This window comes from Taudactylus pleione, unplaced genomic scaffold, assembly GCF_031769625.1.
Source record: "Taudactylus pleione unplaced genomic scaffold, aTauple2 ptg000155l, whole genome shotgun sequence".
Lineage (NCBI taxonomy): Eukaryota > Metazoa > Chordata > Amphibia > Anura > Myobatrachidae > Taudactylus > Taudactylus pleione.
Genome location: NW_028284557.1, coordinates 4563255 through 4635343, shown reverse-complemented (window position 1 = coordinate 4635343; position 72089 = coordinate 4563255). Strand labels below are relative to the sequence as shown.

General features: G+C 43.1%; 1 protein-coding gene and 1 pseudogene across 1 annotated transcript; one reads left to right on the top strand and one right to left on the bottom strand.

The window, feature by feature from the left end:
• The first annotated feature begins 12923 nt into the window (after positions 1-12923).
• STAC2 (SH3 and cysteine rich domain 2) lies at positions 12924-67218 on the top strand. The gene is made up of 11 exons (XM_088474612.1): positions 12924-13606; positions 48639-48942; positions 51214-51311; positions 52456-52537; positions 54159-54274; positions 54415-54487; positions 54601-54650; positions 54725-54828; positions 61166-61217; positions 62204-62341; positions 64123-67218. Exons 1-11 carry the CDS (start codon positions 13514-13516, stop codon positions 64222-64224), a joined length of 1212 nt encoding a protein of 403 aa, XP_088330738.1. The 5' UTR covers positions 12924-13513; the 3' UTR covers positions 64225-67218.
• A 2356-nt stretch (positions 67219-69574) lies between these two features.
• Positions 69575-69693, bottom strand: LOC148521745 (5S ribosomal RNA; annotated as a pseudogene).
• Positions 69694-72089: the final 2396 nt, after the last annotated feature.

Sequence of the window (72089 nt, the reverse complement as noted above, 5' to 3'; positions counted from 1 at the left end):
GGGTCGAAGTGCTGTAGACCTAATAGAGTTAGGGCCTGATTCAGAGGTGGATACAAATGGCACCAGTGCTGCATCTTTGTACGCAGCGGCTGTGCTACATGATGCAAAAGCTCAGGAGGAGTCTTTGTAAAAAAAACACCCATTGCCGGCTTCTGTGATTCGCTGCTGCGCCCAAAGATGCAGTATTGCATACCTGGCAGAAACATCGGGCGGCCATCGGACATCTGAGTAACCGGGGCCAGTGAGACTGCGTCCAAGAACACGCCCATGTTTTCTGGAACGCTTCCCAGTCGCCACCCTCAAATGCCAGCATTATTTCAATCATGCTGCGGCTTTGGGGCACTGCAACCGACATTGCAGGATCAGATCTGCACATGTGCAGTGCAGCTCCTGTGCATGTGCAGATGAAACGACATTAGAAATCTGCATGACCATTGAAACAGCGTCCAGCTCTGATACAGGCCCTTAGACAAGACATCAAAATGAAATTGAACCCAGCTTTCAATCTTTCTGGTTTGTATAAGAAAAATACATTTGAGCTTACATATCCATTAGCTGTACATGAATTTCATCTCTCTTGTGTGATTATATTACTCTCAGCTCTCAGACCAAGCCACCTCATTCACCATGACATATCTCTTTCCCTTCCCCAGCTATCACCAGTTATACACAGGCTGTGCAGCTTGGGACAATTTAAGCTACAGACAGAACTGTTATCAAAAGTTCAAGAGTATTCACAGACAGTCTAAGTACCCGGGCACTTCACATGGCATGGGAGGTCATATTTAGGGAATTACATTTGTCACCAAAATGTAATCGAATATCAGCTAGAAATGCTTTAAATAGTTTCCTGCTATTACAGTCCCACCTGAAACAAGTCCATAAACACTACATACACTACATGGGCAGAAGTATGTGAATACTAGGGATACTTTCAACCATCCATGGCTATTGCCACCAATGGTCGATGGCTTTGTCATCGACAGGCAGAGATCAGATTGTTCTCCGTCATTGATGTCTTTCAGACGGCAATGTTTTTTTTCCTCGGTGCCGGGGGTACGAGGAGCTTATCTCTGCCACCAGCTTCCATCTACTGTAAGTCCTGCCCCCTTCTGTGATTGGCCCGATCACTGACGTAACTAGGGTATTTGGAGCCCAGGGCAAATTGAAAAATGGAAAGCATCCCCCATGTGCATGCGCCATTTGCGGGCACCGAAAATTGGGCATGGTCACTGAAAAATGGGGCATGTCAACATGAGACACACCCCTTTCTTGTCACTCTGGGAACATTCCTTTCCATTCCATATGCTCCTTAATGCAGTCCCCCCTATGCAGTGCCCCCAGTAGTGGTCCCCCTTATTCAGGCTCCCAGTAGTGCCCCTTATACAGTACTCCCAGTAGTGGTCCCCCTTATGCAGCCCCCCATTAGTTCCCCATATACAGTGCCCCCAGTAGTGGTCCCCTTTATACAGGCCCCCAGTAGTGATCCTCCTTATGCAGTGCCCTTTATACAGTGCCCCCTGTAATGGTCCCCCTGTATGCAGGCCCCCAGTAGTGCCCCTTATACAGTGCCCCCAGTAGTAATCCTCCTTATGCAGTGCCCCTTATACCGTGTCCCCTGTAGTGGTCCCCCTGTATGCAGGCCCCCAGTAGCGATCCCCCCCTATGCAGTGCCCCTTATACAGTGCCCTCTGTAGTGGTCCTCAATATTCAGTGCCCCCAGTAGTGGTCCCCCCAATGCAGTGCCCCCAGTAGTAAGCCCCTATATAGTGCCCCCAGTAGTGCCCCTTATGTAGTCCCCCCTATGCAGTGCCCCACCTATGCAGTGCCACCAGTAGTGGTCCTCCTTATGCAGGCCCCCAGTAGTGATCCCCCCTATGCAGTGCCCCTTTTACAGTGCCCTCTGTAGTGATCCTCCCTATTCAGTGTCCCCAGTAGTGATCCCCTTATGCAGTGCCCCTTATACAGTGCCCCCAGGAGCGGGGCTCCCCCTTATACAGGCCCCCAATAGTGATCCCCCCTATACAGTGCCCTCTATAGTGGTCCTCCCTATTCAGTGCCCCTTATACAGTGCCCTCTATAGTGGTCCTCCCTATTCAGTGCCCCTTATACAGTGCCCTCTATAGTGGTCCTCCCTATTCAGTGCCCCCAGTAGTGGTCCCCCCTATGCAGTGCCCCTTGTGCCCCTAAATAGTGCCCCCAGTAATGCCCCTTATGCAGTCCACCCTATGCAGTCCCCCCCTATGCAGTGCCCCAGGAGTAGTCCCCTCCCAGTAGTGGTCCCCCCGTTGCAGTGCCCCCAGTAGTGGTGCCCCCAGTAGAAGTCCACCCCCCTATGCAGTGCCTCCTGTAGTGCAGACAAAGACACACGTAAAAAATAAAAAAACACTTATCTGAAACCCCGCTCTGGCTCCTGCTCTCACCGCCATCCTCTCCTCCATCCTCCCGGGCCGACCCGCTCTGCCTTATGGGAGAGACGTCATGACATCTCTCCCATCCATCACCCACTGCGGGAGCAGGAAGATGGAGCTCATAAGTGAGCTCCAGCCCGGCTCCGGCAGTGGGTGCAGCAGTCAATTAGAGTCAGACTTTCATTGGCTGCTAATTAAAACAAACATACAGACGGCGGCTGTGTGTTTGTTACTGTGTAGTGCTGACCAAACTCCATCCGGTCAGCACTACACTGACCACAGTGTACTGGATCGCAGTCCAATGGTGCCCATGGCACAAGGCCAGCTCGACCCCCTCTAGTTACACCACTGGGCCCGATGCCTGACATCCTCCACACCAGGGGCACCATCGCTGGTTAACCTAAATGAATATCCCTTCTAACTACTGGTTTGACTACACACCCATTGCTTACAGGTAAGTACAATCAAGTCTTACAGCATGATATTTATTTAGTTAAACATAAGCAGTAGAATGGGTCGTAGTGAAGACTCGGGGCCCGAATCAGAGGTGCACACTATTGTGGCTGTGGCTTCTTGCAGAGTTGCAGCAGCGATAATATGCACATGCTAATATCGGCCTTCTCCTTGTTTACTAGCGTGCACCGGATTGTGCAAGCCCTGAGACGCCCACAGCGTTCGACATCAACATTTGCACCTGCCATAGGTAAGTGCAGTCTCTTTCTGAACTATGACTAAATATGGCCTCTGTGGCTGTGCATCCGAGAATGCAGACGCTTACACTGACACACCCGCTACACTCCCATATCAAGACCATGAGACAGACTTTGCGGGGTATATTTTCTAAGTGCAGATTTTTAGAAGTGGAGATGTTGCCCATAGCAACCAGTCAGATTCTACAGTGCAGTAGCAAATAATCGCTCAACTGCTCAAACATCGTGATTGTGTGCACCTCTGAATTTGAGCCTCAGTGCATTACAACATGGCACTGTCATTAAAGGCCGTCTTCCAAATCAGTTTGTAAAATTTCTGACCTGCTAGCTGAAACATGTACTGCATAAGAATTGTCTGTTTGTGATTGCTATACTCACTATCAAGTTCCAAACTGTCTCTGTAAGTGTAAGAAACGTCAGCATAAAATCTTTATTGGGTGCTTCATTGACTGGCTTGCCATTACCAAACAACCATGCACAAGACTCAAATCACCATGAAAAAATGCCAAATGTTTGGTTGAAGTTGAGTAAAGCTAAATGCCATTGGCCTCTGGAAATTTGGAAATGTGTTCTCTGGAGTGACTAATCGGCTTCACCATCTGGCAGACTAGGGATCAGTCTGGGTTTGGCCAATGCCAGGAGCATTGCTACCTGCTCGAATGCATACTTCCAACTGTAAATAATGTCCTGGTGTGATGTTTCATGGGTTGGCCCAATTTAGGGAAATCATACAGCACAGAATGATATTATAGAGAATTGTGTTCTTCCAACTTTGTGATAACAGTTTGGAAAAGACCCTTTCCTGTATCAGCAAAGAACCCTTCCACAAAGAGAGGTCCATCAAAAAGATGGTTTGCTGACCTGCACAGAGCCCTGATCTCAACTCCATTAAACACCTTTATGATAACTGCAAGCCAGGCCTTATCACCCAACATCAGTGTCAGACCTTACTAATGCTAATCCTTTTGGCTGAATGAATGTAAAACTTTTCTAGTAGAGTGGAGGCTGGTTATAGCAGCGAACGGGAAAAACAACTTCATATTGATGACCATGGTTTTGGCAGGGATGTAGTCAGGATCCCGGCGCTACGGATCCCGATGGTCAGAATACCAGCTCCAGAATTCTGCTGGTCATCAAAATACCGGCTCCGGAATACTAGCTCCGGAATTCTGGCGGTCACAATCCTGACGGCAAGTATTAGGGTTTGTGGTTAGGTTTAGGCTTCGGATTAGGCACTAGGGGAAGGGGTTAGGCTGTGGGAAGGGACGTTTAAGGTTAGGCTGCAGGAAGGTAAGTTTAGGGCTAGACTTCCAAAGGGGACAGTTAGGGTTAGGCTGCGGGAGGGGTGGGTTTGGGTTAGGGGGATGATTAGGGTAAGGGATAGAAAGAATACTTACCAACATGCGTCAGGATTTTGACCACCTGGATTCCTGAGCCGGCATTCTGACCAACGGGATTCTGTACCCTACCTTTTTTGGCAATTGGAATGAGATGTTAAACAAGCACATATGGGTGTGATCTTTGGGTGTCCACATACTTTTGTCCTTGTAGTGTTTATTGGACAAGAATATCATAACGTATCATGCCAATCTAATCACAAACCTGCCTCTGATATTGTAAGATCTACATTATGTATAAGAAAAACGTTGTACAGGATCAATATCAAGCATCAGAAAATAAGTTATATTCAGCTCGCACAGTGGCTCTGAAATATCACAAGTGAAATCAGGCACTTGACACAATACAACCGCAATCAGTAGATGACTAGTGTTTATCTACTGACTACGGTGTGCCATGTGGATCAAAAATGATCAGACCAACCAACCGGAGTGCTGAATGTCTAGATTGTATTTAATTTGGCCATCTAACTGTGTGGTCAAATTAGATAGTGATCTTGCTCCATGGTGTACAGGTCTAATGGCAGGATTGACTCATGTTTGGTCAGCATTAGACCCCAGAGATCTCTAGATCCATTGAAAACATAGACAGTGAATGGTAAAATCACATGAACTAAAGATATCTTACAAATTCTAATTAAGGGCCTGATTCAGAGTTGAATGCTATTCTGATGTTCACGCAGTTGAACGATTATTGGTGGTTTGCGCATGCATCACAACCGAATTGCGCACGCGCTGCAAATGAATTGCACTCACTGAGAGGATAAACTAGCAAATTGATTGACAGGAAGAGATTGTTCTGTGGGTGATTACAGAGAGTTTTGGCCAAAACGCAGATGTCGGGTCATTTCCTGTGCGTGTATTAGCCATTGTCTGCGATCGCGCGTGCACAGAACAAAGCTCCAGAGTCTCAATTACTACGTCCATTCTGAGTGACCATAGACTCACTCGAGGAGTTGATGTTTTGAGGATCTGCGTCCAATGCTGCGTTTGTGTACGCAGTTGCGTGCAGCTACGAGGGCGCCCCGGTGGACGTCTCAATACAATTTCTGCTGGCTGATGCATTAGCATATTTTCGCAATTGCTAAGCGGCAAAATTCGCAAATGCATTTGCATTAGCGTATGACTCTACATCAGGCAATAAATCCAGATCCAGACACAAAATGAAATTAGAATTTGGAATACTCAAGGGTGATCTAGATGAAGTTAAGTGATCCAGCATTGAATCCACAGCAGAACATTCAAAGTGAAATCTTGCTAGTAGCTGCTGCAGGCAGCCATCCTTTAGCTGCCTGCTTTCCCTTTCCTATATTTTTTGTAGCTTCTGAAAATAAATCCTCTATATCTGGTGTCAGAGTATACCAGATTTCTCTACATTTATGTAAGTGTGTTAGCTGTGTACTGTGCATAAGTTTGTGCATATGGCTGTATGTTGGTTGGGGCTGTTTCCATGTGTATATACCCATGCAGGAATATAAATATCTGTGCAGCTGTGTTTAATGGGCTAAACACAGGCTATTTATAAAACTAAGACCCACACATGGATTAATTGAGCCACAGAGGAAAAACAAAAATCAGATTTTTAAATAGCTTATTTATTTGCATATACTACTGTATATTAACTTAAATCATATATTGTATTACCTATAGTCCACAGCATATATTATTGGTTAATAATGTTAATATTTTGCAGATTCCTGTATATTGAGCTGTGCTGATGTTACGGAATCTGAAGGACGGGATGCTGGCTGTCAGTACACTGACAGCGGCATCCCAATGGTTCAAATCCCGACAGGAGAACGGTGAGTAATCTTCCCCTGTCCTATTTAACCCCTAACCCTCCTTTCCTGCACCCTCATACTAACCTTCCCTACCCTGCACCCTAACTCTCCTGTTAAGTGCCTACACTGAACCCTCCCCGTTAGTGCCTAACCCTAACCCTCCCCTCTTAGTGCCTTCCCCTAACCTCCCCCCGGTGGTGCCTGAACCTAACCCCCCCCTGTGTAGAGCCTAATCCATTCTTCCCCCTATCCAGCAGCCTAACCCTAAGTCCCCCTGGGGTGCTTAAACGTAACCCCCCCCTCTCCGCGGCTGATACTTACCTTTCCCCGGTATCCTTAAGATCGGAATGCCGTCTGCCGGGATTCCGACGTTGGCATCCTCAGTCATGTCGGGATTCCGTTGCTGGTGTTCTCTCGGCGATTTGGATTCCAGTGACAGCATCCCAGTTGTCGGGATCTTAACCGTTTCCCAATGTTACTATTTTTACCACCTATTCTGTTAAAGGAAAGAAAAAGCTCTGTAAGTACTAGACAACGTAACACTTCACATAATGAACATATTGTGAATACAGTAAATTAAAGAATGTATTTTCTTTAATGACATTACAGCTCCTTAGGTACTGCTGGATAATTAGATATGTTACTGAAGTGTTTGAGTCAAATAGGTGTTAATAGAAGAGTCTCCTTAGTGTAATACATTTCACAATTGTGCCACTTTGACAACATTAGAGAACCTGCTGGGACTGACTTGTGAGAAGCTTTTCTCTTTGCTGGTAGTTATACCTATAAACAAAGTTACAGCTAGACTTGATTTCAATGCTCAATTCTTGTATGCATACCTATGTAAGAGGATGTGTCTTACCTCTCCTTTTTCCTTTTTCTCTTCTCATGACATGCCATTGGACAGGATAATCAAGTAGTTGTACTGTATTGTGCATGATTCCCTTTAGTAAAATGAAAATGGGATTTTCCACTATAATATTTATTTATTACCAGTTATTTATATAGCACACACATATTCTGCAGCGCTTTACAGAGCATATTTGGCCACTCACTTCATTTAAACAACTCCCCTCCCTTCCACTTCTACCATGTGGTGTACTTATATGGCCCAAATACTGACACCCACTGCAGTTGTGCAGAAAACGCTCTGATAGGGCCCGAATTCAATTCAATGCGATGATGAATAGCTGTGGGAGGGGGCTCCCGCAGCTATTCATTTCTGCGAGCTGTTTGGGCGGGCTAAAGAATTTCTTCTTGCACCCCCTTGGAGATGCGAGGAGAAATCCGACAAATGTGCCGGGTGTGCAGCTGTTTCCTGGCTTAGCACGGCACTAACAGCATCGCGGCCGGCACTTTGGTCGCGATAACCGTCATTCTCTGACTAAACACCCAGGTTAAGTCACTAGAACTGGCATTCTCTGACTTAACCAATTCCTGACCAGGCAAACAGACCAGTGTATTGAATAGCTGCTGGAACTTCCTCCCACGGCTATTCATCATCTCATTGAATTGAATTCGGCCCATTGAGTGAATTACACATACAGAAGAAAAGCAGTTACAGAGCTGAACGAAGTCTTTGGAGGGCCCTAATATTTAAAATTAAAAGAATATCATCATTCATGAGAGAGAGAGAGAGAGAGAGAGAGAGAGAGAGAGAGAGAGAGAGTTAGTAATAGGTAGTACAAGAGGCTGTCAGACCAAATAATATTTAACATGCATCCATGTGCAACAGTACAAATGTAACAGTTTAAAAGTTACTTTTACAGCATTGTTACAGTGAGGACAAATGAGACATGACTTGCAAGTCTGTGTGAAAGTGACAGAAATGCAGGAAAACTGGTTAGAGGTCACCAGGTAGGGCAGCATGCATCAAAAGGAATGGGAGTCAAATGCAATGGCCAGCTGGCAAGTTTTAGTCTGGTAGGAAAGTCCACTGCATACTGTACCTCTAGAAGGGTTATGGCCAAGTCACAGAGGGTTCCAAACAACACTCCAACCCCTTTCCTCTTCAGTCTCTCTGGAGATGCACACCACCACTAACACTAATCAAATATCGTAATATAATACCTTTTTTACACTGACATGAAATTCCCTGGTTGATGCACGTGAACGTGCATCAACCCGGGATTTGTGTCTGTGTAAATGGATCCACCCGGGTCCAGGGACCCAGGGATCCAACTCGGGTAAGTTGCAGGGTTGACCATGGGTTATTCCTGTGTCACTCTGCAGTGTAAACGGCACGATCTGGGATAATGCTGCATGCCGCCTGATTGGCCGGCTTCAGTGGCACCCCACCCAGAAAAAGCACTGCTCACCTGCGCCAGTAAAGCTGTGTTGGTGCTGTGGTTTAAAAGGGGGCTGTCCCGGGTTGGAAACGTGTTCCAAATCATATATATGTGTATATATTTATATATATATATATTTATACAAAACCTCCCCCCCCCCCCATAAATATTCTGCGTTTGCCCCTTGCGACTGTATCCATGCTCCAGGATGGCCACAATGTGGAGATGGAGATCTCGGCCCCTCAGGACTCCTCTGTATCCTGGCATGTCGGGGTAGCGTCTGTACCCCTGCCCAAGCACACCCACTCCCTGTCCTGCCTGCCTGACCATGCAGCTCTCCTGCACAAATATACATATATATACTTTTTATACAATTATATTGATAGGGGGCCCCACAAGTTTGTTGCTCCAGAGCCACCACAAACCTTAATCCAGCCCTGCTTGCGCCCCTCAACCAATGGCAAATCTATGGGGGAAGGGAGGTGATCATTGTGATCACTCAACCCGCACATCAAGTGCAGGAAGAGGAGACTGCTGCTGAGCTCCTGCTGCTGCTTGTTGGAAGGGCCCGGGTAATTAGTACATGCTCCCCCCTGTTCCTCTTGGCGTCCCTGAGATCACCATTATGTCTGCAATTATGTTCCAATCTCTGCTCACAGATAAGAGTTCCCTAGGTTGAACAGCTGAGTGGTCAAAATGAGATACATACTCCCTCTAGATTAGGGGTGGGCAATAAGATGCATAGGCAAACGCAGAGGGGTTTCCGTCTGCCTGGAAACCCCCCTCCCCAGCCCACACCATGACCACAATAGAAATAGTAAGGTAATGTTACTAGTGCTGCATGTTCTTCACAGTATCACAAATGAAATAATTAGCACCACCTGTGGATCTTTTAACATGTATCAGTAAGTAATAAATAACCTGTGCATCAACTAGGAGATCTGGAATACATTCACTGTTAGGGATATGCTGCTATAGAACCCAATATGTACATACAGTCAGGTCCATAAGTATTGGGACATTGTCAGAATTGTCATATTTTGGCCTCTATTCACCACCACAATGGCTTTGAAATGAAACAAACAAGATGTGCTTTAACTGCAGACTTTCAGATTTAATTTGAGGATAATTACATCCAAATAGGTGAACGGTGTAGGAATTACAACGGTTTCTATATGTGCCTCCCACTTTTTAAGGGGCCAAAAGTAATTCCATTTTTTAGCCTTAAAAAACTCTTTGGTTGCTTTTGCAGTATGCTTCGGGTCATTGTCCATCTGCACTGTGAAGCGCCGTCCAATGAGTTGTGAAGCATTTGATTGAATATGAGCATATAATATTGCCCGAAACACTTCAGAATTCATTCTGCTGCTTTTGTCAGCAGTCACATCATCAATAAATACAAGGGAACCAGTTCCATTGGCAGCCATACATGCCCACGCCATGACACTACCACCACCATGCTTCACTGATGAGGTGGTATGTTTTGGATCATGAGCAGTTCCTTTCCTTCTCCATACTCTTCTCTTCCTATCACTCTGGTACAAACTGATCTTTGTCTCATCTGTCCATAGGATATTGTTCCAGAACTATAATGGCTTTTTTAGATGTTGTTTGGCAAACTCTAATCTGGTCTTCCTGTTTTTGAGGCTCACCAATGGTTAACATCTTGTGGTGAACCCTCTATATTCACTCTTGTGAGTCTTCTCTTGATTGTTGACTTTGACACATATACACCTACCTCCTGGAGAGTGTTCTTGATTTGGCCAACTGTTGTGAAGGGGTTTCTCTTCACCAGGGAAATAATTCTTATGTCATCCACCACAGTTGTTTTCCGTGGTCTTCTGGGTCTTTTGATGTTGCTGAGCTCTCTGATGCATTCTTTCTTTTTAAGAATGTTCCAAACAGTTGATTTGGCCACACCTAATGTTTTTTCTATCTCTCTGATGGGTTTGTTTTGATTTCTCAGCCTAATGATGGCTTGCTTCACTGATAGTGACAGCTCTTTGGATCTCATATTGAGTGTCGACAGCAACTGATTCCAAATGCAACTGTCATACCTAGAATCAACTCCAGACCTTTTACCTGCTTAATTGATAATGAAATAATGAGGGAATAGCCCGCACCTGTCCATGAAATAGCTTTTCAGTTGATAGTCCCATTACTTTTGGCCCCTTAAAAAGTGGGCAGCACATATAGAAACCGTTGTAATTCCTACACCGTTTACCTGATTTGGATGTAATTACCCTCAAATTAAATCTGAAAGTCTGCAGTTAAAGCACATCTTGTTTGTTTCATTTCAAAGCCATTGTGGTGGTGAATAGAGGCCAAAATATCAAAATTCTGACAATGTCCCAATATTTATGGACCTGACTGTATATGTCCAGGGCAGTGCTAAATTATTCTGCTGCTCCTCCAGGCTCCCAGACTTGCTCTAATGCCCTGAAATGGTGCCCACATCTGACATAAATACATTCAGCTCAGGCAGGACGGCCCTATTGCCGCATTTAATGGGTTACTGTGATTGCTGGTCCTCTATATGCTGGAATTATGACACACAATATACTTTGTATGATGCATATTAAAGCTGGTTAACTGCTAATTCTACCCTCTTCATGGACTGGCCACACTCACTCTAAAATCAAGCATTTGTGGGCTGGGCACATTCTAACCTTTATTTTACATCTGCATCTCCTTCACCAACCTTCTCTGTATTTGTTTTCTTTTTATTTGCTATATCTCGCTGAACCTTCTAAATCTGCCCCACCAGGAGTGCAAGAAGGTTGTAACTATGGACAGTTATTTGCTCTTCTTTACTTTACTCCCAACTCAGAATCAGCCCAACAGTGTGGTCGTGGCTAGACAAGATGTAGTTCTACAAGCACCAGTATACTCTGGTAGCCATGAACATGCTGGCCCTTCTGTTTCTACCTTTGTAAGAGGCAAAACTTCATCCAGCTTGTCCTCACCCATTAGCCGTGAGAAGTCATAAGCACTGTTGTTGGTTTATCTTTTAGGTGATGGCAATAATTTTTTTTTTCTTTTAATATTAAGGGGTCTATTCATGTAGAACATGAAGTGGCTACTAAAAGATATCGCTATATATCGCTTCACATCGATGCGATATATAGTGATGTTTAGTAGCCATTCATGTACACTTACCTGTCCGGCCTCTTCGGGCGTTGTCTGGCCCCTCAGCGATCCCTGTAGCATAGTGAGAAGACAGACATATCGGGAGCCCGATATGCCTGATCCTCACTGCACATGCCCCGGCGTCCGAGAGCAGCAGGTCAGGTCAGACCTGCTTCAATGGATGCTGGGAAAAGGGGGCGGGGCCAGCGCCAGGCAGACGGCAGGGAAGTATGCAGCTTCCCCTGCTCTGTCCATCTTGCGGTACAGATAACGCTATCCTCATATGGCAAATCTGTACCGCAGGAGGGGACGGAAAGCTGAGCTTTCCGTTCCTTCATGAATCGCACTCACCATACAGTAGTACTGTGATACGATACAGGCATGGAGCAGGGGTACCGCTGGAGAAGTAATACACTTCTCCATGGTAAACTAGCTCCATGAATAGCACGAAGCAGAGAAGAGACCTGACTTCAGCTAAACAAGGCTCTTTCTCTGGTTCATGAATAGACCCCTTCATTAATATTTTTTTTTATTTCTTTAATACCATTTGTTTCTAAAGCAACACTATATTATGCAGTGCTGTACAGAAAATACTTGGGGCAGGACCTGATGTGAGCAATAAACATTCTCTATAAGATACACTGTGTAATATGTCAGCACTAATATAAAACAAATCATAATAATACCAATAAATAAAGGAAAGTTACCTCATAGCTACTGCTACTGGCAGACACATTCACTGACACAAAACTCTGCCCTCAATTTTGGAACCAATCAGAAATATGGGTGTGGTGATCTATTAGCATATCAAACAAAGGCAGAGTAGGAATGTTATGGGTGGGACTTGGAGAGGACAATGATTCAGTAAGGTGTGTGTTGGGGGGTAGGACAGACAATGGTGCTATATAGGAGTAGACAGAAATAATAGAGAGATAACGCAAGAACTGCACGGAGAGCAAAAGGAGATTGGGGCATGGGAACTGATTGATTGAGAGAGTGGCAGTCAGAGAGAAAGCTGCAATAGTACAGCAGAAAAATATTTGTTCTCTTTGTTAACAATAGATAAGGCAATAAAGTGGCAGAGGGAGATAGGTAGGAGACTGAAAGAAAGGGGATCTGCTGCAGTGACAGAGAATGGGATAGACAGACTGCAGCAGGGAGAACAGAGGAGAGATATAGTCTGCAGCAGAGAGGAGGGGGGGAGCAGGGGAGGGAGGGAGAAAGATAGATTGCAGTGGAGGAAGAAGAAAAGAGTAAAAGAGACAGTAGCAGGGGAGAATAGAGACTGCAGCTGCTGATAATTGTTATAGCCTGCAGCTACAGAGAGGACCTATAGTAAGAATGTTACAAACAGAAGAACCACTGCTGTGACTGCGCTGAGACTAATCCAAGAGTCTGCTATCCATCAGGACAAGTGCTGCAGGTTACAGAGTGCGACCACTGGAAGGAACACCAAGCATCAGCAGTCTGATAAGGGGACGTACAAGGAGAGTGTTCAGGTGGACCTGGTATGCAGGTGTCTGTCAGATAAAGAGGAGCATGCCCTGAAGCTTTTGTGTTCTCTGAATAACAGAAGAAGCTGTGCAATAAGAAGCCCATGAACATTCAGCGAGGAGAACGTCACCACAATACACATCATAGCAGGTGACATCACATACCACGTAGTAACACATTATATCACATAGCATCATTTACCAGCTTGTATCTTCTACAATATTAGATTAAACTGTAAACTATTACATCACAAAGTACCACAGTGCAACATCACTTGGCTGATTGGTGAACTCATTGAACAACATGACAGAAATAACAGAAATCGATCCACAAAATTCGGAGCAGCGACCACCGGTGACCAGCAGCAGCGGAGGGTGCGGACTTCCAGAGAGCAAGGTATCCTTGTAATAGAAAACACTCCCCATCTGCAAAAAATCTCATTCACATCCCATATACAACCTAGAACTTTAACAATACTCGCAAATACACATGTTAATTTAATCCCATAGAGAGTGAGCCACTAAGCATAAAGCAGTATAAAAATCTCATCCCGAAATGGGCATGACAAGCCCTCACCAAGAAGATCAACAAGGATTATCAGAACAGTTTCCATAAATCCCATTTATGCAATATTAGTACAAGTATCCATGTAATCTCTTCTCTACAATTTTTCAACCCTTTGGCTTGCTTGTACATCAAAATGATCTAATCAGTGTCCTCACATACTATTAGTTCTAGATCACTATCCCCAATTTCTTATCTTACATCAGTAAAATCTCTACTTCTGCTAATTTTACTATCTCCATGAAGGTCCACTAAGCCAGCTGCCTGACCTACTTTACACTCACACAAACTACATTCATCTCATGCCATCTCTGATACTGTGAGTTTTATCCTAAGCAATAACTGAATCTTACATAGTTATCTAATGATGTTTCTGACTAATCCAGTTATGTATGTCTTCACTTTATATGAACTTGCCTTTTCAGATATTTTTATAGTTTATATCAGCAGCATTTGTAAATATCTGACCAAATATAACTTTACTCCCCTGTTTGTTCACTGGCACAATTGTTACTTAAATAAGTTTGAGAAGCATCACAACATCAATAGAATTTGTTTCAGGCATCAAGACCATTCTTTCCATTTTGCAGAATCAACACTTCTGTACATATGTATCAATTTAGTCAAAATACGTACATGCTATACACATTGTAACCACAGCCTAGGCAATTGCAGGGGATTATGGGTAACCCACCTCTTGGTCAGACTTACTGATTCAAATATGACTCAAATCAGTTGTAATGTGCTTTAGAACCTAATGCACTGGCTCCTTTTTGCAGAGCATTGGTATGTGAAACATCCCACCTTACCCAACATGCACATTGGGGGACATCTTCCTTTACTGTCTGTCCCACGTCATCCACATCCACACTTTTCTTTCATGCAAACAACACAATTTCTCCAAGCAGATACACTGTTTCCATCTTTCTTTTCTATCAGCACCTCACTTCATTCACCAAACAACCACACTTTTCTTTCATGCAAACAACACAATTTCTCCAAGCAGATACACTGTTTCCATCTTTCTTTTCTATCAGCACCTCACTTCATTCACCAAACAACCACACTTCTCTTTCATGCAAACAGCTTAATTTCACCCAAAATGTACACTTTATCCATCTTCTTTTACTAGTACCCCAACTTCATCCACCTATATACATACATTTCATCTTTAGAAATAACTCAACTTTATCTAAAATGTACACTGTCCTTATCTTCCTTCATTATCAGCACCTCCCCTTCATCCACACATATATCCATTCTTATATGCAACCCAACTTCACCTAACATTGCTCTTCTTCAGATACTGTTCACACTCCTTTACCCACCACCATCAACATTCATCATCAATACAAACAACCCAATTTCACCCAGTATGTCCATTATTCCCATAATCCTGCACTATCAGCACATATTCTATTTCTGCCTCTCTCTGAGGTGCTAGAGATTGTCTTAACCAATATTTTCAATGTGCACTTTTAAAAAGCACTTCCTAAATGCACTCTAACCAACATGATAAAACATTAAGATAAGATACACAAAAGTAATGTACATAATAAAGCCGCTTAGTAAAATATTTCTAAAAGGGGGGTTACAAGGTTGGATTTTAATGTGATGTTTCAATTTATCCACTGTTCACATTTTCATGCAAATCTTCAAAAATAGGTACAGATTTATATTTCATGGTGGTTTCAAGTACCTGAAAGTGGGCATGCACCTTAAAACGAACTTGTTGGACAAAATAGATACACATTTTTATGGTTCTTTATTCTTCACTAATCTGGATAATACTGTACACATCAACTGCCTGATAGCACAGTGCTTAGTATTACTGTCTCACAGTGTTATTCTAGATCAGGGTACCATCTGTGTGAAGCAGGGGCGGCTCAAAGCCTGGTCCAGTGAAGCGGGTGCACCGGGGTGCCACACCAATGAGGGTTTAGTGCAGGGGCGTATCTATGATGGGTTCAGGATGTACGGTGCACACGGGCCCCTGGGTCCAGGATGGCCCACACCGGACGCCCTGCTCCCATATTTTCTAATACTAACCTCTCCGAGGTCCTGCGTCGGGTGCTCAACCCTGCACAAAGCGCCAGAAAATGGCCACCACGGCCATCTTCCCAATGTTTTGCGTATGCGCTGTGAGAAAAATCGCTGGGAAAATGGGGGCCGCAGTAAACTAGGCACAGATTATTTCCCAGAGTCTACTCCAGCTGCGGTCAGCAGTCAGTCTGTTGTCGGCCGCTGGGGTAAGAGGAGGGGGCCCTGGATGGGGAATGCACATGGGCCCCCTCCTCTCTTAATACGCCTCTGGGGTAGTGCAGCTGCTGCTGGGACCTGAGACTAATCTGGCTGGCCAATCTACCATGCTCGCTGCATCCTCAAAGCCTGGGCTTTTCCAGGTGGTCCGGGAGTGACCCTATAGATAGTGACGCAGCGGTATGACATCACTTAGCCACACGTGGTCCCGCACACATACACAGTGATGTAGCACTGCAGTGACTCAGCGAGTCACGGAGGCAGTCTGCTGCATGCCGGCATGGCCCCGCAGCTGAGGGTAGTGGATAGATCCCCTTCAGTAGATGTACCCTGATGTCATCAATTACTGTTCAACGTCATTAGTTACTATCCACGTGGACATAGAGGGGGAACGCAAACCTGTGGTGAGTAAAGTGAGCCACCGTGCCCGAAGTGCGGCGAGCGAACAAATATCTTCTTTTGGTGGCCTTTATGGGCATGGAGCCGCACTTCCACCTTCACTCAATGTCACTTCCACATACATCTACTGAAGGGGATCTATACACTACCCACAGCTGAGAGGTGAGGAAGAGACCAAAGCCCTGATTCAGAGACGCTCGCTATTTGCTCTGAATCAGGGCGGGACAGTTTTCTTTTTCACCGGCCTCCAGGCCACTCGCTAAGCTGTGGGTGACCACCCACAGCTTTAGCGGGTGGCCTGGCAATGGTCACTATTATCGCGACCATCAGGCTTGCGACGAGTCCCTTGTGGTAGGGTCTCGTCCACCGCAAGCCCCAGTGAACTTCCTGCTCTAATAGAGCAGGAAGTTCACTACTGACGTCACTGGTGATGTAAGTAGGGCCGCCCACAAACTGCAGGCGTTCCTTCAGGAACGCCTCCGTTTGTCCAGCCACCCCCCCCCTGCAAGCCTACGTCTTGTAGTGAGTCCCACAGAGAGTGAAAATTCACTCGCTATGGGGCTCGCGCGTGCACACTGCCCGGCCATCGACTCGCTCGCGAGCGCACAGTCTGAATCAGGCCCCAAGTTCCCATCCACTGGTGCTGGACTCTCTGGAGACACTCACTGGTCTTTTGGCTGAAGTGGAACACCCTCTGCAACTAGGCCTGCAGCTGTCTGTGACAGTTTAGCAGATGAGGTCACTCAGCCTGGGAGGGGTGGTGGATGGGGGGCGGCAATGAAAATTAATCAATAAATTTTTTTCTGGCTGGGGGGTCAATCATTGAATTAAGGTGTTTTATATTTTTCCTGTGGGGCCAGTGTGTGTTTAATATTTTTTTCCTGTGAGGGCAATAATTGAATCAATGTATTTTATTATTTCCTGTGGGGGCCAATGTGCGTTATATTTTTTTCCTGTTGGGGCCTATGTGCATGTTTTTCCTGTCATGAATTTGAGGTGAGGGGGGCTCCAAAATTTCTTGCACAGGGCGCTAGTAGAACTAGGACCAGCCCTGGTGTTAATGGTTTGTGTGGGATTCCACTGGGAACTCTGGCCCTGATTCAGAGCCGGACGCTCTGACAGAGCACTCGCTCTGAATCATGGCCGTCCTTCCTAATTTTAGAGCGGCCTCCTGGCCTCTCGCATAGCTGTGGGTGACCACCCACAGCTATAGCGAGCGGCCAAAAAGATGGTGGCGATGGTCAAGACCATCGCGACCATCGGGCTTGTGACGAGACCCTTGTGGTAGGGTCTTGTTGCTGCAGGCCTGGAGTGCTTTCGGCTCTATCAGAGCCGAGAGCACTCCCACTGACATCACTTGGGAGCGCCCAGCGCTCGCGAGCGGGTCTGAATTAGGCCCTCTGTTTTCCTACCACATTTTCAGAACACGTTGGTGGGTCTGCTTATGTAGCCCATATGATGCATACTAGCCTACTTTTGAAAAAGCATTTCAGAAAGATTGTGAAAGTAACACCTATGAGGGTGCGTTAAAGTGGACGTGTACTACTACATCTGAGAGACGTGTCATAAAATTGATTTCCATCCAAATGAATATGAGCCCCAAAGCAGTTAGTAAGATCTACTTGAAAATGAAAACACACTGATACTTTTAAAAAAATGCATGTAACCATAGGGATCATTGTGCCTAATTATAACCAATGCAGGGAAATGATACTAATGATTCCATTTGAAAGTATATATATATCTCTGTTTTTATACATATATAACAGCTTCATAATGGGGGTAAGGTGCAATCAGGGAGATTGGTAGACTCTTCAGGGAGTCAGGGAGATTGCTACTATATCAGGGAGAGTTGGCAAGTATGATATGATGTAATGGTAATGTCTAAATCCCCTTCACGAAGAGGACCCTGACGTCATCAGCCAGTGGCCAGTGTCGTTCCCTGCCATCCAAGTGGGCATAGAGGGGGAATATAACCTTGTGGTGAGCGTGATGTAATGGGCGGCATACTGTTTGTTGATAGACCATCTGAATTGGTTCCTATTTCAGATTATCCCTAATTTGATGCACCCTATCTCAATCTATTTTGAAGTGAGTAAGAAAGTGGTGGTATTGTAATTTCTTTGATGATGTGTTTCGGACAAAATTTGCTAGTAGACTTGGTACTGGCCCTGGTGTGAAAGGGTTGTGTGGGATTCCTCTGGGAAATCTGTTTCCCTGGTACAGTCTCAAAACATGCTGGTAGGTTAATAATAGTGTTTGTGTGGTTAGATTATATGACCCACTGTGGCAGGTACTCCTGTGTATGATTATTGTTCTCTGTGTCTAGAGTTTTCTTCCTTTGGCTAAACATAGTTAGAATTTCACACACACACACTGAGTGGCCAAATTATTATGACCGCTGTGTTAGTACTTTAATGGGCCAACTTTTACCCTTAATACTAACTTAATACTTCTAATCATAGTTTGTGCTAACTGTCCACACAAATCAATTGCCCCAGGCACTCCCGAGAAAATATGTCCCATACCAGTTGCCTCCGCTAGCCTGAAGAGTCGTGATGATGCAAGCAGGATCAATGCTTTCATGCTTTTGACTCCTAGGGGTCTATTCATGGAGCAGAGAAAAGTTCTGGATTGCAATAAATAGTGCTTTTCTCTGCTTGGTGCAATTCACAAAGTGGGTTACCGAGGTGAAGTTAATTACTTCTCCAACGGAACCTCCGCTCCGTGGCTGATTCGAAATATGGTGAGTGAGATTCATTAAAGAACGGAAATCTCAGCTTTCCGCTTCTCCTATATGTTCAGATTCGCCTTCTCAGGATAACATAATATGAACACCGTCACAAAGTGAGCAGGTAAGTTGTATGACTCCCTGTCCTCTGCCCGCAGCACCCGGCGCTGGATTCACCCCCTTGATGGCCCAGCAGCCACTGCAGCCTCCCTTGACCTCAGCCACTGGTGCATGCGCAGGAAGGACCTGCCTTCGCCTCCTGGCTACTCATCCTGGTCCGCAGCCGAAGACCGAATCTCCAGACCCTTGGATACCAGATTGCATTGGCGGAAAGGTAAGTATACATGAATGTCTGGGTGCACTTATTTAGACCTCATGAATCATATAAAATATATAGTATTTATTAAAAAGTATGTATATATAAAAAACAACAATCATAACATTATGCACATACAATGACAATTTGTACACCCTTAAGTTAGATTATCCACAATTTATGACATCTAGGCATCCATATATTCATTTATAATCAAGAAGCAATCTGCTTCTCCCAAGCAGCAAATATAGCTAAAAGAGCAGTCGCCTGGTCTCCGTTTTATTGCTGTTAATTTAGTATCAGTTCCAGCACGTGTATACTATATAGCTATGTTGGTAAGTCTCTCTGCAGTGTTAGCAGGCAATGATGGAATGTCAAATCCAATACAAAGTAACGAACCTGCTCTCTAGTGTAGTAGCAACTTGTGAGGATAGTGTAAAAACAAGCCAGGTGACGTGTACTATGATGCTGTCTTATAATTATGCTCACCTCTAAAACGCTGTTGAGATGCTCAGGCACTCCTGCGTTTGCACCTCCACTCCCCGTTTTTAATAGCCAGCCCCTGTTACCACCTACAAACGGCTTGCCCTGTCACTCTGCTGGGCTGTCTATGCGCCGCGAGCGAATGCATTGTGAACATTCACTAACACTGCATACCATCGGCAGCAGCAAGAGTATGCATCTTAGCGAGCGGATCTGAATGAGCTCCAGTGTACACACAGACAGTCCCAAAATAATTACTCAGCTACCTTCTCCCCGCTGATCCTCGGGAGTGACGCCACTGTGTAGTTTATACCTCCAGTGATTCTTCCCGTTGTTTAGGGAGACAATGCCGCAGGTATAGTCCAACGCACACTGCTGATCAGAGGTGTAACTAGGGTCTTTGGAGCCCAGGGCAAGTTGAAGAACGGTGCGCCACCCCTCCCCTCCCTATAATAAGAAAGCAAATTATAGGTGCGCTGTAAAAAAATGGGTGTGGTCACATACCAAAGGGGTGTGCCCATTGAAAATGGGGCGAGTCAACATGTCACACCACCCATGTCTCGTAACTCTGGGAACATTACTTTCCATTCCAAAGGTACCTTATCTATACGATGTTTCTCACAATGTGGAACTTCTGAAGAGATGTATCTACCCTGGGAAGATGGCATCTTCAGTCAGTATTAGGTCACATCGTCCGAAAGATGCCTATTTGATTAGGAATATTAACAAGGTCATCATCATACAACAGCGGTTCAACCAGACTCGTTCCCCCTGTGTAACTTCCCTCCCCCTGCATCTCTCAGCCACACAATCTCCCCCTGCGTCGTCCCTCAGCACACCATCGCCTCCCCCCTGCGTCATCTCTCAGCACACTATCTCCTCCCCACTGTGTCATCTATCAGCACACTATCTCCTCCCCCTGTATTGTATCTCAGCCACACCATCACCTCCCCACCGCTTCAGCTCTCAGTACACCATTACATTACCCCCTGCGCCATCTCTCAGCACGCTATCTCCTCCCCTCCTGCATTGTCTCTCAACCACACCACCACCTCCCCACCACGTTGTCTCTCAGTACACCATTACCTCTTCCTGCATCATCTCTCAGCACACTTTCTCCTCCCCTCCTGCGTCGTCTCTCAGCACACTATCTCCTCCCCCCTGCATTGTATCTCAGCCACACCATCACCTCCCCACCACTTCATCTCTCAGCCACACCGGCACACACTGACACACACTGACACATACACACACTGACACAGATACACACACTGACAGACACACATACACACTGACATAGATACACACACTGGCACATACACACACTGGCACATACACACACACACTGACACAGATACACACACACACTGACAGCCTACACAGAGACCAGCTCTCCCCCTCCCCTCCCCCACGGCAGTCTGCCCCCCCCTCCCGCTAATACATAGAAAGAAAGGGATTTGCCCTCCAGCACACTGTAGCAAAATTTTAAAAAATACTTAAATCCTACATAATAATAGAGATTCAGAGGTATTAGTTACATACTAAGAATTAAAATGTTTATTATTTATGTCATATTAATTCTTTCACATTTCATTAACACTTATTGATTTATCCTTACACATCTATCCTTTACACTTCACTATCACCTTTTTTCCCCTTTTTGTGTGATGCCCTGGGGATGATCCTTGGCTGGAATTTTTTGGGGTACCCTGCTTCTCGGACGTGAACCCCTTAATGTTAGGGACGCCAGTATAGAGGAGCCTTGACGATTGGCCTGGCGCTTATTCATATATTTGCAAATGTATGTAACTAATACCTCTGAATCTCTATTATTATGTAGGATTTAAGTATTTTTTTTTATTTTGCTACAGTGTGCTGGAGGGCAAGTCCTTTTTTTCTGTGTTCAGTGTAAACCCCGTCCTTTACAAGCACCTGTGCTAAGTCATTAAGCTGATCTGAGCAACCACCATACTTTTTTGCAGTCTTGAGACGTATGAAGGGAGCCAGCATTAGGAGGAGGTGCTGGTCCTTATAATGCCATATGGAGGTTTCTGGGGTACCTCCAAGGTGAGTTAGCTCTCAGCTTATACATGTGCTGTTATCATGCAGTACACCAATTTGTAATTATATGACCCAGAGTGGGTGCTACTATTATGTAGCAATAATTATCTTGGGGTGAGCATTTGGGAGTGGGGCCCCCGGAGTTGTTCTGGCTGGACCTTTTTCAGGGCATCACCACTTAATTCACATAGAATATTTTCATCACTCTTCTAATTGTTTGTTTATTATTTATGTCATTTTAATTCTTTCACATTTCATAATTATGTAGGATTTAAGTATTTTTTTTTATTTTGCTACAGTGTGATGGAGGGCAAATCCCTTTTTTTCTATGTTCAGTGTAAACCCCGCCCTTTACAAGCACCTATGCTAAATCATTAAGCTGATCTGAGCAATCACTATACTTTTTTGCAGATATTAATACATACCTGCTCCGGAGCGCTGGGGAAGGATTACCGTATATACTCGAGTATAAGCCGAGTTTTTCAGCACATTTTTTGTGCTGAAAAAGCACCCCCTCGGCATATACTCGAGTCATGCCCGCATGGTACGCAGCTGAGTAGCGTATAATGCGGGCCGTGGAGCAGACTGTGTCTCTGTGACACAGCTGCACCGCATGTGTAGCGCTGACGGGACGGAGTTCGGTCAGCACTACACATTACCAAACACATAGCCGCCGGCAACGGCAGCTGTGTGCTTTTTGTAATCAGCAGCTGATGAAAGTCTTCTGCTCCCACTGCGGGAGCCATCTTCCGGCTCCCGCAGTGGGTAATGGGAGAGATGTCGTCATGACGACGTCTCTCCCATAATGCAAAGCGGCCGGAGGAGCCAGTAGCAGCGTCGGGACCAGGAGCGGGGTTTCAGGTAAGTGTTTTTTTTATTATTATTACATCTCTACTGGGGGGGGCTACTACTGGGGGCATACCAGGGGGGGATTACTACTGGGGGCACTACCAGGGGGGATTAATACTGGGGGCACTACCAGGGGGGGATATTGCTACTGGGGGCACTACCAGGGGGGTATTACTACTGGGGGCACTACCAGGGGGGTATTACTACTGGGGGCACAACCAGAGGGGGAATATTACTACTGGGGGCAGTATCAGGGCGGGATTACTACTGGGGCAGTACCAGAGGGCGGTTAATACTGGGGGCACTACCAGGGGGGGGATATTGCTACTGGGGGCACTACCAGGGGGGTATTACTACTGGGGGCACTAACAGAGGGGGAATATTACTACTGGGGGCAGTACCAGGGGGGGATTACTACTGGGGGCAGTACCAGGGGGGGATTACTACTGGGGCAGTACCAGGGGGGGATTAATACTGGGGGCACTACCAGGGGGGGATATTGCTACTGGGGGCACTACCAGGGGGGGATTACTACCAGTAGCTGCTGCATTTCCCACCCTAGGCTTATACTCGGTTCAATAAGTTTTCCCAGTTTTTTGTGGTAAAATTAGGTACCTTGGCTTATATTCAGGTCGACTTATACTCGAGTATATACGGTAATCTGTCACCCGACGGCAGCTGCCTGGCTACAATATGGCAAGACTGCCTTAGAGGGGCTGCGCACTTCTGCAGCAGCTCCCCCTACAGTCAGACCAACCAGCTCCAGCAGGCACACTTGCCTGTTCTTTAAAGTGGTCCAGACGCAATGGTGGCAGCGAGGGGTGTTGGCAGGGGGCGGTGCAGGTACGATGCCCTGGCCTGCGGCGCCTCCCTCTGCTGGGTCTGCCACGGCACCCAGGGCACGTGCCTCGCTCGATCACCCCTAGTTATGCCACTGCTGCTGATACACGATGCAGGATGAAAATGAATAGATAGTGCCTCAAGAGCGCTTCCTATTATTTATATACTTATTTTCAATAGTCCTTATTGTGGCTCGTCACTTTCTTCAAATAAATCCTCTTCAAATGCTCGATACATAAAACGAAAAGAAGCACAAGAAGAAAACACAAATGTGTAGAATCGTTCAAGTGGCCAAAAATTTAAGTTTTCTACAGAAGCTGTTCAAGTGAAGAATCAATGTTTTTCTTCTCAATCAGAAGGTATAATTACGTACCATACTCACATAAATTGTGTATGGTATAAAACATATCATGGTTTCTTTATGAATGAATTTCTACCAATATTACATATGGCACAACGTACGTACCCTACTCACATAAAATCGAGTGGGATCAATCATATAAAGGTTTCTTTTCACAGGTTAATCACGTACCATAACTCACTTCAAAACAGATGCAGCATCAACATATAAAGGTTTTTTCTTTACATCCGGTTATCCAAAAAGACTTCAAAAATTATTCCTTGCTTAGTTATGGTAAATATTTATTGAATATACAAAAACAAAAACTAAAAGGCAATATGCCAGTCTCATATGGAAGACATCCAAGATAAGGGACAATTCACACAAACTCCCAGGTATAGTTGTTAAAAAGGTGTATAATCCCAGAGACAGTCCGGACTTGTCTCTGAGGAAAAAAACACCTGGTACCTTAGTGTAAATGTAATGTCCTCAGTCCAGATAATCTCCAAGTGATGCACTATAACTCCTCTAACCAACGCGTTTCGATTTTAAAATCTTTTTCAAGGTCTCCTGAGAAGTGCACACGGACTATCTTTTATGCCCTAAGGTGATTTAGGCAATCCGGTCATGTGATCGCAGCCTGAAGTGGATACTCACACTAATAAAATACTTTTCACGGCTTCCCATTATTAAACTATTTCATGGCCTTCCCCATAGATCCCCACGCCACTCCCGGGAATGGTGATCTGACATAGGGGCGCTATACAGAAAATCCGCCGATAGTGATTTTCGTGGCATGCCGGAAGTCCCGCTATGCGTTCCACAGCAGTGGAACGCAAGCCGCACCACTTGTTTCCTGTGCTGCAGACCGGGACTCCAGAATGTGAAGGAGCCCTAATGTTTACTGAGTCCTCCCGGAAGTGCGTCACACCCCGGAACTTCCGACTCTGCGTTCCACCGAGATGGAACGCAAGCCGCATTGGTTTCAATACAAACCACGTGTGCGCTCCATCTTAGCGATATATAACACTTTCATAAAATAAGCATTGTGTAAATACAAAATAAGAACATACCCTATTGGTAAAAATTACATATATCAACTAATCTTCATATTACAAAAAAAAAATTCATTAAAATCATGAATGATACTTTTTAAAATATTAGAGATAAAAACATATCCTATTAGCAAAACATTCCATATATGGACTTAAATTAATAATTCATTAAAATCATGAATAATAAATGTATTTTTAAATAATAAAAATCAATAAAATGTATTAAAAATTATCACTGTAGGAACCATTTTAACTCAAAATCAGCATTCAAACCTCCAGGTATCAATGTGTCCAATTTAAAAATCCATCTCATTTCAGCCCTAGCAAGGTTTCCTACTAAATCCCTATCTTTCCAGTTACTTTTTATATTCTGTATCCCTATAAATTTCACCAAATCTTTAGGTGAACATTTATGGGTATTTTTAAAATGATTAGATAGTGTGTGTATCTCCAGACCCTTTTTGATGTTACGTAGATGTTCTGAGAGTCTTGTTTTTAGAGCTCTTGATGTCCGTCCTACGTAACATAGGCCACACCTACACTCAACCATATAGACTATATTTGTTGTGTGGCAGGTAATAAATCCATCTATTTTATATTCCTTTCCTTTTACAAAAAATTTTGTGATTTTACTTTCTTTTGAGGGAATAGTCTTACATGCCATACAATCTCCGCATCTATGAAATCCTTTCGTACGTATGGGTTTTGGTATTGTGATAGGGAGTGCACTCCTTACTAAGGTATCTTTTAAATTGGGTGCCTTGTGGTAAATAAAAAGTGGTTTGGATGGGATGGAATCTTTTAACACAGGGTCTTTCAACAAAATCTCCCAGTGTTTCTTAATAATTTTTTCTATATTTCTATAGTCTGAGCTGAAACCTGTGATAAATGCCCACTCGGTATTCTTATGCTTTTTATTTATCTTCTTATCTTTATTATTTTTTATAATTTCTTCTCTATTCATTACCAGAACTTCATTTTCTGCTTCTTTAATGGAGTCTTGTTTGTAACCTTTTTTAATGAATTTTTCACTCATGGTTATCAACTGAGTCTTAAGGTGTTCTTCTTCGCTACAATTTCTTTTGAGGCGCAAAAATTGGCCCTTTGGGATTCCCTTCAACCAGTTAGGGTGATGATTGCTAGTCCGGGGAATATAACTATTTGAATCAGTAGGTTTGATATAACCTTTAGTATGATTTCTTTTATCTTTTAAATAGATTGTAAGGTCTAAAAAATTAACCTGTGTCTTACTAATATCAAAAACCAAATTAATATTTTTATCGTTTTGATTTAGTTTCTCACAAAATTATTTCAAATCTACTTCACTTCCCTTCCATATGAACATGATGTCATCGATAAATCTCATCCAGGATACCAAGTCCGTGCCCACCACCCATACCGCATCATGCTCCCAATGGGACATGAATAGGTTGACATAGGGGGGCGCGAACTTGGTACCCATGGCTGTTCCTACCCGTTGAAGATAATAATTGCCTTCAAAAAAGAAATAATTATTATTTAAAATAAATTCTATACATTCCAAAATAAACTCAGTTTTGTCTGATGGCATTTCCGTTTGAGATAAATGCCACCTAACTGCGTCTATGCCATCTATATGTTTAATGCTGGTATAAAGCAACGCTACATCGGCTGTTATCAAAGCCATCAGACAAAATTGAGTTTATTTTGGAAGGTATAGAATTTATTTTAAATAATAATTATTTCTTTTTTGAAGGCAATTATTATCTTCAACGGGTAGGAACAGCCATGGGTACCAAGTTTGCGCCCACCTGTGCCAACCTATTCATGTCCCGTTGGGAGCATGATGCGGTGTGGGCGGTGGGCACGGACTTGGTATCCTGGATGAGATTTATCGATGACATCATGTTCATATGGAAGGGAAGTGAAGTAGATTTGAAATTATTTTGTGAGAAACTAAATCAAAACGATAAAAATATTAATTTGGTTTTTGATATTAGTAAGACACAGGTTAATTTTTTAGACCTTACAATCTATTTAAAAGATAAAAGAATTCATACTAAAGGTTATATCAAACCTACTGATTCAAATAGTTATATTCCCCGGACTAGCAATCATCACCCTAACTGGTTGAAGGGAATCCCAAAGGGCCAATTTTTGCGCTTCAAAAGAAATTGTAGCGAAGAAGAACACCTTAAGACTCAGTTGATAACCATGAGTGAAAAATTCATTAAAAAAGGTTACAAACAAGACTCCATTAAAGAAGCAGAAAATGAAGTTCTAGTAATGAATAGAGAAGAAATTATAAAAAATAATAAAGATAAGAAGATAAATAAAAAGCATAAGAATACCGAGTGGGCATTTATCACAGATTTCAGCTCAGACTATAGAAATATAGAAAAAATTATTAAGAAACACTGGGAGATTTTATTGAAAGACCCTGTGTTAAAAGATTCCATCCCATCCAAACCACTTTTTATTTACCGCAAGGCACCCAATTTAAAAGATACCTTAGTAAGGAGTGCACTCCCTATCACAATACCAAAACCCATACGTACGAAAGGATTTCATAGATGCGGAGATTGTATGGCATGTAAGACTATTCCCTCAAAAGAAAGTAAAATCACAACATTTTTTGTAAAAGGAAAGGAATATAAAATAGACGGATTTATTACCTGCCACACAACAAATATAGTCTATATGGTTGAGTGTAGGTGTGGCCTATGTTACGTAGGACAGACATCAAGAGCTCTAAAAACAAGACTCTCAGAACATCTACGTAACATCAAAAAGGGTCTGGAGACACACACTATGTAATCATTTTAAAAATACCCATAAATGTTCACCTAAAGATTTGGTGAAATTTATAGGGATACAGAATATAAAAAGTAACTGGAAAGATAGGGATTTAGAAGGAAACCTTGCTAGGGCTGAAATGAGATGGATTTTTAAATTGGACACATTGATACCTGGAGGTTTGAATGCTGATTTTGAGTTAAAATGGTTCCTACAGTGATAATTTTTAATACATTTTATTGATTTTTATTATTTAAAAATACATTTATTATTCATGATTTTAATGAATTATTAATTTAAGTCCATATATGGAATGTTTTGCTAATAGGATATGTTTTTATCTCTAATATTTTAAAAAGTATCATTCATGATTTTAATGAATTTTTTTTGTAATATGAAGATTAGTTGATATATGTAATTTTTACCAATAGGGTATGTTCTTATTTTGTATTTACACAATGCTTATTTTATGAAAGTGTTATATATCGCTAAGATGGAGCGCACATGTGGTTTGTATTGAAACCAATGTGGCTTGCGTTCCATCTCGGTGGAACGCAGAGTCGGAAGTTCCGGGGTGTGATTCACTTCCGGGAGGACTCAGTAAACATTAGGGCTCCTTCACATTCTGGAGTCCCGGTCTGCAGCACAGGAAACAAGTGGTGCGGCTTGCGTTCCACTGCTGTGGAACGCATAGCGGGACTTCCGGCATGCCACGAAAATCACTATCGGGTTTTCTGTATAGCGCCCCTATGTCAGATCACCATTCCCGGGAGTGGCGTGGGGATCTATGGGGAAGGCTATGAAATAGTTAAATAATGGGAAGCCGCGAAAAGTATTTTATTAGTGTGAGTATCCACTTCCGGCTGCGATCACATGACCGGATTGCCTAAATCACCTTAGGGTATAAAAGATAGTCAGGGTGCACTTCTCAGGAGACCTTGAAAAAGATTTTAAAATCGAAACGCGTTGGTTAGAGGAGTTATAGTGCATCACTTGGAGATTATCTGGACTGAGGACATTACATTTACACTAAGGTACCAGGTGTTTTTTTCCTCAGAGACAAGTCCGGACTGGCTCTGGGATTATACACCTTTTTAACAACTATACCTGGGAGTTTGTGTGAATTGTCCCTTATCTTGGATGTCTTCCATATGAGACTGGCATATTGCCTTTTAGTTTTTGTTTTTGTATATTCAATAAATACTTACCATAACTAAGCAAGGAATAATTTTTGAAGTCTTTTTGGATAACCGGATGTAAAGAAAAAACCTTTATATGTTGATGCTGCATCTGTTTTGAAGTGAGTTATGGTACGTGATTAACCTGTGAAAAGAAACCTTTATATGATTGATCCCACTCGATTTTATGTGAGTAGGGTACGTACGTTGTGCCATATGTAATATTGGTAGAAATTCATTCATAAAGAAACCATGATATGTTTTATACCATACACAATTTATGTGAGTAAGGTACGTAATTATACCTTCTGATTGAGAAGAAAAACATTGATTCTTCACTTGAACAGCTTCTGTAGAAAACTTAAATTTTTGGCCACTTGAACGATTCTACACATTTGTGTTTTCTTCTTGTGCTTCTTTTCGTTTTATGTATCGAGCATTTGAAGAGGATTTATTTGAAGAAAGTGACGAGCCACAATAAGGACTATTGAAAATAAGTATATAAATAATAGGAAGCGCACTTGAGGCACTATCTATTCATTTTCATTTGTATTGTTTTTCTTGTATTTGGGCAAGACCTGATAGAGTTTTGGAGCTGCTACCTTTTTGACATTTGCGCCGTGAGTGTTCAAATATATTTACACTACACGATGCAGGATGTTAGAAGAATGCCAGTATATGAAAGTTGGATAATGGGTGAAGTAGTATCAGAATTTCTGACGCGTTTCTCCATCTTGTGGTGGTTTTCTCAAAGGCTCAGTACCTTGCTCTCCATTGAGGTGGCATATGAGAAAGGACTGCTATAACACCTAAAACTGGGACTGTGTCCATCTTATGGAGTGAACACAGTAGGAAACAGTGGTGCAGATATAGTGAGTAGGAGTGTGCAAGACACCTTACATGACAGTGTTGATTTGGTAATATGCCTAAGAAAATTTTATATTTGGTATGAGTCAGTTTTCAGTGGATGTTTTATAAATAATACTTGCAATATGGAATGCCCCCTCTATTTTACAGTAGGTATAATATATATATATATATATATATATATATATATTGTGGTGAGAGGGTTGTCTCTCACCTGAATTACCCACATTCTGGTGGAATCAGCTCCTTCCAAGGGAGGCTGGAATGAAACATGTGCTTTCTGTATAAGCAGTGGAGGTGTGGAATTCCAGGTTTTCACATTTACACAGACCTAGCTGGAATAATCACTGGAGCACAGGAAGGGTTTAAAACTCTCACACTCCTGATGCTCGTTATTATCATTATTATCATTTATTTATATGGCGCCACAAATGTTCCGCAGCGCCTTACAAAGCGTCCTCATGTTGAGTAGCAGCCAGGAAGTAGGGACACAGTGTTGTAGTGCCAGGGTACAAGGGCTATGCTGGGAGAGCATGCCCAACTTGTGGCTGCAAGCCACTGCTGACTGGTTAGTGCAAGGAGTGCTGATACTTTTGTGTTTTTATGTTTATTTCTATGTTATGTGCCTGTATGTGTGCAGGCCTAAACTCACATATGCTAAGGAGCAGTGCTTGCTGCTATTAAAAAGCCACTGCTTTACAAAATATACCTGCCTGGAGTCCTCATTTCTATACCCCGTGTTACTATATATATATATGTATATATATATATATATATATTATTTGAGTATGATTAATATATACAAGTTTAAATATATATTATTAGGACATGCCCTCAAGATTTTAGCAGAATTATGATTATTGCTGGAAACTTATCTTTAAAACTCTTAGGATAATATCAATATCCAAATAAATGCTTTTTCCAAATTGGGTATTTGAATTTGAACCTATGTTCTATATATGGTGTATGTGATGTCATGTATTCTTCTATAGGGATTTTCCTATATACTGTTTGTCCTTTAATGTTGTTATTGGTGATATTTTTGTGTATATTGTATATGTTTATAGTCTGATTGGCGTTGCCACCTCCGATTCCCTGTGTTTCAGTGCGGCTGTCCTTTTGGACTGCTTCCTGTTACCATGGTGACTGGGAAGAGCATGCTATCAGACACATGTCATTTGTTTACATTTGGTCATGGCCGGGACGTCACTTCCGGTTAGACAGAACTCTGCAGCTGATTTTGGTGTTGATGGGAAAGCTGCAGGAGTTCCGTCGTGTCCGGGACGTCACTTCCAGTTAGACGGAACTCTGCGGCTGATTTTGGTGTTGGTGGGGAAGCTGCAGGAGTTCCGTCGTGTCCGGGATGTCACTTCCGGTTAGACGGAACTCTGCGGCTGACCATAGAGTTGGTGGAGAAGCTGCATGGGTTCCGCTGTCCAGTGGTAGACGTCCGGTCGTTGGTGGGGTGACATGCGCTAGGTGCGCACACAGGTGAATGTCTTCATCATTAGGTAGTTTGGTATTTATATGGCCTCTGCTGACACAGTTAGTATAACTGACCCTTGATGAAGGTGGTAACACCGAAACAGCTGTCGGAGCTGGGAGCCATCATTATGCCTGAAACTGCACTACTATGATAAGTACTAAGTTGCAATTGAACCCTATTGTATGCAGCTAGATGGATTTTTTTCTGTCTTGAAATAAATGTATCAACTTTTTTGCTACAAGGCTGGTGTGCTGGTTTGCTGTTATTGTTCCTATGGATGCAGTTAAGTATATATAATATTTTGCCCCTCCAACAGGCCCGGGTAAATAGTACCTGCCCCCCTCTCGGTGCCCCTGCTTATGACAGCTTACATTCTAAAGGGAGGGAAGGGGCAGACATACAGGGGTGACACAGAGGGGTTAGACAATGAGGAAGGAGCTGTCACACAGCCCCCCTTTTGCTTGCTCACTGGCTTGTGCTGATGCAAATTAGGTTTTATGACCCTTTGTCCAGAGTATGCTGTCACTTAAGGCCCCCATACATCAGCAATTGATTGCAGCAATTCTGCAATTTGCAATCGATTGTGTATAATAATCTTTCCCTATTTCAATCGATTGTGGCAAATCTGCAATCAATTGAAAAAGGGAAAGATTATTATACACAATCGATTGCAAATTGCAGAATTGCCGCAATCAATTACTGATGTATGGGGGCCTTTAGGTATGGAGTGGTAACGCTCCCCATGTTAACCTCATGTTGTTGAGAAGTGCAAGCCCTGGAATCTATAAAGCCCCATAATTTTACCATTATCTGTCTATAGGATCATTTGCTGACAGACAGTCAGCAATCAATTGTGTATAAACATCTGCAATGTATGGGCTTCACAGATTGCAACCAAAAGTGATTGGAATTGTTAAATCAGATTGTCCAACATGTTGGATTTCACAGATGGATTGGGGCTGTAGATTGCTATGTGTATGGACATGATCAGCAGATGTGCAGACTGTGAAGACCCCCATACATCAGCAATTGATTGCAGCAATTCTGCAATTTGCAATCGATTGTGTATAAAAATCGTTTCCTTTTTCAATCGATTGCAGAATTGCCACAATCGATTGTGTATAAAAATTGTTTACTTTTTCAATCGATTGCAAATTGCAGAATTGCTGCAATCAATTGCTGATGTATGGAGTCCTTTACTAGTAAAATGATGGGCCTTTCAAGATTGGCAGATCTGTGTTTGCTGCAATCTATCTGCAAATCACTGAAAAAGATCTGTAATGTATGTGCGCGGATTGCTAGATTGGTAAAAAGATCGGGCAATAAATCTTCAAATTGTTCAATTGTGGTTTTCAGATTGCTGATGTATGGGGGCCTTAAGTCTGACAGGCTCCACTTTACATGACATCTTCCCAGACAAATAATTACCCCTACAGCTGGACAGTAGACATCAAAGTCATTCACTGGTCACCATGCTGATAATTAAAAGAAAGAAGTACACTTAATAAGCAGAAAGGGGGTTACATGTTGCATAATATCTTGTGATCCATAGCATAATTACAACATTATCTATCTATCTATCTTATTATTTAACAGCACACAATGGTGGCACTCAACATATGAGATGTACCAATATTCAACCTATTACCTCACTATCAACAAAGCCATTGGGCCTTTTGCATCTCATGTTCTTGTGATGAATGACAATACACAAAAGGTAGGCATTGAATACCCACAGGACTTTACACCCTTTAAGCTGGCCACACACTAGATCAATTTACATCCAACCATCTAACAAGTTATTGGTTGGAATGAAAATCTGGTAAGGAATGAAAGCAAATGACAATCAGCAATTTGCTCCCAAACACCAGAAAATGACTAAAAACTGTTGTTTGAACAAATAGTTTTGATCAAACATTTAACAAACTTGTCTGACGACCATTTCCATCTGTTTTCTGGCATTTAGGAGCAAATTGCTGATCATCAGTTACTCCCATACGTTACCAGATTTACATTCCAACCAATCAACTAGTTGGCTGGTTGGATGAAAGTTGGTCTAGTGTGTGGCCAGCTTTACACATGCTCACCTTTTTTTCTGGATTAGTGTTATCCAGGCCATCGGTCAATATATGACCTCAGTAGAATGCAATATAAAGAAAGATTGTGGTCACAACTGCACTAGGCTAATGGGGCAGAACTACATCTGGGCAGATAATATAAATCAGTAGAACTACAGCAGGGTCTAAAACAGCCTTATACATAAATAAACCATGCTAATCAAAATGGAGGTGATGCGTTGACATAATTAAGCCAGGATTCTGTAAAGGTCTTTTTGGAGTAGCAGACAATACTTGCTATTGATTCCATAGAGTATGTTTGCCATATGCTGTTGATTATCAGGTCTGCCTCCTCTTTCCAGAGAACATATTGTAGGGCGCTCCCACCAGATATGTTTAAATATGCCTATCTGGCCACAGTATCTCCAGCAAAGGTAAGAATCTCTATGTAGAGTAAACTGCAGAGGACGAAGGTATAGATGTACTAAGCCTTGAGGGCCCATTTATTAATGATCGCATTTGCAATGCGATCTGGGAATGACATTACCGCCCATGATCGCCTTGCAAAATGCGCTCATATCACCGGAATGTATCATCTGGCACATGCAGGGACAGGGGCTCCTAAAGGAACCCGTCCCTGCAATGTGCCCGTAAAGCTGACGGACCTGCTGCGCGTATGCAGTCCAGCTGACTGGACATGCACAGCCGCCATTGCCCAGGACGGTTCCGGAGGCGACTGCTCTTACAATTTTACACCCAAAGCAGTGCCACCTCTGTGGGCGTGCATATGCAAGAAATTCCTGAAGTCATCAGGGTTGTTCTCACGTATCTCCTGAACCAAAGGCATATAGTAGAAGGTGTCTCACTTCCGCAGCCAATCCTTGGTCCAGAAACTCCAATTCCAATTCTTGCTCCTCTTTTTCTTCATGAGAGCTTGCATTGTTGTAACCATAGCAGCAGCAATACATGTGTGGTGCTCTCTAAGTGTTTCTACAGATGCACCACTAGAATTAAGTTCAGGTGTGGGTGTTTACTTTCTTGTGGCTGAGCTTCCCGTCTGTGAGAGGCAAGCCTAAGGTTCCCCTATAAACAGACACATGACCGGATGCGTTGTTCTTCCAAAACACAGATTCCTTTTATTGTTGCAGTCATTAATAACATAACAGACAGTTTGAATTGTCTCTGAATAAATTATGTGGAGAAGACTTCTTGTCCAGGAGAAAACAGTAAAGAGGATACAAATTGATTGACAGTGTCACAAAATAACTAATCAGAGCTAAACACAATCTATACAAATTTAGAATCTTAAAATTTACAAGATACAACGTAACAAATTAATACAGTTTCCCTGTCTTCTACCGGTGACCCCAGCTGGCAAATAAAAGGGGGAAGAAAGCAAAATAAACAAGCAGTTTGCAGCTTCTGTCAAAGATCGACCAAGAATTAATCAAATAGTGAACTCAGTGACGTGTAGGCACAACACAAGGACAATTGTTAAACCAATATGGATTGGTATGGGCTAGAAAAAAACTATGCAATGCCAGCTTTATTAAAAATGAAGAAGAGTCTATGCTGCGTAGCTGTTTTACTGAAGCAAGAGTTACAGGTAACATGCACTTTAGACACAGGTGTATATACAGAATCACAGGCCTTGGCACACAGCAATGAGAAGAGTCTATGTTGCGTAGCTGTATTCCTGAAGCAAGAGTCACAGGTAGCATGCACTTTAAACACAGTTTTTAAGCAGCAAAGCGAGACACTGTCATATACTGTACGTAAATGCAGTTTCAAAAGATAAATGCACCTTTCACTACCGAGTGAGCTTTGCCAGCTGAGATCACACAGGGATAAATCAAGCATTCATACTGCACCAATTATGTTTCAATATCAGCATATGAATGAACAATGCATTACTGAAAAACTAACATTTAAGCTTGTACCAGTCAATGAATGGACAATACAGCCCAGAACTTAGCATTCACAATAATATCAGCAGGTGAACATGCATTGCAGTAAACAAAACCAGGAATTTAAATAATTTCCAGAAAATACACATACAAGCCTTAAGAGAAATTAATATGTAAGGGGTGTAATATACATTGCATTAAAGGGAAACCAGTATTTGACGAATTACCAGCAACTGTACATATAAGGCTTTTTGAGAAATGAGCGTTTAAATAAATACCAGCAGATAATCATGCAATGCATTAAAGAAAAACAGCAATTTAACATTCCCAATACAAACAGTTGCACCAGACATGAGCTGGTGCAAATACAACATAACACATTACCACCCAGCATGAGACTAGACCAGACACAACACCTTACCCAGACACCTAAACTGACCCCTAACTGACAGATAATGGAGCGTACACACGGTCAGATTTGTCAGACTTGTCAGATTTGTCAGATGAACGACTGAACGATTGAACGATTTGAACGACTTGAACGATTTTACCAAAGTTTTGAACGATTGAACGATTTGAACGATTTTACCAAAGTTTTGAACGATTTGAATGATTGAACGATTTTTGCCTGCATTAAAATGAATGGAATCGTCCAAGTCTGACTGCAAACCCATCAGATGTCAGATATCGTTATCTGACAAACGGGAACGCGCATCGTTGATCGTCCATCGTTCAGGCATGTCAGATATGTCAGATTTTCCTTCAGATATGAACGACTGAACGATTTTTAAATCGTTATCGTTCATATCTGAAGGAAAAATCTGACCGTGTGTATGCACCATAAGAGGGCTTCGTAGCTTGAGACCCCTCTCCAAGGATTCTGAATTTGCTCAGTATAAGGCTACCAGAACCCACTAACAAGGCCCTTGGGAAGAATGACACACACTGCCTCCCGCGTTGCCCAGGATGCAGAGCACTGCACTGGGCTACACTTAGGCACTGGAGCCCCTCTGGTAGTAAGTAATCCACAAGGGCTGATCACGGTTCGTGAATGTCACTTCACTCCAGGCAGTGCTACCGGCGAAATCTCTTCAATATATGGCTGCCGCCCCTCAATCGGGGATCTTCACACCAGCATCCAGCAGCACTTCTTCCCTCTGGGTTCCTTGCAGGGGGCGCGTCATCAGCGATATTGCGGGTCCTCTCCCCCATGCTCTGGTATAGTCTCTTTGGCAGCGGGCTCTTCCTCCTGTCCGGCAGGACAGTGGGCAGTCTCTTGGGGTCCTCACAGGTCTTCTCCTGTCTCGGCGGGGGCGATGGGGAAGAACTATCTGGTCGATGACGGAAAAGAACAGGCTGCTCTCCTTTCAGCTAACGGCGGCGCTGAACTCTTCTTCCATTTAGGTACAGCTCCTCGGTGTTCAGCGGTGGAGGTAAGTCACTGGCAGAGGCATGGGCAGCAATCCACAGCTCCAGGGGGTCCTCTCAGCAGCGGCAGCTGTCACTCTTCTGTGCCGTGACTTACAGTCCTCTTCACCCAGCCACTCTAAGCTCCGCTCCATCTAGGCATTAGTCTTTACAAAGTCCTCTCAGCTGCAACCTCTTCCGCGGTCCGATTCAGAGTGGTAGGTACGGTAACCCACGCTTCTCCCTACACCTGCAGCAGTTAGATAGCAGACCCCCACACTTCAGTGGAGCCTCCTCATATCCTTCTTCCCAACCCGCTCTCATCGTCTCTCCTTCTTCATTGACCAGGCCTTCCCCATAACGGACTGCCCCAGGGGATTTCTGCTTAACACCCAGGCCACCAATGAGGGAGGGAACACCTTGTTGGGCTCGGCCTGTTGCTGGCCGACATACAAGGTTTCCCCTGTGGCTGTGCAGGCTCAGAGCACAGGGGTCACCAGAAGTTCATGCTATACTGTAGGGGCGGTATAGATTTTTCCCGCTGTTGTGTGATCTCCTCCTCCTAGGGACTTTCTTTATGGTGGGCTAACTGTCCACTGCCCGGCATCCTCTCTCCTGCTCCTCCTCCAGGCAGCGCAGATGTGCTATACGGTATCTCAGCTTCTCGTTCTCGGCCCACAGCTGCTCTAGCTCCAGGCTCGGGTTGTTGCTCACAGTCTCATGCATGCCCAGCTCCAGCAGCCAGCCGATTTCAGCGCTCAGCTAGCAGATTTCCTGAACGGTCAGGCGTTCTGTGATCTGGGCAGCCGTGAGCCTCCACAATCAGTCAGTACATACACAGAGAGATGGTGACAGCTGCTGCAGGCCGGAGAACTCACACCCACTGGCTGTCTGCTACTAGTCACTGTGGTGGTGGTGATTAGTAACTCTCCTATTGCCTTACACAGCTGAGGTCTATTCAATTATAACTAATCTGGCACATATTGCACACCAGCATTATTACCATCTGTGCATGGAAAGGTTATTTATTTTATTTATTTAAAAAACAAAAACTATATAACAACCAAAATAATGACAGCTGATGATGTTAATCATAGATGGCTTCCTGTTGAAAGTTTCTTGCCATCAATGGGAAACAGTCTATGCACATCCCTGCATCCAGCAAATTTGAATGTTGGAAGCATGGCCACAGGAGGGGAGTAGTCACAAACAGGGGCCTTCCTTCTTCTCCCCTCCCCTCCCTCTCTCTCTCTTACCTGACTGAGCGGTGGGTGGCCAGCGCGGACCATCAGGGGCTGTGCTTTATAGAAGTAGGCTGCACAGCGGTATTTTAACTTACAGGGGCCATTTATTAATGATCGCATTTTACAATGTGATCAGGGCATGCAGTACCGCCCATGAACACATTGCAAAATGCGATCATAGCGGCCGAATGTATGATCTGGCACATGCAGGGTGACGGGCTCCGAAAGGGTGGAGGCTGCTGCGCATGCGCAGTCCCGCGGACTGCACATGAGCGGCCCCCATTGCCAATGGAGGGATCTGGGAGATCCCTCCGCCGGCTGACATGCGGTAAGTCCCCATAGGCTACAGCGGCTAACGCTATCTTCAGATGGCATTAGCTGCTGGTGCCAATATCGAGAATGCTTTGCATTCCCGATATTGATAGATTTGGCAGCATCCCCCATAGAAACCTATGGGGGAGGCGGCTGCCAGTGGCAATGGAGGCACCGCAGCAGGTATCGGAGATACCTGCTGTGGTCCCTCCTTCATACATACGGGGGATACTTAGTATTTGAGGTAAACCCCTGAAAACAGGTGATTTTGGGGAATTTACCTCAATTTCCCTTTGATAAATGGGCCCCAAAGACTGCACATTACACCTCCTCCTCTGTGGGGTGCAGGGGCCGACGGGCGTGCATCATATCGCAATAAAGCACAGTCCCAGTCCGTCCCTGGCTGCACGCCGCTCCTTTCAGAGGTTTGGGAGAAGGGTGAGCCGCCCCCTTCCGGTTCCGTTCCGACGCCCTTGTGTGTAAGTATATATCGTAGAACAAAGTGCAGATTTGAAGGTGTTGAAAGAATTGGTAAACTGATAGAAGCAGTTTGAAAGCAGTTTGAAAGGAAAAGTCTGGGTTATTCCACAGAGAGACAAATCCTGGTATTGAGCAAATATGCTCTTCATGCTCGGTCCCAGATAGTGCATGAGAAAGTTGCTGTTGTAAGATTATATAAAGTGGGTGAAATGAGACTGCCGAGGTATTCAATGTGTATTCTAAAAAACTAAGGATATTGCCTTAATATAACTATTACCAGATAGTGCATATATCCCATCCTGTGCATAACAGCAAGAATACAAGAGATGGAGTGCTATATTTATACAGCTGCCGCTTTTGTAAGGTAACATTTGTTACCTATATCACATTCCAAACTGTACTTACCTAAATTAATATACCAAGATCATTACCCATCAGGAATGCATTAAATTCAATAAATAAACATCAACATCCCATCAATATTATTATAAGTAGCATCCAATCATCATCGTTACCCGTCTCAGGGGTATATTTACTAAAGTGCAGGTTTTTAGAAGTGGAAATGTTGCCCATAGCAACCAATCAGATTCTGCTTACCATTTATCGAACACCTTCTAGAAGATAATAGTTAGAATCTGATTGGTTTCTATGGGGAACATCACTTCTAGAAACTCTCACTTTAGTAAATATACACCCCAGTCTCCAAAGTATGCATTTAAAAAGCCAGTCATCATCCGTAACCACCATCTCACTGGCACTGATAGGACCTTAAAGATGGTGGACTATGGATCGGCAGGGCAAAGTCAGGGGAAACTCTGTTGGAGGTCCGCAGCAGTCCTGATGTACAAATCGATCGTCTGACCTGGGTATAGGAACGAAAGACTAAACCAACCATCTAGTGGCTAGTTTCCTCCGAAGTTTCCATCAGGATACTTGGTGCTCGACTCATTATCCATATAGCTCACCGATCATAGGCCCTCATTCAGAGCCGCTCGTTAGCGGCAGTACGCTCGTTCCGAGCGATGTTTGCACATCTGCGCATGCGTACGGTTTTTAGTACGCATGCGCGAACCAGTCAGTGCGGGCGAAAATCGTTTGTACGCTATATAGCGAGTGCCTGCTATTTTGAGTGACAGAATGAGGCGTATGTGGGTGGTAACAGGGGAAGGTGCTTGAAAATGGGGAGTGGAGATCCGAACGCAGGCGTGCTTAAAGGTCAAAACGGGCGTTTTATGGGTGTGTATATTTAAAACAGCAGCGTCATTGACCACGTCACTGGGTTATTTTAGAGCCAGAACTGCTCGCAAATTTGTGGTAGCAAACACCAACCACAAGAATAGCGAGCAGTTCATACGCTGGTCGATGTACTCGATTAATCTAATAAATAGCGGACATGACGTATGGTGCGAGCGGCCAGGGGGCGTTTTTAACAAATAAACGAGCGTATGTTTTGCTCGCTCGTTCAGACTTAGAGGTGTGAACAGACTGCAATGTGCGTACGGATCATTTGAATAGCCACCCCTTGTTTTTAAACGAACGACCGCAAATAGCGAACGGCTCTGAATGAGGGCCATAGTTTCCCAAATCATCATGCCAAGTACACCTTTATACACAAACTATTCCATTATCAATGTTACCTGGCTCAATATCTCAATTAAACAATTTTACATACAAACATACTATCATCCTTATTGGTATCCCAACTCCACCATTAAACACATAAACATCCCATCATCATAGTTACGCAACTTAGGGGTATATTTACTAAAGTGAGAGTTTTTAGAAGTGGAGAATCTGTACTTTAGAATCCAGTCTCAGGTAATTGCTTACGCACCATTAATATAAAAGAGTGGCTTCCACTCTAAAAAACAGCACCGTTTCTGTAGTAAGGCCAACACAATGTTGGCTAAGAAAAAGGCCCATGGTCTGAATGGGGAGATCAGACTAGACCTTGATACCTCTCCAATCTATGACATCCTAAAAAAATTTAAAGCGTTCCGAAGATATCACAAATCCTTATATAATGTATCTAGTTCCTCATCCTGTCCCTAATTTCAGATAGAGGAGATTGATAATTAAACCTTCAAACCAAGACCATACCTAAATTATCCAGAGTACTGTAGGAGATTTTTTAATGAAGATATTATATTGGAGGAAAACCAACAAGCCATTAAATCTATTAAAGCATCCTTCAGTCCTCATTAGTGTATCTATCATGGGTTTAAGGTTGGGTTGGTGCACAAGTGCCCACTGCGGTACCTCCCCCACATTTACTCATCCTGCAGCGCAATCTTTCTGGTGATTTATTTGGAAGAAGGCTCTACACAGGAGCTTCAAAGACTCACAGTGCCAGAGTCAATCATTTTTCTGCACATCCTATCATTGGAAATATATGGGTGCCAAAACAGGTATGGGGGAAGCATGCTGCATACAGACAATTAGCCTCTTAAACGTGGATTTAAACATTTTTGCTAAAATAATGGATAGATATTAAACTGGTTCACTGCCTCTCACAGCTCACATCGATGAATCAATCGGATTCTTTAACCATCAAACATATATATAAAAAACCAACAGAAAGAATGTTATAGTGTAATATGTTCAAAATGTTCATGAGATCCCAATGTGCTTCACAACAGTCCAATGGAAAGGTATATAATTCTCCTTCACTAACAGGATAGGTCCCTCTTCTTCACACCCCTATGTGATTGCCCTTACTTCAAAGGAAAAGATATACAGTGTTGTACAGCTTTCTTATAGTAAGTTTTCTTCTCCCACATCAATTTTCCAGCAATCAATTGTGCTTGCAACATAAATGGATGAAAGGATCAAGCACATCATCCCAATGGGAAACAATCTTTAATATAATACACTGACTGAAAAAAAAACATCTTTAAAAATGCATTATAAAAAATAATAATTAAAAGTCCCAGCTCTCCTACCTTGTCACAGTAGTGTAGCAAGATCTTTCTATGCCACAGTGGTTAGCAAGTCCATGGGCTAAAGTTACATGTCCATCCAATATTCCACTCCGGCAGGGCTTGGGGCAAGTACCAACTTAACACGTTTCGACGTTGCAGCGACAATAGCTAACTGGTTGTACGTTCTTTTCTCGTCCTTAATGCACCAAGCTGGCTCTGTCCCCATCAACATTATTATTATTATTATTTTTATCCTTTATTTATATGGCGCCACAAGTATTCTGCAGAGCCCTACATAGTACATAAATAAGTGAACAAGAAACGAGTGACCTACAGTACAGTACAATGCAGGACAAGGACAAGGTTTATACACATTGCTGCATTAGCTATCATAATACTCAAAATAAGCAGCAGGAAGTCAGCAATCAAGTCTTAGATGCCGTTGTGGGTAGTAAGGAGTAGAAGAAAGTATAAGGAGAAGTACATGGGGGAAGAGGGCCCTGCTCGTGAGCTTACATTCTAAAGGGGAGGGGCAGACAAACAGGCGTGACACAGATGGGGTAGACAGGGAGGAGAGAGCACGTAGTAGTGGGTTAGGATGAGGCTTACTATCAGGGGCATTTGAAGAGAGGAGGGGGCCGATGTGTAGTCTCCATCCCGTGCTCCCTCCTCTCAATCCGGTGGCCGGCAGCGCACTGAGCGCAGTGTCGCACTGATAGACTCTGGGCACTAGAGTGTGCCCATAGTCTACAGGGAAAATGGCCGGGGTGGCAATTTTCCCTGTGTTTTCCATACTGCGCATGCGCAAAACGCCGGGATCTTGGCCGTTCCTTGCTCTATGGAAAATTAGCGTTTCTGTATTTTACTCACTTTCTGAGTACTTTTTATTAGGGATGTGCAGGCTCGGATAGGTTCGAGTTTGCACGCCGAGTTCGGATTTTTTTGTCCAGGAATGATGATGTTTAGCCTCTTTCTGAGTTCCGTTTTTTTGGAGGGAAAAATCCGAACTCGGCGTGCAAACTCGAACCTATCCGAGCCTGCACATCCCTACTTTTTATGCAGTGTGTATGCCGTATCTCCAGCACCCGGCACAGCATAGGTGAAAAGTCTGATGACTGCTGCTGGGGCGTTGCATACATAAAGTTACATACAGTTCAGAATATTGCTGGAGAATTGCATTTGCATGCCAATCATAATGTGTCTGCGGTGTGTATATGCAGATGTATATGTATTACATGAGACTCAGAATCAGACCCTATATTCTGAACTCTCTGTCCCTGGATCCCTTCTCATTGCATCAGTCACCCATACACACCTGGGAGACCTTGGCTAGAGAAAACTGGGCAAAAATATGGCTGTAAGTCTCATCCAGCTCCTTTTGTGTACAGACCACAGAAAATGCATAACATCTGCTACAATGGTATTACACTCCGACTAGATTAAGCAAGATTATTCCTGGTGCTTCAGATGGCTGCTGGAGGGGGTGAGCAGCTCCAAGCACATTTTTACATATCTTGTCCAAAAATATCAAGTATATTGGAAAGCCCTGAGTGATTTAATATGCTCAGTCCTACATTTCACCCTCCAATGACGTCCTACATTCTTTTTACTCCCTCGAGCCCCTGCCTCAGAGCTACAAAACACCAATCCAAAATGATTCACCATTTTGATCCTGCTGCCAGCTTGTTGCTGTCTGGAAATCCTATTTTGTTGCTGTTCTGCAGAGATTAATTTAGTGACTGAGATTATGCTGCAAATGCAGAAACCTACTAACTTCCATTACACAGGTTCTGGAGATAGTCCTTCATCTTGTATAAGGAGGTGCCTGGAAAAAGGACAAGCCCTGAGCTCAAGGTGCAGGTTTCTTCTCTATCAGTTTTCTTTCACTTCTTCTCAAAGAGTAGAAGAGCAGTTCACATTAAGCTGTCCTTCCTTTCTCCAGTTTCACTATGGGGTTCTTCAACTTGTTCTGTAGAGTGCTTTCTTTAAGGCCCATCATCAGCTGTCCCCTGCGATCCCTAATGCCTCCTCAGTTGATCTCCTGCTGGAATAATATTGAAATTATGAAACCTTTTCTGTGATGGGGTACAGTTTTTCTCTGTACCAGGGCAGTCGGTCTACCCAGGGAAGTACGTCATATAGCCTTAGTAAATCAGGTCTGCAGAATAGCTTGATCGTCTCACATGCTACAATGTAAATATATCATTCCACCCTTCCAGTATGGGTTGGCTTCAGGACATTATGGCATCTGTGTCCCTCTACTGCAGAAACAGAAAGAGAGATTTTATTTTAGATTTACCACTATATATCTTTCTCCTATGCTGTAAGAGGACATGACCTACCTACCAGAAATGCTGAGTCTCTGGAGCAGCGGAGGAGGGATATAGGGGAGGGTGGAACATAACCTGTTGCACGTGTCCCCCTTCCTCAAAAGAGAAAGAGTTTTACTTTGTTTTAAAACATTTACTTACTCTACTACTGTATTTATTTTTCTTTCTTATCTCTAACCTGTTCCCTGGAACAAGTGTTAAGTTCCAACATGATTGGCATGGAATACCATACTTACAACATATACTACTAACAAACAGTCCAACTCTTCTGAGTATGTCCGGCATGCTCCTAGATTTGATAGTCATTATAAACTCCCAAGAAAGCTGCAATTCTCCTGGATTGCAGAGAGCACAATGATCTCATCATCATGGCTCATCCACCGCTACTTTAATGCAAGATTAATCAAGAACCAGTGGAGGCATGCTATGACGGGTATCGCAACAGGACAGACTGAACACCAATGCTTGATTTTAAGCACTGTGCATCAGCACTTTTCACGTCACCCGACTTGCCCAGCTTGACTTTGTAGACCTGCCCTCTGCTGACTCTGGCGGCCAGGTCTACAAAATGATCAAATATTATTATACCATGCATACACAACTGGTCTTTGGAGTAAAGTCTGACGATAAAGCAGTCCTGTAAAGTTGTCACCTGTTAAGACAAGTTTGCAACATTTTCGTTTTTTTGTACATCATTTAAGCATTGTATTGCTTTCTTGGTTAACATTTTAGTTGTGTTTTATTTATTTTTTTAAACAAAGAATACTTTTATAAATCTGTCTGTGTGAGTTTAATCCATTAATACAAACTGCTGCGCATAAATATGTATTTTGTGGGAAGAGCAGCTTTAAGGTCCTCATATATAAGCAATGGATTGGGCCAATTCCCTGATTTGTAGACATCGGGGTTAGTGCATCTGTGAATTTCAACATATTGGATTTCCCTGATTTGCAAATTCCAACCAAAATATGATTGCAATCAGCAAATCGGGGATTTTGAACATGAAGAAATTCACTGTTTCCCAGACGGATCGGCGATCATTGATGGCCGACGATCAGCATTTGCAACCGGCGGATCGGCGGTTCCTTTCGGACCGGGAAATCGGTGAAACGGTCGCCTGATATATGGGGGCCTTAATTCCCATTAATCTAAATTTACTGTTTATTGGCAATTAACTTCAGCTGCAAAATAGGCTATTTTGGGCATTATGGCAAACAAATGGTTACATGCATTGTAGAAAATGCTGCTTGTATGTATCACTTGAATGAAATGGTTGCATATGCATAAACAGTCACATATCGGAAAGGGATGCACCAGACTAAATTGATAGAAGAATATTAATCTGTTATCAAGAACATCGTGGCTGTAAAAAAAAAAAAAAAAAAAAAAAAAAGGAAATTGCCAAATTTGGTAGAGATGTTGTATTTAAAGCATAGGGGGACAACTTTGGGCTCTGCTGCTGCTGTTGAACAATGTCCCAGCATGTATATTTCTAACAGAACATGCTTGGTATTGTAATTCCAGAACAGCTAGAGAGATATAGGTCGTCCAAGCCTGATGTAAGGTATACAAGGAAAATAACTCATTTTAACCACTTCCATGCTGGATTTATATGGCCATGCAGAACATTGTAGAGAAACTGAAAACAAAGGTGCTACAATTCACTGTAGAAAATTTAAAATAACCTCTGGTAGTGACATATGACTTACCTCACCACCGGAGAGCTGAGTCAAGGCTGAGCAATACTTTACAGGGCTGTGTCAAAGTAATTGCACGTTGTGCATGAGGACCATTGCAAAAATGCTAATTACCGCGCACTGTGACATGTAATTACACAGACAGAGCCCACGCTCTGTCATACTCACAGGGATGGAAGGTAATAAGGCACTCAGGAGGAAAAACATACGCTGTTCACGCCATGACTCTTACCCACCCAGTGCCTGGTCTGTTAATTAATAGCCAAAATGTTTGTACTGACCATTCTTATAATGACCTTCTTTCCTTATACCTCTGCCAAAGTGCTATTGTATTATTACATTAAGGCAAATTGTGGCTCGCCTACTGTTGTGGAACTACAAGTCCAAGCAATCTCTGCAAGCATCTAGTGCTTCTGAGATTTGTAGTTCCCAAAAGAGCCACAAATTGGCTATGTTTATCCAAGATTCTATCAAAGTGTTTTGCACTGTATTTTCCATTAATGTCCCTGAAAAAATATTTAGCTAAAACAGTTTTAGGAAATTGTGGTATAAGTACAACCAGCCAATATAAATCATCTTCTTCTACGTCTACCCGTACTACCTGTGTCTGCATAAAAGCCTGATTAGCTTTCCCTCCATACCTATAAATGACCACTCTGTCTGCGGTCATGATTGGCATGGACCCAGAATTAAAGGTGAGTGGTATCCTGATAAGGAGTTATTCTTGGCAAACAAAAGAGCTGCGACATGGCCAGACAGATGGCCTCCTATATCAGCGGACATGTAAAATCCGTGCAATTTTTAATGGGTGTACAATTCTGTCTCTATTTCCACTTCCACTTCTCAGCTGAATACATTGAGCTTATTTCACAATGTGCAGCCAGAGGGCCTCATTGTCAAGTGCAAAACAGGCAAGTTGCAGCGAATACTAGTCTATGGCGGTGTTGTATTTCTTATTTTCCATAGTGTACCTAGTAGTTTTTGCTAATGCAGAACCAAATACAGGGGTACAAAACCAAATACAGGGGTAGAATACGGCATTGCTGGGCCCCAAAGCAAAATTTGGGGTAGTGTCCAGAGATGCTGAGCCACCCTCTCAAGGCTATTGGTCAGCTATTGTGAGCTGCATGGCACCGGTACATATGCAGAGAAGCCCAATTTACTAGCCTCACACATGCTCAAAAGAAGAGAACAGGGCTGTCCCTCACCTCTGGATCCCATAGTGGCAGCACTCACTGCAGGCATGGTAGTGTGCCACTGGCAAGATGGCAGAGTTTACCCATGAGCAGAAACTTGTAGTGCCAAATGAAAGAATTTGGGGAAGTAGAAGAGTTCTTTGCTAAGTGCACAGTAGGTGCATCAGAGCACCTAGTGTTGGTGGAGGCGAAAAAATGGATAAGATGTTGGACTTTGATGTGATGTTTACACTTTTGTCAGCGTGCTAGATTTTGTACACCTCTCTGCTAGCCCAGGAATATATATATTTTGTGGAGGTATCTCCTAAGAGTGTAGAATAGGCATAAGCATTAATATGTGCAACAGTGCAAAGATAAAGGCCCTCATTCAGAGGCGGTCGCAAGAAGCGAGCGCTCGCTCTGAATGAGGACGGCCGCTTGCTTTTTCAAGTGCGGCGTCCTGGTCGCTAGCTAAGCTGTGGGTTACCACCCACAGCTTTAGCGAACGACCAGGTTGATGGTCGCGATGGTCAAGACCATCGCGACCATCGGGGCTTGCGACAAGACCCTAAGGTTGGGTCTCGGCAACCGCAAGCCCCAGGGAGCTTCCTGCTCTGATCGAGCAGGAAGCTCCCCGCTGACATCACTGCTGATGTCAGTACGGCCACCTACAAAACAGCAGGCGTTCCTTAAGGAACGTCCTCCGTTTGTAAAACCACCACCCCGCCACGCCTACAAAATGGGTCAAGCTGTCGATCACCATCGACAGCCGCCCCTTTTGTAGTGAGCTCCGGAGCGAGAGAATTTCTCTTGCTCCAGAGCTTGTGCACGCGCAGTGCGCCGCTGCGCGTGCGCAGGGCCTAAACATCAACCCGGTTGCGAGCGCTCAGCGCTTGCGGCCGGGTCTGAATGAGGTCCAAAGTATTTAGCTCTGCACAACCAGTGCACTTCATAAGCTCCACTGACTAACTTGCAGTATACTGATAATAGCTAATTACTGATCGGTTGCCATGTTTTTAGCCTATTTCAGCAATATTTGTAAATAACTCTCAGTGATTTTTACCGACTTATCTTAAACAAGTACTACATTTTGCCCATTTTTAACAGTTAGATCATAATTTTGGTTTAGATAATGCTTTATGAAGAACTGTATGATTCTGTAGTCTTCCTCTTACATGTATCATTGACTTCATCACATATTTCTGTAGTGTCTCTCATGCTGGCCCTCCTGTATTCCTCTGTTGTCCCTCTCCTTCCTGCTCCCCGCTGTGACCTAATATTTTTCTTTATTCCCCAATCTGCTCTATTTTCAGATTCTTTTGTTTGTTCACCAACTTTTCTTTTCTCATCCCTTTCATTGCTGTCTAATAACGGTGATTTTTGTATCACCACTTTGCCCAGGGAATTGGTCATCCTCCCTATACCCACTCTGTAGCATGTCACCAGTCCTCGGGGCCTGTCACTTCCCATCTGAACATTTGCTTGTCCTGAGTGCTCTGTGACCCCCTGAGAGGCTGAAATGCAATGTCACATTGTCTCACAATACCAGTATGAAGAAAGTGAATTGTGCAATGAGTTCCTAGTCTCTCTTCAGCGAAATAGCATTCTTCTCTCCTCTGTTTTTCCTGTCACTCCACATTTTTCCTTTTGCTTGGCGCACTCTAATCTCATAGAAATTTTCCCTTTCTTCTTCAGCTGCAGCGCTTTCGACGTTCTATCTCTTTAAAGACCATTCTACGAAGTAAAAGTGTTGAGAATTTCTTCCAGAAGCCGAACAATGAAGCAAAGATTCCTTCTGATGTCCTCCTTAGCCCACCTGTGCCACCTCCACCTCCTTCTCCCCCACCTGTCCCAACTGAGCCTCCTCTACAAGCTGACCAGTCCCCTCACCCAAATCACAAACCCCTGTCTTTGCTACAGCCGGTCCTTACTCATAGTTTCCATGACCATGTCTTCAAGAAGCAGTGCCCCTGCCATCTATGCCACCATATTATTGTTGGTGAGTGACAACTACCAAAGTTGTAAAAAATACATTAAAGGACAATTATATCTTAATATCTGTCATATGGTATATTCTGCCCCCACAGCGTAGTGGTAACTGCAAGGAAAATTATGCAAAGATTATTTTCTCGTAGTCACTTCACTGCATATTTCATTGTTACCGAGGTGACGTCAGGGCATGAAGTACAATACGTCTCTATCTGGCAGCATTTTATTGGCTGCTTGGAACACAAGAAAGAACTTCTAGGAAAAGGGAAGTTTGCATAAGTTAAATATTTGTGATAGTTGTTACTAGCTTTTTTAACATGGGTTAACTTAAATTGTATTGTTTTAAATTAACAAACAAAAAAAAGACGAATACAACAACATAGACCAATGCAAATATCTGTGCAATTTGTGTAATCTTACTTGAGAAGTAAGATTACACAACACTTGACTAGCACTTATCTTTAAGAAACATGTGAGACTTCCATGAAAAAATGATTGCACTACAAACATCTTTGAATGTCATGAGAAAATATGTATTTCCTATTAGCACGAGGGAGAGAGAGCCCAGGTTTCTCGGGATGTCTACGTATTCACTACATGCAGCTCAATCTGTCGATGCGACGGACAACCCCATGCAGCGGGATGCGGCAAGGGCTGACACATCATGCAGTCGGGCACCGGATCATCTAATGTATACTGGCCTGCCCGATATGTCAGCCCGTGGGCAGGGGTGGTCGTCAGTCGGATCGCTGAGTACACGTATCGTAATGTGTACCCAGCTTTAGTGTAGCAAAAGTTCTCACAGATAATAAGGGTGATCTCTCCAGAACACAAATGCTCCCATGCCAGTGATGCTGCTGTGTTTGCTGCAGATTTCAGCATTCCCAGTATTTGTGCTACCACATCTAAGAACCATGTCCATGCATAACATTATTCACTCAAGCAGTGGTGGGGATTAAAAAATTTTCAAATATGGACAATATTCAGCCCCTTCATTCATTTAGCCAAATGGCATCAATGAGACCTGAGATTCAAAGTCCAAAAAATACATCTTCTACTGATTGTAGATAATTTATTTATTAACCATTATCCATATAGCACTTACACATTACCTAGTGTTTTACAGAGAATATTGTAATCATTCACATTAGTTACTGCACCGGTGGAACTTGCATTTCCCTAGAACATGGACTCACACACTATAGTTCATTTTGTCAGTCTTTTAAATTAATTTACCAGTAGGACTTTGGGGTAACAATGCTAACCACTGTGCTTCAATGTCACATGCTAAGTGCATCGGCTACAAGACTGCAGCTAACACATTTTGTGTGATCTCTGTCTTCACGTTTGTACAAACATAGGTATTACTTCATTTACAAAACAAAAAAAATCAAAAAAATATACTAATTTAATTTTTGTGACAAAATCAGAGGGTGAGCTTAGTAAGTGTGGTCCTCTGTGAATAAAACTAAAGGCCATTTCTTATACTTGTTTCTCTATGACAGCTATGTATCTGATTTTAGTCAGATTATTGCACTGTGTATACATCAACACAGGTGTAATATTTTGTCTAGGGATCCAAATGGCACATCGGCCACTTCTGTGACAAGTTCTCAGAGGTGAGAGGCCAGAAATGTTGTTAGGCAATATAATCAGGCAGTAGGAAATGCCAGGGGCACACGGGGTCATGAAGAAATGGGAATTACAGTTATAAAAACAGAAATATTAGTCCCAGTTTAGGCTGGTGTTTACTCCGATGAGAATAGCAGCCAACAATAATTGGAACAGTGAGTGAATTGCATGGGCTCGCTTTGGTGGCCGGGCTGCAGGGTGACATGCCCAGAGAATACACACTCTTGCCACTGCTCCTTTACTGATATTTGTAGAATTGACAGAATTCTGTTAAAACAAAATAAGTGGAGCAACACAGGGGAAATATAAAAATGACACACAGATAGGGCCCTGATAAAAGCTGAACCCATGAACCCAGCATTGTGATCCAGCAATGATAACCACTGTGCCACCGTACAGCCTTGAGATGTGTTGACTGGAGGGCTGAAATCTCAGGGTCTGGAAGTGGTGCAGTGACATACTATATTATGTTGTAGTATAAAATAATTTCTGACAGACACACCTACAGTACAGTCTGTTCTGAAGTAAAATACTAAATTTAAATCAGTCATATAATAAGCAATGTATTCCTGTTTTATCTTCGCTAAACTGCCTAATGTCTCTATCATTCACTATTTATGTTTTTATCCATCATCTCACCAATGTCTAGGTAACTCCAAGCAGGGTTTGCGCTGTAAGATGTGTAAGATCGGGGTCCATCTGTGGTGCTCAGAAGAAGTATCACACCAACAATGTCTGGGGAAGATGGTAAGAGTCATGTTCAACACTCACAAATGATTTCCTTTTCTTCTCTTATTTCTGAAGTTCTAGTATTGGTCATTTATGATGTCCACTTGATGCGTAGAGAAAAATGCCTTGGTCTTGCACCCAACTTCCTATCCAGCTCCCCTAGTGCATCTCAAGGTCTATTTACATCTATCAGGAGAACCCTTCATAAACTAGAAGTGCACTTTGATGTGCGGAGAGCCAGGAAAATCTCAAGAGGTCCATTATACAAAAAATGCAAGGGTGACATCAAGGTTCAACCTCCTATCACTTTAGAACCACCCATTTTATTATATTTAATGTTTCCTTTCCTATTTTGTGCTAACATAGTGCTTGGCTTCACCTTATTTGTGAATTAGGGTGGAGGGGAGTGCTCTGTGGCATTTGGGGTGTGATTACAACCACAATATGGCAGGTATATAGCGTAAACTTATAGTCAATATGTGGACCAATTTATCAGTTACCTTATTTTTGGCTTAAATTAACCATAACAGTAAGGGGACTGGAGGGCTGTTTTTATTACATGTAACTTTTAGGTGTGTTTAGCTTGTTTTACATTTGGCATTTTATGTGCACATAACATGTGCTACAGCTCAATGGGAAAGAAAAAGAGCTGGTGCAAAAATCAGATTTTTTTGTAGGCCGGAAATGTTCATTTGTCCTTCTGTACAACAAAGTATGCTGCTAAACTGTACCCTCTCCGTTCCTCTCAATATTCTCACGACACAATGAGGTATCACATTGTTGCACTGCTCCACAAAACTAAACACACTAGTGAGCCTACATTAAACTTTGCACGGAATTCCTTCACTCCAAACTTCACCCTATCAATGGTGCAAAATTCTGTTCTCAGGCAAATGTTGCCATCTTGCTAGCTGTTTTAGCACAAATCATGGTACAAAATACCTGCAAAGATGCATCCTGGAGGTTTTGAATTTCATAAATGACTTTCCCTGATTCTCTGCATATACTGTATAATGTTCCCTTTATTTAGTTTTCTTTATTTTTATAACTTTGTTATGCCTCAGGTGACTGTTGTACAGTTCCCAACACACTGTCACTGAACAAACCTCTCATTGTTATTTATTATTCGTATCCCTATCTTCTATCTACCATTTTATTCTAGTCTACATCTTTTCGACGGAATTTCAGTTCTCCGCTACTAATCCAAGAGCCTCATTCCAGCCCCAAGGAGTCACCAGTACCTGGTAAGATATAAAGATTGCCATTTGATAATGTACGAACTTTGGGGAACTACGATTTGTCAAAATCTATAATATTTGTCAATTTTTGACATGGGACACAGCAAAAATGACAGAAGATCAAAAACTTTGTCAAATGCTTATTAAATAAACCCCCTGATCTCTCTTTGGGCTTCTGTATGTTTATTAGAAACATACATTTCTTTCAGGAGGCTCCAATAACAAATGTAGAATAAAAGCCCACCAGAAGATAGTCAGTGCTTGGCCATAAACGATTACTTCGGATGAAAAACTGTTGTGACAAACTGTGGAAAGTACTACAGGCTTTTCTTTTAAACAGCAATAGTCACAAGCACATGCTTTCTGTTTTTCTATTGGTTGTTGCCTATTTAACGTGTCAACTAATTATATATATTCAAAGAGATAGTGGTCAAACAAAAATGGGACTTTTTCACAGCCGGTTTTCTTGTAGAAGATTGGTAGAATACTACCAAGAGCAAGTAGCTGGTCTAGAACAGGGTTTCTTAATTCCAATCTTCAAGTACCCCCAACAAGTTATAATTTGATGAGTTTACCCATCCCAAAAAATGAAGTAATTATTGAACTACTGACTAATTAATCTAAGTATTATTATAGAATGTAGAAAAATATGGTTACACACAGCATTAACCAGTTTTTGGATGTCATTTTTGTTTTTGTGATTAAGGAGCTCAATGGGGAAATGCTGGTTTCTGCAAGTTTTTAATAACGGGACCATTCATTATTAGGGGCCCGATGGGGCCGTCTACTATTCAGTAAACTTCAAAAACATAGGGGTTTATTTACTAAGCTTTGTTAGGACTCAGAGATAAAGGTACCAGCCAATCAGTTCCTAACTGCCAAGTCACAGGCTGTGATTGAAAAATGACAGTTAGGAGCTGATTGGCTGGTACCTTACCTCCGTTCACTTTATCTCCTATCAAAGCTTAGTAAATAGATCCCTTAAAGTTTTAAAGGTTTGCCTGTATGAATCTACTGTATGCCATCTTCGGATAGCATTGGTTCCCATTGCTCCGTTCCTTCCTATGGAAAAAATGTCCAGGTTGCATAGAGGGATGTGATCGGTCATGAATGCCCAGTGCGCAAGCATTATCTCAGGTCATGCATGCACACGAACACTGCCAGGTCAGTCCCGGCCAGCAAGGTAAACTTACACCGCTACTTATTAGAGGAGGGATTATCAGTGATAGGTACAGTATCTTGAGAATGTATGCTTTTTGGAGCAGCCATCCCAGCACCGAAGCAATATTGAATTGCTCTGGTTTTTAATATACTCTGCCGCAACCCCCAAATATGTTTATATGTATAAGAGGTATTAGAGTATAATAAGAGTATTTTCACTGAGTAACATGTAGTTTAAGTTAAAGCCTCCCTTGACATGCAGAAAGGTATGGTATCTACCCTTAAACTATGTTGCCTGAAATTCTAGTACAAAAAGTCTACTACTTTGCAGACTTTTAAATGTATCTACATGCTTGGAATGTGTCACTGGCATTATCTGCTATAACTCTCTATCTGTACAGATTTATAATTGTCTGTCTTTCTCTCTTGCTTATCAGTTTCTATCTGTTCCTCCCTTTCCTTATAGCTGGTCCCAGAGGTAAGGTTGATCCTGTGTATGAGGCATTGCGCTATGGAACCTCTCTAGCCCATGTAAATCGTTCCACATGTAGCAGCGTGTCCGAGTCACCCACCCGCAGCCTGGTAAGTGAGATTACATCTATTTGAGAGTAAATTGCATCTTGCAGAGGTCAAATAGACAATAATCACAGACGTAGCCAATGCCTAACACTTAGTATAGTTTTTGCCAGTATCAGATTACTATATGCCTGCGTTACTTGCAGAGTGAGAAGGAGGAGAGACCAGATGACCCAGAGGGCAGCATCCAAAGTAGTGAGGACAGTCCAAGCCACCCAGGTGAGAGTCCCACTGCATCCTCTCTACTTCTTACTGTCCTTATCCTGCCCCTACGTCTCTCAACTCTATTGTTCGTCACTGTCCTCTTATCTATTGCTTTCCTCTGCTCTCAGTGTTCTCTGCAGATGAGGCCATCATAAGTGAAGATACACAGAGTGTGTCGGTGAGTGATTGACAAATGGGGGTTATGGATATTTTAGTTTTGTGAAACTAACCTGCATGTTTCTGTGTGCACAGAGCTCATTGTCAGGCGGCAGGACTAGGAAGGAAATCTCTCCTATGTACTGCTATGTGGCTTTATATAAGTTCCTGCCTCAAGAGATCAATGATCTTCCACTGCAGTGAGTACCAGCCATTGTGTCCCTATAACATGCAATTTAATCGCTGCATGCCCATCCTATATACCATGTTCTGTTCTAGACAAGACCATACATCAAAATGTTTTTCAAACACTTAGACATTTACCATAATACACTGTGCACCCACCTACCACTTATTTATGTGTACTGACTATATTAACATTGCTATCTAAATGTGTTACTTCCTTGTCTGTCTGTTATTACCCAGTCTTGTCTTATCACTGTTTTGTTCTCAATTGTAGAGCACAACAGAATATTTTTTCACACCAACTAGATATGATTACCACTTTCTCACATGTTTTAGCTAAGTTGTCTGCAAACCTAATAAAACAAACTTATGAGGGCCATAAGAGCTGCAATTCCCCGATCCCCCAAAGCCAATCCGTTCAGCCGATCGGCGGGCATCAAAGATCAGTGATCTGTTTGGGAATCAGTGAAATACTGCATGTTAAAAATCTCCAATTTGCTGATCCTTTTTTGGTTGATATTGGCAAATCTGGGAAATCCAACATGTTGGATTTCCTTGATCCCCCGAGCCAGGTGCTGGTGAGTCGGGAATTTGAGGCAATAAGTCGGGCCTCTTCCCGGGGAGGTTTAAGAGAGGAGGGGGCCGGTGTGCAGCTTTCGTGCGGAACACCTACTCTTCGGCAGCGCAGCAGATTCTGTCTTGTGCCAGAGTCTACTGCGCATCCTCAGGTATCCGGGAACATGCCGTGTCCTGTATGTTCCAGGATACTTCTCTTTTGCGCATGCGCAAATCTCCGGGAAAATGGCCAGTGAGTAATTTTTCCAGTGATTTCTGTATGCAGCGCTGGCTGAAGCGGGACTTAGATGAGGTAAGTATAATATAATATGGGTGCATGGTGTACGGCATAAGCTCCCCATATACCCAGGAGCCTGTGTGTACCGTACACCCTGCACCCATTATAGATACTCCAATGGGCTCCGTAAGTCTAAAACAGTGATGGGATGCCCAACTTAATGTACCTGGGTTCAGCTAGTTAAGAAAGACTCTGGCTGATGTCTTAGCCAGGGGTTAAAGTGGGCTGGAACGGGGAGGAACTGTGTTCCGTCAGTTCTATTTGGAGATGGAACCAGTTCCGCCTCCTCCAGCCCACCTTACCTGGCCAGTCAGCCCTGCACCGCAGGGAGTTGCTGGGCACGCGCAGCAGCAGCAGGAGGAGGCTGAAGTTCATTCATGAGCTCCCAGCTTCTGGCTCCCGGAGTTGGCACTATAGAGTATATCTCTTTATTAAGATAGCGCCGAGGATTGGGGGGGGGGGAAGGGTGGGGTGAGTTCCACCACGTCTCTAGGACCACTTTACTCACTGGTCTCAGCTAAGCTAGTCTGCCAAGTTCTGGTAGAGATATATATGAATGGCCGGTGATACCACTAGGCAGCTTTAGGCAACTGCTTAAGTGCGCCAGCCACTGGAGAGCACGCTGAGTCCACATAAAAAAAAAAAGAAGAAAGTTGTCTTTCTGTTCTGACTACTGATGATTACCAAAGCTGATGCAGGAGCTCCCTCAGCCCCCTGAAGCCCCTGGCACTGCACACTTTCCTGTCAGTGTGGTAGAGTCAGCAGCAGTGGTGCTGCCTCCAGTACTCTCCTTCCCTCTAGGTGCCAGCCTGTCACTCACATAAGTAGCTCCACCCCTCAGACAACATGAGGAGCTGCTGCTGAATGGAGGCTGGTACGGCATATCTCTTATTACTTTTTGGTGAGGGGAAAGGATCAATGAGTGAGTGTGTGTAAAGTGTTGGTGGGGCTTGTGTGTATAGGGTGTGGGGGGGGGGCGGTTTAATTGACTGCTGGCAGGGTTAGTGTGTGGGCGGTAGTTTTTTTGATTGCTGGCAGTGGAAGTGTGTGTGTGTGTGTGTGTGTGTGTGTGGTGGGGGGGATAATGAGTGCAGACCTGGTTAGTGCGTGTGCTTGGTTGGTTTTATTGAGTTCTGGCCTGGTGAGTGTGTGTGTGCGTGTGTGTGTGTGTGTGTGTGTGTATGTGTTGGGGGGGTACATGAGTGCAGGCAGGGTGAGTGTGTGGGGAGTTAATAGGTGCTGACATATATTATGGCACAGATGTGTGCCATAAATATGTGTTAGGACATGGATGTGTGGCATAATGTATTGGAGATACAACTGTATGGCATATAAATAATTTGGGGCATATGTATGACATATGTATTGGGGCATTGTGTGGCATAATTCATGGCTATGTGGCATACAATAAATTTGGGGCACAGCTGTGTGGCATATTATGTTTTGGGGCACAAATGTGTGGCACATTATGTATAGGGCACAAATGTGTGGCATGTTATGTATTGGGGGCCACAAATGTTTGGCATATTACGCATTGGGGGCACAAATGTGTGGCATGTTTTATGTATTTGAGGCATTGGTGTGTAGCATAATTATGAAGTGGGGATACAGCTGTGTAGCCTGTAATGAATTTGTGGCACAGATGTGTGGCATATTATGAATTGGCAGCAGTGTTATGAGGTACATTATGATTTGGGGGTTCTGCTGTGTGACATATTAGTTGGGGCATTTCTATATAGTATATTATGAATTTGGCACACTGCACAAACTGAACCCATTAGAATGTTGGGTAGTTGCATGGTCATTTTCAGTAACTAAAGTAAATTAAATAAATGAATCCCTGGTTTAGTCATTGTATGTTTGATCTTAATATTTATCAGACATCTGTCACTCAATACAGTTACTAAGATGAGCAGGGGCTGGCTGGCAACTTTTAGTCTGGGGGGCACATGCTATGAAGTGGCCTGGGCGGGGCATAGACCGAGGCCTGGCACCGTAGATGCAGATGGGGGGCCGGGCCCCGGGACGGTCCGGGCCCCATAGCATCTGCACTTACTGCACCTGCAGTAGTTACACCACTGCACACATATACAATAACACACATACATACAGTTACACACATACATACAGACACATTTTGCAGTCACACACTAATACACACCTAGTCACAAATTAATACACACACACATAGTCACATACGCACATACAGTTACACACATGCATATACACATTTATTCACTGTCACACACTAATACACACATACATACAGTTACACACTGATACACACATACATACAGTTACACACTGATACACACCTACAGTCACAAATTAATACACACACAGTCCACATATAATCACATACACACACTGATAAATATAGTCAGACACACATACCCACAGTCACAGACATACATACACACACTTATACAGACATACACACAGTCACACACAAACATGCATAACACACTTAAATATAAACACATACACAGACAAACACATATACATACAGTTATAGAGACACATATATACACACATGCATACAGTTACAGAGACACATACATACACACAGATACATGCATACAGTTACAGAGACACATACATACACACAGATACAGTTACAGAGACTCACACTTATACACACAGATACATACACAGTCACAGGATCCCCCCCTCTCTATCACCTTACTGTCAGACAGGATACAGTATACTCACTGTTTATGTACTCTGTCTCCTCCACCCACTCTCATCCATGCTGCTGCTGGCCTGGCACTGACTGCCGTGTAGCCCCGCCCCCTGTCCCGACTCCACCTCCCTGTTAGCCTACTTCGAACTGCACTGTACTGTGACACTGTCACTGACTGCAGCTGCAATTAATGGCCTGGGGCCCGCTGCGAGAGAACGGAGAACAGGAAGCGGGGCAAGAGGTAGGAAGTCCGATGGAGCAGAGAGGAGAGGAGGACCAGCCCCAGCCGACGGCCTTCCACAGCCTGCGCTGCTATGTATATGCAGAGCATGGCTGCGTGCGGCCCCTGGACACTAAAATGTTACCGGCCTGGGGGGCACATGGCACCCTGCCCCCCGGCCCAGCCCGCCACTGAAGATGTTAGACTAAACATTTTACATTCAAATAATGTAGGCACATTTAAAATAAATGCTATCAATTTTGTGTTTCTTAAACATGATCTTTTTTGTACTTGAAATATGCAAAAGTAATGAAATCTAATTATTTTTGTGTATTTATAACAAAGCATAAGCATGCAGTAACACATAGCAACTAGCTGTCAACTTGTTTTAATCAATCTAGTGTTAGACATTGCTGTAGGTTGTTACTCTCTGCATTTTTGTTTCTCTATATTCTTTTTTTTTTATTTGTTACATGTTTACATATGAAGAGTGTACCCTGACCCATTATTAATATTTATTTATTACCAGTTATTTATATAGTGCACACATATTCTGCAGCACTTTACAGAGAGAATATTTGGCCATTCACATCAGTCCCTGCCCCAGTGGAGATTACACTCTATGGGCCTGATTCAGACCCACTCGCGAGCAGCTGTCCGCTCGCAAGTGGGTCGATGGTGTGCACTGAGCATGCGCACGACGGAGGGAGCTCCGTCGTGCGCATGCGCGAGACGCAACGAGAGAAGGACTTTCTTTCGCTCGTTGTGTCTGATCAAAGGGGACGTGCTGTCGATGTTGATTGACAGCACGCCCCCTTTGGTGGGCGTGCCTCCCAGACGGGGGCGTTCCCAAGGGAACGCCTACCGTCAGAAGCCAAAATCACTCCAGGGCTTGTGGTCGAAAAACCCGACCACAGGCTTCTGGTCGCACTGGCGATGGTCGCGATGGTCAAGACCATCGCGACCATCATCCTGCACGCTCGTATGTGCTGTGGGTGGTGACCCACAGCTATACGAGCGTCCAGGAGGACGCTCCATTTTTATGGAGGATGGCCCTCATTCAGAGCGAGCGCTCTGCTCAGAGCGTCCGGCTCTGAATGAGGGCCTATATTCCCTACCACATGTACATGCACACACATACACATACACACTAGGGTTCATTTTTGCAGGGAGCCAATTAACCTATCAGTATATTTTTAGAGTGAGGGAGGAAACCGGATAACCCAACCCACCTCAAGCACAGGGAGAATATACAAACTCACACATTTAGGGCCAAAGTGGGAATTGAACCCACGATCTCAGTGCTGTGAGGCAGTAATGCTAACCATTACACCATCTGTGCTGCCCGTATGAGCATTGAGCACATGCATATTGTCTATAATAATTACATATCATCATTTGACCACTGTTCTGTCTTTTCTAAATATTAGGATTTTAATATATTATTTAAGGTGGGTACACACCTGACAGATATATCTGCAGATCGAGTGATATGCAGATATATTTGTAGATGCTGGTCGTTCCAGGGGTGCCGACAGCCGCTCTGGGCCTGGGGGAAGAAGGGGCGTGGCCTAATCACAGGAGGTGTGGCCATGCCTCCTCAGGGAAAAGAAACAAAACAAAACACATTTTTTGGGAGGAGGAGGGTGCTGTGAGCCGAGCCCCTCAGCCTGGCGCATAGCAAGTGGGGGGCACAATCAGTGTGATCGCTCTCCCCACAGGCATAGGAGACTGCTGTGGCTGCTACTTAGCAGCCGCAAGCAGTCTCCCAGTGCAGCCCAGCACACAGCAGCGTGTGCTGGGCTGCTTTCATGTAAGATGGAGGGGGGCGGCGCCGGACCTGGGCCCCCGCCAGGCCCCTCCAGCAAGCCCGGGCCCGGGTAATTAGTACCAGCTCCCCCCCTCTCGGCGCCCCTAGGTCGCTCATACACACTGAACGACCATCATCTATCCGGCAACCGCGTGTCCCACTGGCTGGTGGGCAGATAGGGGACGGATCCCCTCCTGTGCGGCTCCTGCTGCATGTGTACGACCGTTCTGCAGACGGCCCATACACACTTGCTGATGGACAGATATGTCTGCAGATATATCTGTCTATCGGCTGTGCAGCACAGCCAATGTCTGTGAATGACGTCGTTCACAGACATATAGTCTATACACACTGGCCAACAGGCAGCAGATATATTGGCCAGTCAATTGATCGGCCAATATATCGGCCAGTTTGTACCCAGCTTTAGTCTATTTATTTAATCAATTTTAATAATTTCAGTCTGACCTTTGTGAATCCCCATATCCATCATTATTTCTTCTTTGTACAATGAAGCACAATGTAATGGACATCTCCTTATCTCTTTGTTTTCCCAATTTCTGTTTATTTGATCATCTTATCTCAAATCTACTCTTTCATTTTATCATATATAGTCTTCAATATATTACTTAGTTTGGCTTCTCCACATTACTTTGTATGCCTATATATAAACAATAATAGTAACTCTCCTCTATATGTCTTTCATTCTCCTATCTATAACTATATCCCCCTTTCTCTACATCCCTCCCTCTTTCAATTTGTCTCCTGTTCTCCTCCTCCCCCCACAGGCCCGGTGACAGAGTTATGGTGATGGATGACTCAAGTGAGGATTGGTGGAAGGTGAGAAATCCAGATTTCATGGTCTCAGCAGGTAGAGGTAGGAGAGAGATACCGTAAACAAGTGATAATAGAGTGGAGAATGGCAGATCTTTGATTCTATATCTTTGTATAGTGCTAGGAATACTAAAAAGAAATAAGTGATAGAGAGGTGTGAAACAATAAGTTTGGACAGATATAATAGAGGGATGAGAAGATAGTTTCTTATGGGTTTCATTTCTACACATCTGTGAGCATGTAATTATTCATGACCCCCTCCACCCACAATATACTGCTGGCTGTCAGCCTCGCTCTATATACTTCATTGTCACAGGTTCCATACCCTCCTTTCAGTGTGGGCAGATGGGTGAGGTCACACTGTGATACACACAGCGGGAGGTCATTGGAAGATGAAAGAAGAGGGGAGAGGAGTAAGGGAAAGATGAAATGCTTAAGAAGGATACAAATACAATGTTCCTGCCAGTCTATTGCAGTCATATTGGTGGGAACACATGCAGTGGATACAGGGCCCGATTCAGAGGTTGACACTAACGCGGCAGCTACTGCATCTTTTTCTACAGCGCAACTGCAGTTTTATGCTATTGTAGCAGCCGATGGGATTTGTACAGAGACGCTGTCTGCAGCCCTAATCCGCCGCTTTGTGTATTAAGGAACACCAATCGGTCGCATCATCGATGGAAGCGCAGAATGTCTGTCTGAACATGGCTGCCAAAATCAGTTCAGCTGTGGAAAAAGATGCAGTCGATGATCACGTCATGTCCGCACCTGGCTAGCCACTCCCATGTTACCACCCAGGAATGCCCACTGAAATTGCCTATCACTGCATCCAAATTCTTTCTACGTGCTCGGTGGTCACCATCAGGATGCATGCGCAGTACGGCTCGGGCACATGCAACAATTTCCACTGGCGTCTGACATCGACACTGAATCAGGCCCACAGTATGGGTTAGTAATGAAGATGGAAGTCATATTATGTAATTATATTGCAGGGAAAATGCTGTGACCGGACTGGCTTCTTCCCTGCAAACTTTGTGCAGCGGGTGCGACTGGGAGAGACTGTGTGGAAGAGCACAATGACTTTCCAAGGAGTCAAGGAGCAGGGACAACTAAGTTTGAAAGAAGGACAAGTGAGTATATACTGTATGTCTTCCGTGGTGGAAGCAATCGCAAACAAGCAGGGATACAGTTCTTAAAGGTTTTCAACTGGAGCTAAGATCCTTCATAATCAATGAATTTTAGGAAAAGGTCCAATTTTGAGATTATTGTTAATTTCTAAGTCTATTACTGTAAATGACTGTATGTTCTGGAAACCAGTGTACTGTAGTTGGAGCTGACTGGGATTATAGGGATACATGTCTATACCATTGCACAGTTCCAGAAATGCATACTTTCATAAACAGCACATATCACTGCCTCAACATGTGATGACAGAACTAAGCCCATTTCAATAGCAGTGGGTGTTACACAAATGATCACATTCAGAAGTACACTTTGGGTTTCAGAGTAGGGCTCTTTTCCCCACTGAAAGACCAGGAACTCACTACCCAGAGCCCAATATGGAGTGCATGACATACTATCATTTACATGGACAAGGCGATATATTGTCTCCAAAACTGGTCAGTTCAAGGACATCTCTAGCAACACAAGGCCCTAGATGACATGTTTCATTCATAAGCTAGGCCATTGTTATCCTTTGGCTGGAAGATCCGATATCTACTCCTTCGTCATCACAGCATGGCCAATGCAGACTAGTAATAGTATTATCTTGATAATACTCTTTACTCACAGGTCAAGGTAATGCGGCAATTAGCCTTCCCTTTGCCAAGAGGCCTGTATTTCTGCTACACTCAGTGGGATACCAAGAAAGTAATTCATTCCTTTCTACACAACTTAATTTCACTTTGACAACATATGGCTCCCATGTCCCCATCCTACCTGGGGTATTGAGTTGAATTTAGACAAATAACTAGAGACTGCTTAATAGAAGGCCAGTAACATTCCCACATGACATTACTAAATGGCAATGATACCCACCTGTAATATATCTGATATGTATTCATCAAAAGTGACACACTTGACTAATACAATTGTCACAATGATGTGATTGTTTGTGATTATGGGATCACAAGTCCCACCCACTGTCTAAACTCTGGCTATGGGTCATGACTGTCTACAGCAGTGAAATTCAACCTTTTTCAACTTGCGGCACACCGTACAAGATTTTAAAATGACTAAGGCACACCATCACACACACATTGTGCCCCATGGGAAAAACACTCACTAATTGGCACCCCCAAAGGAAAAGAACAGACATTGGCCCCCACATAAAAACAGACACACACATCGCCCGCACAGGAAAAAAATAAAACATTAAGGCCCCCACATAACAAAAACAAACACATTGGGCACCACAGAAAAAAAACATAAAACAAAATGGTCCCCACAGGAAGAAAATAGTCACATTGGCTGGCGACCACAGAGAAAAAAAAAATCACATTGGCCTTCCTGAAAAGCCCAACACTGCCTGGGCCAGCAGTACAAGTAAAGTCAGCTCTGACTGCACTGACCTCGCAGCACACTTGACAACTGCTCAGTATGCCACCGCACAGTGGTTGAAAAACACTGGTCTACAGTATCCATATATGAAAAGCTGTAAAAAATGTATTTTGTACAAATCCCTAAAGTAATCTAGGTTTTGCTCATTCATACAACAAATCATAGAGGTGAAACTCTACAGAAAAACAATAGTGGTCTTCCAAATGGTACTAGACCAAAAGAAAATCTACCAATATCACTGCTGACAGTCATGGCCCTTACATCGCTATATAATTTCTCACTTTTCTCTCTTAATTCATTATGTTGCTTCTCTCGCCCTGTAGTAAATTTTTACTGGCTTCTTTTTCCTTAGGTATGCGTGGGAGTTGGAAAGGTGGAGTCTGAAGGTTTTGTTAAAGTGTCCAGTGGGAAAAAGAGGGGCCTGGTGCCTCAGGACTGCTTGGTTGAGATCTGAGGGGCTGTACTTGCCCTGGCACAGAGGCACACTGCACCCCAGAGAGTGACTGAGCTCAGAGACTCCAGAACTATATGTGATAAGCAATAAGGCATTCAGGAGGCTCTGATTACTACTAAGCACAGTGGTAATACTGAGATAACCCAACTCCCACCTAAGAACCCTGACAGTGACATCTTATTGCAGAACCTATAAATGCTGCATCAAGTCTCTTCCACTCTGTATATATAATCACAAATATGTAAATGCATATTTTGCAATATGTCCACTGGGTGTCTATGACATCATCACTCAGGGCCACCTATTCAGGTAAAGCTACTCAGTGACCTCATGCCAGGGCTGGTATGTCACCAAAATCAGTTTTCGATTAATGCAACCCTGCAAGTCTACTGCAGGACAATATATCTCTCCCAGTGGAAAGCGCTTCCGAAGTTGGGTAATTGTCACAGTCACATCATCTCCTCATTTTAGATTTAAGCGGAGTGAATACATCAGCATTTATTTACCTCTTTAACAAAAGTGTCATGGGTGCGCAGATGAAAGAGAACAAAAGGTGCAGACTCAACAGAAGGATTGTTGCAAGTAGCTATTTAATGACATGCTATGTGCATTTTTAATGTAGCAGATATGAAATATTCATTTTTATGTGTCTTTCACTAAACCTGTGATCCCTGATACCTTTAGGAAAAACAAAACAAGTAGAGCTCATAAATAGGAGAAAAAAGCACTGGTGTTATTTACAATAATGGTTGCAGGTATAAATGGAGATTGATAGCATGCATTGTCAACGCTCGTAACAGAAAAGAAAGAAGAGCATGGGGAGCAGTCATTTATCAAGAGACAAGAGAACAGGGTGTAGCTTCCATGTGTAAAGGAGGGGAGGCTGCTTCTTGCAAAGGCAGATGAGGGCATAGAGAAGGCTGCATCAATTTATGTCAACAGCTAATTACAGCTTTTAAAGACAGCACGGTACACACAGGGTGCAACTATATACAGAGAGAATACAGTATTACTTTATAAAGAGAGATCAGGGTGCAGCTTCTTATGGACAGGGTAAGATGTTGCTATTTACAGAGGGAACAAGTTACAACTTAGTGAAAAAAGGAACGGCGCAGTTATTTACAGAGATCAAAGGTGTACGTGTTTTGGAGAGAGGGATAAAACCTTTTAGAGAGCAATAAGCATGGCATCGCCTTTAAGAGTGCAAGAATGCTAGAGCTCATAATGTAGAGAAAGAAAAAAGATAATAGTGTATGGAGAGCTCAGTACAAGCGATAGAAGTGTGCCCACCCGCATCTATTCTCTTTTTCCACTGCTCATCGTCTCATCATGTGTATATATATATATTTATAAATCTGTGTGTATGACGTCCACCCCCACATCCAGCCTCCAGGCTATTCTGTGTCCTGTGCTCTGCGCTCTGCCTGTACATATCTGTCCTACGCAGTGCAAACTTCACAAGCACCACTGGCAGCTACAGCAGCTCTATCATTACCCTTTCAGCGCTGAACAAGAGTTACAATAATGGTGTAAATATACTCTGGTGTTTAAATATCTGTGAAAGTTGTCATTAAGATAATGTGTGTCAAGTATATGAAATATGTCCCCAGCAATAGCAGTCCTATAGCTAACTGCGCTTTTCCTGCTTCTCTCTTCTCTTTATTATTACTGTGTCACCCATTGAGATCTGATGAATAATTCATTTGTCTTCCCCTATGAATACTTTCCAGCTCTCTTGTGCACTTTCACCTTTTAGTTCTCATGTTCTCTCTTTGCTGTGTCCTTCCATTGTCCTCTGTGTTTCCCTTTTCTTCTCCTATACATATTGTTTTCTGTATTTAATGTAGTTGATCTTCAGACTCATTCTATTCTATTTTTATTTCTCAGTACATTTTTTTCTAACCATGTTAATTCGGTGTTTTCCTGCCTATTGCTTGCTCCATCAGTCTCTGTTTTCTAGCCCCTTCCCTTTTCACCAATCACATCTTGCCTATCCCATCTGTCATTCACCCCTTACTCCCTACCCTCATATCTAAATTCTTCTCACTCCATTCATCATTCACCCCTACACTATTCAGATATCAAATTCCCTCCCTCTCTCTCTTTCTCTCTCTCTCTCTTCCTCCATCTCTCTCTTTCTCTCTCTCTCTCTCTCTCTCTCTCTCTCGTGCTCCATCATCATTTCTATCAACCTCTTTCCATCACCACTCTGAGCCACCTCACATTTCTCTTTCTTCTTCTCTCATCGCTCTCTCTGTTCCTCTGCCTCTATACGGATGACATTTTCTCCCCATCCCTCCCATCATTCATCAATAGTTGGCTTTTCCCTATTCTTCTTTTCTTATTACAGGTACCATCATTCCCTTGAGTCTCTCATTCATCTTTTCCCTATTGTCATATCTGATTTCTACCCCTTTTCCCAACCCTCCTACTCTTTCTTTCCTCTATCATTCATGTATCTTGATCACACTATTATCTACTTTAACTCACTAGAATTGTCATTCACTTTTCTCTTTCAACCTCTCTCTTCCCCTCATGTCCTCATTTTCAGTCTCTCTTTCCCTCCTATCTCTGATTCCTCTCCTTTCTCAGTCCGCTCTGTTGCCCACATTCATTCCGCTCCATTTCTTAGTCTTGTCCTTAGGGCCTGTAATGCTTTTTAATGCCATATTCTGTCTTGCCCTTACTGCATTGTATTGCAGCGCTGGGTACTTTTACCCTTGGTTTGCTTTCCTGTAGCACGACACTATCATTAATTCTAAACTCCTCTGAAAATATCAGGACCCAATTACCCATTTTCCCATGCAGGGGAGTATACCACTGTTGCAGGTTGCATGGCCTTAAGGGTTTACCTATCTATTCACTATAATTATTATCCCCCCTAAGCAGCAATAAATTAAATACTAAGGGCAATAACATATTAAAACTATCATTAAAAGTGTTATTTACCCTATTTACCTGGATTGTGTCAATTTATTTTATGACTGAGACAAAATGCATTACTACACAAATGAGTGTCATACTGGGGTGAGTTTCATTGAGGATCATCTGTTTATAAAATAAAAATTGTGAATGTCTTTCATATGATCTTATAGTCAATGTATGTGGCGTTTACAGTATGTTTGCTGTATAAGAATGGTTTCTTTAGCATAGGTTTATGCAAGGTGGCAGATTATATGCAGAAGACAGCACAGGATTTCAAATTTGCATTTTTCATTAAACTTCTTATATTCTGTGCTTACTCCTCAAACCATATACATTTATCCTGTAATGATAGTTTACAAATGAATAACCTTGTATAAAAAAGCAAGTACAGCGCAGACTGCAGTAAGAACCAGTATTACTTTTCCTTCATGGTTTAAACAGAATGGGCCAGATGTAATAGGGTGCGAGATTTTGCTGCGGGACAAACTCTGATTTTCTCGCACATGTAAATGTCCGAGTTTGTAATAGCCTGCAAAGTTTTGAGTTTGAGGCTATTAACTATGCAAATCTGTACGAGTATTTCCCTATGTAAATTCGGACCTTTTAATGCGACTAGCATTAAAAGGTCCGAGTTATACAGAAGTCCTCACAGATCAATGAGAAGATCAGGGAGATCCGTGAAGGCTTCTGTGTGTAAAAGCAAGTAGTAACTGAAAATTATTAAAAAATAAATAAATAACGCACCCCCCCAACCCACAAGCATAACCACCCCTGGGCTCTGTAGAGCCTGTCCTGGTTCTTAAAATACATGGAACAAAATGCGTAGGGGTCCCCTGTATTTTAAGAACCAGCACCAGGCTCTGCTGAGCCAGTCCTGGTTGTGAAAACACAGGGGACAAAATGAGTAGGGGTCCCCTGTATTTACACATACCCTTCCTCTGAGCGAATAACCGAGACCCACGTGAGTCCTGTCAATGCAGGAGCTGCCAGTCAATTAGCGGGCGCCTCTGTAGGAGTTGCCTGCTGATCGGCTCTAAGTGGTCAGGCTGCCTGTCAGACTTTCACGCATAGACTTCAATGGTGGGAAAACTCCATTGAAGTTTATGGTGGGAATCATTATATTGTAGCCATTGATGGTAACCGCAACGTTCACCTCAATTAACTTTGTGGTTACCATCAAAGGCTACAACGTAGCGGTTCCTGCCATAGACTTCAATGGAGCTTTCTCACCATTGAAGTCTATGGGGGAAAGTCTGACAGGCAGCCTGACTGCTTAGAGCAATCATGGAAACTATATGAAAATGACCACACTGACATAGGTTAGAGAATGAAACCATTGTATAAGAGGTCAAGGATCTGTCACATAAACTTACCTTTTCTACTGCCTTTCTTCTTAGCTAATGTGAATTCCTAGAGATTAGAACAAGAAATGGTTTACATGTGGTCACTACGTACACCAGTAAATTAAAATATACTTTCAGAGTTTAAAGATAAGTGATTATAGATAAGTGAGTTTACTGATGACCCAGAATATGAAGTTATGGCTGTGAGAATATGTAGAGATCACTATATGCTGTCAGCCAGTCCAGCTACAAGCCACTGAATACACACTTTTTCCAGTGGCTTATGTACTACAATATGTTTATATTTAGCTACCACATAAATCCCCAATCACTTTCATGAGTGCGCTTACCAAGTTTCAATCAGCTAAAAGGGTGCTTTTAGCTGGATGAGCTATGAAAAGCAAGGCTCATTCACCATCGCACCTCACCTCTCTCGCACAAAGCTGATCAAGCCAGATAGCAAAGCAAAGTCAGAATCCTACACCAGTCAACATCAGACAAGATATGTGATTCTGTCTATTATGTATACCCAGTTAGCTTTATGAATTACGCTCCATTAACTCCTTCCCTGCTAAGAAGCAGGCTAGACTGTGTAATTGTTAGGAAGTCTCTGGTTCAAAAATTACTCATTTGGATTAATTTGCGGAGAATTAAGATTGAAAGGATTCTTTTTAACTTGTTAAATGCTACTGGAGATAAAATTGGTCAAATCTGCTTATGTCTTTAATTAATAGTGATCATGACATCATTACACGCAGAACAACAGAAGAGAAAAAAGTAGGGCTATTTTCTGGGCCACTCTTGTGAAATGATTATAAATGGAATAAAATATAACTTTTATTATACTGTACATCAATAAAATAATACAGTACCATACAGTTTAGTCATAATAGTCAGATGATATGAATCCATCATCTGTTAAAATCAGACTTCATAAACATAGTGAAATCTGATGGCGAAATGATAATGAATTCTACATTACACAGGATAAAGATTGATATAAATTGTTGATACTATATAGGTATAGTTAATAAGCTTTATAATGCTTGGCCGTGTGCAAAAACAATCCCAGGTTTTTATTTTACCTACAGCACCTGGTATTCCCAGGAGGTCTCCCTTCCAGGTACTAACCAGGCCAATTACTGTTTGGCTTCCAAGATCAGACGAGATTGGGCAAATCAAGTAATGTATGGCTGTAGGTGTGCTTATACAGGGAAAATTGCACCAATACCTGGTCAAAACAATATATATGTAGGACTAGTTCAATGTATAGTCCATTTTATTAGTAAATAACAACATTCACAAAAAGTAATGCATAAGCAAACTTTATTTGTTACACGTGGATGTTATGTAATCAATGTATCAAAAGTACCTGGAAGGGAGACCTCCTGGGAATACCAGGTGCTGTAGGTAAAATAAAAACCTGGGATTGTTTTTGCACACGGCCAAGCATTATAAAGCTTATTAACTATACCTATATAGTATCAACAATTTGGGCAAAATTTACTAAGCGGCAGTTTCTATTCTATTCTAAACCCCGGGGGTTTGGTGGCAGTTTCTATTCTATTCTAAACCCCGGGGGTTTGGTGGCGGTTTTGCAGCGGTTTCTAAATGACAGCCCTGTTCTATTCTATTCTAAAATGTGTTTTGATGGCAGTTTTGCAGCGGTTTTGGACTTTGTAAATCTGCAGATAGCAAAACCGCCGCCAAACCACAGTCAAAACACATCTTAGAATAGAAAAGAACAGGGCTGTCATTTAGAAACTGCTGCAAAACCGCCACCAACCCCCGGGGTTTAGAATAGAATAAAACCCACCACCAAACCGCCGGGGTTTAGAGTAGAATGGAAACCGCCGTCAAACCACCGCTTAGTAAATGTTGCCCTTTATATCAATCTTTATCCTGTGTAATGTAGAATTAATTATAATTTCGCCATCAGATTTCACAATGTTTATGAAGTCTGATTTTAACAGATGATGGATTCACATCATCTGACTATTATGACTAAACTGTATGGTACTGTATTATTTTACTGATGTATAATAAAAGTTATATTTTATTACATATATAATCATTTCACAAGAGTGCCCCAGAAAATAGCCCTACTTTTTCTCTTCTGTTGTTTAACATATGTACTATTGGGCTTTGGGAGCACCACCAACAATAACTGATTATATAATTAGCTCATTAATGTTATACCCCTTTTACACCGGAGCTAAAACCCGGGTTTTTGAAGGGTTAACCCGGGCAGCTCCCTGGTGTAAAAGGGCAGAGGGTTGGATCGCCGGGTCGAGTGACCCGGCAATCCAACCCAGGTAACTAGCAGGGTTTAACACGGGCGTAGCCCGTGAAACCCTGCTATGGGAACAGCGCACTCCGGGTCACGAAGACCTGGAGTGCGCTGCTAGCCGGCCGATTGGTCCGGCTTCAGTGGCGCTTGGAGATGACGTCATCTCCAAGCGTCCACTTTCACTCCGCAAAAGCCGCGTCTATGCAGACCCGACTGCGGTGTGAGCGGCGCTGACTCGGGAATATCCCGAGTCAGCGCCGGCAAAATTCCGGGTCTGATCCGGATAGGAACTTTGTTCCAACTCCGGGTCAGACCCGGAATTTAGGTGGAAAAGGGGTATAAGATGGTTGGTATATATTATTGAATTTATCTAAAGTTCTGTGCAGAATCTTCCCTCTTTTCCCTTGATCACTACATGCTAAAAATAGTAAACATTACAGATGTGCACAGAACCCCATGTTTTGGTTCTAAATCATCGTCGTGTTTTGGTTTTCGTTTGCCAAAACCACCCTCAAGTGTTTTGGTTTTGGATCTGGATTACAAAAAAAAAAAAAAGCAGAAATCATGTAATTTGGGCCTATTTTGTATAATTAACCACAATAACCTTAATTTCCAGTAATTTCCAGTCAATGTTGACCACCTCACAGCTAGCAATATTGTTTTCTCCCATATTGGCCAAGACTAAACTAAGGGACAGAGGAGCGACACAAACAAATGGCAGTTTAAGAAAGAATATAGCACATCTAGGAAACAGAGTGGCACTGCAGTGGCAGACAGGATGGCAGTTTAATACTTAGTACTAGGGATGTTAGGGACCCATCTTATGGGGCTCACCTTGACACGGTGGATGGGCAAACATGTACTAAGAACCTCACTTATACTCCATGTTAATTGTAGAGTTTATTAGGTTTATTTTGTCTATCATTGTTCTTAGTACATAGAGTGTGTGCCTGCATTCTATGTCCCCAGCTAACAGTGTTGTTAATCATCTCTACACATGCTCATCCTCCTCACCCTCATCAGTGTTAACATCATCACACAAGATTAGCTCATCCCCACTGGCATCCACCATTACAGAAGTCTCTGTACTTTGCTGCATTTGGTGGCAAAGGTCTTTCTCATAGAATTTGCAGTTAAGTTCCTGATTTATTTTCATCATATTCTATTAGTTTGTACTATGACTTACCTCTGCCACCTGTTCTGCAGGTTAGTATATCCATATTTGCCTGAGAGATCTGTTCAGCATACAAGCTGCAGCATGTGTATGTGTTAAGGTGCATACACACACAATGATTTTTTGAACGATT

What these genes read in the sequence shown, in the direction of transcription:
- STAC2 (XM_088474612.1), top strand. Translation starts at nt 13,514, where the DNA reads ATGACAGAAATAACAGAAATCGATCCACAAAATTCGGAGCAGCGACCA. An exon ending in AACAATGTCTGGGGAAGATG is followed by an intron (nt 51,312 to 52,455) that starts GTAAGAGTCATG and finishes ATTTTATTCTAG; the next exon opens with TCTACATCTTTTCGACGGAA. An exon ending in GGACAGTCCAAGCCACCCAG is followed by an intron (nt 54,488 to 54,600) that starts GTGAGAGTCCCA and finishes CTCTGCTCTCAG; the next exon opens with TGTTCTCTGCAGATGAGGCC.